This window comes from Phaseolus vulgaris, chromosome 3 (genome assembly GCF_051622355.1).
Source record: "Phaseolus vulgaris cultivar YP4 chromosome 3, ASM5162235v1, whole genome shotgun sequence".
Classification (NCBI taxonomy): domain Eukaryota; kingdom Viridiplantae; phylum Streptophyta; class Magnoliopsida; order Fabales; family Fabaceae; genus Phaseolus; species Phaseolus vulgaris.
Window position 1 is genome coordinate 12,140,910 of NC_143500.1, and position 72,089 is coordinate 12,212,998.

The 72,089-nt window shown below is 33.3% G+C and overlaps 3 protein-coding genes across 3 annotated transcripts; all 3 read left to right on the forward strand.

The window, feature by feature from the left end:
* Positions 1 to 30,390: 30,390 nt before the first annotated feature.
* On the forward strand, positions 30,391 to 31,786 carry LOC137806597 (transcription factor PRE6). The gene is made up of 2 exons (XM_068606800.2): positions 30,391 to 30,937; positions 31,391 to 31,786. The coding sequence occupies exons 1-2, from the start codon at positions 30,809 to 30,811 to the stop codon at positions 31,541 to 31,543; spliced, it is 282 nt and encodes a 93-aa protein (XP_068462901.1). The 5' UTR covers positions 30,391 to 30,808; the 3' UTR covers positions 31,544 to 31,786.
* Positions 31,787 to 36,188: 4,402 nt separating this feature from the next.
* Positions 36,189 to 37,970, forward strand: LOC137839085 (uncharacterized). Its single transcript, XM_068648214.2, has 2 exons — positions 36,189 to 36,789; positions 36,967 to 37,970. The coding sequence occupies exons 1-2, from the start codon at positions 36,189 to 36,191 to the stop codon at positions 37,968 to 37,970; spliced, it is 1,605 nt and encodes a 534-aa protein (XP_068504315.2).
* A 13,134-nt stretch (positions 37,971 to 51,104) lies between these two features.
* LOC137839086 (uncharacterized) lies at positions 51,105 to 53,899 on the forward strand. Its single transcript, XM_068648215.2, has 3 exons — positions 51,105 to 51,840; positions 52,178 to 52,924; positions 53,019 to 53,899. The coding sequence occupies exons 1-3, from the start codon at positions 51,105 to 51,107 to the stop codon at positions 53,897 to 53,899; spliced, it is 2,364 nt and encodes a 787-aa protein (XP_068504316.2).
* Positions 53,900 to 72,089: the final 18,190 nt, after the last annotated feature.

Here is a 72,089-nt window from a genome sequence, read left to right on the forward strand (position 1 = left end):
CAACATAAGACATTGACTACCTTGATACTTTCTCTCAAGTAGCAAAGATGACCACCATAAGGTTGCTTCTTTCTCTAGCTTCTATCTATAATTGGGAATTGAAACAATTAGACATAAACAATGTCTTTTTACATGGAGATTTGAAAGAAGATGTATACATGGTTGCTCTTCCTAGATTGACTTCTATTCCACCAGGAAAAGTTTGTAAACTAAAAAATGATTTATATGGCCTTAAGCAAGCCAGTAGAGAGTGGTTTTCCAAACTGTCATCATTTTTGCTTTCTATGAGATAGACTCAATGTATGAATGATCATTCCTTGTTCATTAATTCTTCTGAAGGATCTTTTACAACATTATTGGTGTATGTAGATGATATAATATTGGCAGGAAATGATAAAGAAGAGATTGCTTGAATTAAACAAGCTTTGAATCAGACATTCAAGATTAAAGATCTTGGAGATTTAAGATATTTTCTTGGTCTAGAAGTAGCAAGAAATAAGAAAAGAATAATGACGAATCAAAGGAAATATGTATTGGAATTGTTAACAGATGCAGGACTTTTAGTCTGCAAACCTGCACTTACTCCTATTGATAATCATGAAAATTTCTCTTCATATTCTGTTCACAGATATTCAAGCCTAAAGAAGATTGATTGGAAGACTTATGTATCTCACTAATACCCGACCTGATATAACATTTATGTGCAACCTTTTTCTCAGTTTCTTGCTAAGCATACAATTGCTCACTATACTGCAACGATTAGAATTCTCATATTTATTAAAGGAGCTCCAAGTCTTGATTTATTTTTCTCTTCCAACACTTCTGCTCATCTCAAAGCCTTTAGTGATAGTGATTGGGGCATCTGCAACCGTGATTCAAGACAATCAGTGATTAATTTTAGTGTGTATTTTGGGAATTCTCTCATATCCTGGAAATCAAAGAAGTAAGGAACAATATCAAAGAGTTTTTGTGAAGATGAATACAGGGCAATGACTACTATTACATGTGAAATTCAATGGCTAACTTATCTTCTTCAAAATTTCAAAGTTCCTTTTGATATTGATTAAAGGAGCTCCAAGTCTTGATTTATTTTTCTCTTCCAACACTTCTGCTCATCTCAAAGCCTTTAGTGATAGTGATTGGGGCATCTGCAACCGTGATTCAAGACAATCAGTGATTAATTTTAGTGTGTATTTTGGGAATTCTCTCATATCCTGGAAATCAAAGAAGTAAGGAACAATATCAAAGAGTTTTTGTGAAGATGAATACAGGGCAATGACTACTATTACATGTGAAATTCAATGGCTAACTTATCTTCTTCAAAATTTCAAAGTTCCTTTTGATATTGATTAAAGGAGCTCCAAGTCTTGATTTATTTTTCTCTTCCAACACTTCTGCTCATCTCAAAGCCTTTAGTGATAGTGATTGGGGCATCTGCAACCGTGATTCAAGACAATCAGTGATTAATTTTAGTGTGTATTTTGGGAATTCTCTCATATCCTGGAAATCAAAGAAGTAAGGAACAATATCAAAGAGTTTTTGTGAAGATGAATACAGGGCAATGACTACTATTACATGTGAAATTCAATGGCTAACTTATCTTCTTCAAAATTTCAAAGTTCCTTTTGAGCAACCATCTCTTTTATATTGTAACAATGACTCGACAAGATACATTGCAGCAAATCCAGTGTTTCACGAGCGTACAAAACATATAAAAATAGATTGTCACGTTCCCATCTCCACCACATAACAAATGGCTAACATTTATACCAAAGTTTTAGGTCCCAAATCTTTTAAAAGTATTTGTTTCAAGCTGGGTCTCATCAATATTTGCTTCCCCAGCTTGTGGAGATATTAAAGGATATGGATACCAGAGTCATAGATCCTAATATTAATTGTCTTTTTATAATTATTAGTTGTTTCTCCTTATAGAGGTGAGTAACCTTTATTTTGTTTTGTCTGTTATGATTCTAGTATTTATTGATTGATTATTTCTCTCTTTAGCTATTTGTTTTGATCTCAATGGAATAATATTAGAAATATTCATTCTCATATAGTTTGTCTTCATTTTATCTTTTGTTCATCTTTATTATATTTTATATTATATCTCTTAATTGAGTATAAATCGGAATAATACCACTTATATTTGAAATAAATTACGTTAAAATAATAATATGCCATTATAAAACTAAATAATTTAATGAAGGTGGTTGAAGAGAAGAAAGAGCATGGAATTCTGAAACTATTAGTGTGGTAGTAAATACTGGAGTGACGAGAATTTCTCACTAATCACATGAAAGACATGGTAGAGGGTGACCTGCATGTATGAACATGGGACTCCTAAAGGCATATGATGGGGACATCTTTCAGTCTTTTCGCTAATGTTTTTGAACTACCAAGATTCAAAAACTGTCTCAAAACGTGTTCCCAGCAATTCATTTCTTTGCTTTTACTTCTTGACAAAACATCACATGTGCTACCCATCGTTAACCAAATCAAACCATTTTTCCCTTTTATATTTTGTCCACATTTCCTTGCTTTGTGGTGCCAATTTTCCAAAAATATAGAAGAAAAATAATTTAGAAATGTTGTTCAAGCTATTTAATTATTATTAACAATATTTCGACATTCACCGCTCATCTTTTGCTAATTCTCTAACTTCTATTTTTTATATTGAAATAAATTTACACATGTATATTTTTCTTACATATACCATCTTTCTCATGTTTATTTTATGAAAATTAAATAATTTTCCCATTCTTTTTATTGAAATTAGGTTAGTGTTTTAAAAAAATTCAAAAAAAAATTATCATGTTAACATGATATAACTTCATAATTATGTTAAACTGAAATAATTTCTAACAAGATATCAACACTTCAGTTTAAACTGATATTAAAATAAAATTGTAAAAGTCACTATTTGTAAAATTGTAAAAGGGACAAACAATTTCACTTTTTTCACATTAAAATCAACTTTTTTATATTCATAATGTTTTTTAAAAAAATAATCTAATTTCAATAAATAAAAAAATTGTCCTTGTCCCCCTTTCATAAAAATTGTCCCCCAACTTTGGAATTGCTTTTTGCCATCTCTAGAGATTAGTCATTTGACATTATTTTTTTGAGCAATATAGCTTTTGGCCTAAATGTTGTCGTTGAATTTCATTGGATGTAATAGGGACAGATTTTATTATACAGATAATTTGGACTGTTTTCCAATGCAAGGGGAGTTGGAGACAGATTTTGCCATCATTTATTGTAAATGGGTTATATGTGGAAAGGTATGACTAAGCATGTAAAAGGGTTTAATCCCTTCTACCCATGTTAAATAAATATTTAACATTTCTTTTTGCTCACTAAAAAATTTAGTTTCAACAGAAAATAATAAGTCATGAATGAAAACAATAAGAATTGAGCTAAAAGCTTTTCTACTTTGCAGTTTGCATGCGCATGATGATGCACCTTTAGTTAATCACTTTTAAATGTTTTTTAAATTATTTTTTTTTATCAGCTTAAATTATATTTTTTGTACTAATGAGTTATTAATTCGCACATAAAGGGTTCTTTTTCTCAAATTCATTACAAAGAGAAACATAAATCCTGACCTCCCAAAATTAAAAAGTTGCATAATCTTATTATTTTTTGTGTTACTCATTGTTTTCTTTGATAACAGAACAAAGAAACACACATGTTTTGTATTACATTACTCATGGAATCTATTATTGGATTAAATATTTTTTTTCCTCTATTACTTGCTTAGCTTTTTTTAGTTTCAGAAATGTAAAAATATTATTTTCGTTCAATTTCAAAATAACTCACTTTTCATTCTTACGAAGAGAACGAAAGTATTGATAAAAAAAATCACTTAAAAGAATTGAGAGAAAAATTATTATTTTTAAAATTTGAAAGATTAAACCTAAGCCAAATATAAAAGAGTAAAAAGTATTTAAATTTTATATTTGTATTTCTCTTCCTCACCCTATTACATTTTCAAGGTGTGAAGCTATTGTTATCCTCCAAAATAAGGATAATCGTTACATTTAATACTCATTCCGTATTTTATTTGTCAATCAGAGTCGATTGATTGGTATAATATTTGGGAGTTAATTGAGCAGATCCACCCCCATAGTTTCATAGTTATAGTTACTTATGAGCCAACCTGCAAAAATAATAAAAAATCATATATTTTTTTAATTTTAAATTTGGGTATTTTATAAAAATAAGATTTTTCTCCAAATATAACAATTATAAAAAAAACTTAAAAAACTATTTACTACAAATAAAGAAAGAAACATAAAATAGAAAATAAAATAAAATATAAATTTATGTTTATGTTTATAACTATATAATATTAATGAAACAATGAATAAAAATATTAAATTCTATCCACTAAAAGTCAATAAAGGATTACAGAACAAATGTAGGGTTATACTGTACGAATGAATAAATGAATAGGAGATAATAGATTTAAATGTTTTTTTTATAAGAGAAAAATGATGTATTTTTAAATATTAGTATTAAGAAGTGGAATTTTGAAAATAATTCAATTTTGTATAATTGGTTTATAAAATAGGTTTGTATTTTTTTTATCAGCAATAAACAATAAATTAAATATAAATCATTTTAGTGGTGATCCAATCCTTATATAGATTCGGATAATCTTCACAACACCAACTTTAGAACTATCCGAAAAAATTAAATCACTTAACCAACCTCATACAAACCAATAGATCAAGACACCAGTAAAAGTAGGGAAAAAAACTAGAATGTGACTTAGAAGTAACCAAAGACCAAATCTTTAATTGAATCACAACAAACATTTCTAAATAATCAACCCCCCTTTTGAAAATGACATTATTCATGTGCTTCCAAAGCTCGCTATGCGATCCAAATTGCTCCACAAACATCATCAACAAAATCAAAGGCGTTACACTAAAAAAAAAAATTAATCACTGTGACTTACTGACATTACACAAAGCCAAGCCAAACAATGACTCCATAGAATCCAAACAATTATGCATTCAAAAAACAAATGACAACAAGTCTCTTCCTCTACCACACAAAAGATTTTCAACCACAATCCCGCGTTTTTCTAAATTGGTCATAGTTGCAATCTTTTTTTCCGACACCCTCCAAGCAGATAAGTTTGCTCTTACTTATATATTATGAATCTAATAGCGGATGACTTGATAAATCCAACAAACTTTTAGAATGAGTTTTAAATAATTTTAATATTATATAAAAAAGTGAATTTTAAGAATAATTTAACCTAATAAAATCTATTTAAAAAATTTTACACTAACTTATATATTATAAAAAAAATTAATTAATTTAAAATATCCAACATTATTAAGTGAAGATATGTTTATAAGATGTTAAATCTCCGACAATGAGAAAAAGAGGAGCAGGAAATGATGATGAATTTTGTATAGGCAACGAACAAGGAAGCGTAGGTAGAGAGGAAGAGTACCCCAGTGGAGGAAACCGTGAAGCATAGAAATGACCGTATGTAAGTGATTGACTTGGTACCATCATCCACCAAAGCAACTATAACAGAGTTGGCACCATATAAAACAAGGAATCTTGCATCTTATATAAACATTATCGAGAGAGAGAGAGAGGAGGATAACAAATTATGTACCAAGACATTGAGCCATATAATCCACACTGCATTAAAAGAAGTACCATCTATTGTCCCCCTGATAACACATCAATGTAACCCCTTTCACAAACACCTCATGACTTTTGATTTATAGTACAACCCTCTACACAGATGCTTCTATCTTCTAACAGTACTCACCCAGACATGTTCCCCCAAGTTTTCCTCTCAACCAACTTTCAAAACCTCCCAATTTCATTCTACCTCAAAATATTATATTAATCTCATCTATTTAATCATCACATCATCTCATTAACTTCTCCATTAGGAAGTACTCTACCATAAACACAAATAATTAGACTTAAATTGGTGTCTAACATTAATTATTAAAGTTTTAAAGTTTTTAGTTATTAAGTATTTTAAATTTAAATAGTTAGTAGCTACATACATAGTTAATTAATGTTAGATATTAATTTTAAAATTAATTTATAAATTTTTATTAATAATAAAAACTACTTTATATAAAAATATTTTTTAATTTATAAAATAATATATAACTTAATCAATATAATAAGTATTTCTTTTACTTTAAAATTAATTGTTATTTAATGATCTAATGATTGTTTTTTAAATTTGTATTCACCTAAATAATTTAAAGAATATTCATCCTCATGTTATATGGTTGAACTTTACTTCATTCAATTGCTTAACTTTACTTTCATTTTTCTTCTCTATATTATCAACAAACTTGAACTCTATGTATGGTTTTTTAAAGGATTTGGTAGAGGGGAACTCCTCGAGTTTGTATAACAGTTTTTTGAAGATTAAGGCTTTGTCTTCTGCTCACATCACTGCCTAGAGGGTTATGGGGAATAAGATTACTACTAAGGTCAATCTGGCGAGACGTGGGGTTGCAGTGGACAATTTGCTTTGTTGTTTTTGCATGGAGAAAGATGAGACTACTAGCCATTTGTTCCTTGAATGCTGAATAATTTGGCTTGTGTGGAGCTATTGCTATGATTGGGTAGGGTTGAAGTCGACAGATCATCTTGAGCCTATCTCACATTTCTTGCATTTGAACTTTTTTTGTGCTCTCACTACTGTTCATTTAACTTTTGGAAATACCTGGATTACTTTGGTGAGTGAGATTTAGCGTCATCGGATAAAGCATATTTTTAAGGGAAGAATGATTGATCATTTTGAATTTTTTCCTTGACTCAGTTGAAGGTTTGGTCTTTGGTTACTTTCAAAGTTTTTTCTGCTTGTTTTTCCTTTTCAGATTGGTGTCTTGATCATTTGATTTGCATGTTTTTAATTAAAAACAAGTGATTTGTCTTTGGTTGGGTAGATGTTTTTTTCCTGTTGTTTGTGATGGACTGTTGTTTTTGTTTGGAATATTAGAAACTTTTAGTCCAAGGTGTATAAGAGTTGAACCACCCCTAAAATGGTTCACATTTATTTGTTTTTTTCTTGTCCATAAAAAAAATCAACAAACTTACTCTTTGTGATAATGTATAATATAAGTTTTTTTGAAATTAGCATTAGACAATATAATTTTATATAGTTATTAGGTGCATGTATACATGTAAGAGATAGGAAAAGGAAAGAAAAAAAAAATATATATATATAGATGATGTGATGTAAAATAAAGAATAATCATAAAATAAATTAAAATATTAGATAATAATATAATTATAATTATGAGTAGGTATTATTATCATTTTTCAAGACTCCTAAACTACAGGGATATCAACAATCTCAATTTCGTTAGTAATGGACATCCATATCAGCCATTAACTAGGGTCTTTGTTTTTCATAATTAGACAATGACTTAACATCATTATAAATAAAGAGAAAACCAGACCCAAGATTTGGGAGGGACGAAATTGATCTTGACATTTCGTGATACCGATCAAGATCAGAGGAAGAGGCACATGGTTTGGATTAGCAATGTTGAGCTTTTATTTGAGGCTATATACATATATGTATATATATATATATATATGGAATCCCAAAATCAGTGTGGATGCTCACCAATGCAAGACTAAGCTAATGACTTTCTCATCCATGCACCCATTAAAGTGGAACTACAATGGAAACAAACCCACATGGCTAAAAAGGGGTTTGTAGTAGAAATTGATCATTTTTTACATTGTACCTTTTCCAGATGAAGAGAAATCTTTTATGAGCCAAAATATTGGAGAATTATGATAAATGATCACTACTTTGATAGAAGAAAAATAAGAATCAAATAAAAGGTCACCTACTAATGCTTTAACGCTCAAATAAGTTACTGAACAAATAAGATTGCAATCTATAGTATATAAACTTAAGTATGAATAAGATTGTAATGTAAATAATATAAAGTTAAGTATGAGTTGAAGTGTGTCTTCCGGAGAAGTTATTATATAGATTTTAGCAGTGTTATCTCTTTGATCAATGACATAAACATAGTATGTGAGATAGTGATTGTAATCAAACATAGAATAACTAGAGTAATATTCAAACATAAATACCAATTTAGAAACTATTTAACAATAATACAAAATAATTTAAATATCAATAATATTTTTAATCTTTAAAATAATATATAATTTAATCAATATAACAATTAATTACTTTTTTTCTAAACTTAATTTCTATTTAATGATTTTCCTGTAGTAATATACAAGAAATAATGAAATGAACAATGATGTTTAAACATCCACACTAGGGTGATGGTGGTGACAACAATGTCAAGAACAACGACGATAAAAAGATAAAGTATATGAGTTTTGAACTAATAAAAAAAATACATTTAATGATGGTTATAACATTAAAATTGTTGTTATATGTGGATATGATGAGAAACATATGTGCACCATTGACATAAAATTAAACATATTTACAAAATTTGTCAATATTTTTATGATAATTATTGTTATTGAGATATTTTCCACTAGTGATAATATTCAACTTGTGTGATTTTTATTTTTCCAAATAGTAAGGACTGTGAAAAATAGTTTTAGAGTAGAATTGATATAATTAAAATGGCACATGAATATTTTATTATTAAAATTAAAAGAGTATATAAACAGAAATTTAGTTATTCAGGTTTCATTTTAAAGAGATCATGGTTCTTTTAAAAGAGTATATACTCTGTCTTCTCTCTAAGATTCTGACCTCTTGACTTAGTTTGACGATCGGAGTCTGCTATTGGACTCCTGGCAGTGAACTCTACAAGATTGCCCGATCAAAATCTTAGATAGAGTAATTTCATTCTTGGCTCCTTTTCCTTTGAGTTAGTTTTGATCTGATTAGGTTTGCCTTTAGTTTAATCTTGCATGTGATGCTTTTATCTTCAGAAGTAGTCTTTGTTTGCTCAGGATCCTAGTGGTATAGTTAGATTTGTGATCATGACTCTTTGGTGCAGGTAAAGTGACCTTTAAGCTTTTGGTAAATTTTGAGCTCTTATTGAGTATCTGCTCAAGTTCAGGTAAGGGAAACTAGTTCTAAATTTTTTGCAGGATTGTCTATTTTAAGACTAAAGTAATATATTGACTGAAAGAGTTGATTTTGAATATTATATAGTGATTTTTAAGGTGAATAAGTTAATGAAAGGGTTGTGATTGAGAATTGAAAGTGTTTTAATGGTAATATAAATGAGTTGAATTGTATTTGAATAGTCAATTGAAGTAATTAAGATGTGATGTTTGATTTAGAAAGCATATATGAGTAGGAACTATCAATGTAATGTGTAGATTTGTAAATTTATGAATTGAATGAAGTGTTGGTTTTGAATTTAAACAGGTTTATGCAAAAGTTTATGCATATCTCACTTAGGCTAGGTAATTCTCTTTCAAGCGAGAATAAAATGAAAAGTTAGGGTGCTCTCGCGTCCATTCTTGTTCAAGCGAGAAGGAATCTCGCTCAAGCGAGACCTAGGATGAAATTCTGGGTGCTTTCTAGTTGAATATCGCTCAAGCGAGAGAATTTTTGCTTTTAAAAGGTTGATTTATTTATTTATGTATAGTTTTATTTAAAAATTATGTAAAATTTTATTTTATGTATATTTAATTGAAAATTTCTTTAATTAGATATTTATATGATTAGTAAATGAATTATTGTGTGTTTTGGAAATTCTAAACTTTGGTATGATTTGATTGTTTGATGTTGGATATTGTGAGATTCAGAATATGAATTTTAATCAAGACATAGTATTTTTAGGAAAGAAAATACCGTGTTAAGATTGTTTAGGATGTGCATTGACTAGAGATTCGTTTAGAAGGAGATATTCTGATTCTCCTGAGATAATGAAATCATATAGATGAAGTTATTCAGGTGATGAGAGTCGAAGGAGGTCCATATAAATGGATAAGTTGTTTGAAAGATAACTAATTTGACCTGTTATATTAGTTAACCCTGTCATACTAGGAGAGAGATGATATTGAGATTATTTATGCGCATATTTGTGTGATTTCATAGTGATATAATATGACAGATGTAGATCTATGAGTCTAAGTCAACGCACGAGTCTTCTGAAAGTAGAGTTAAGTGTTTATGTGTTGTGAGTCAGTAGAAGTATGACAAGTGAAAGATAAATTATGTTTATTAATTTGAAATTGAAATTATATAGAAATTTTTATATAGTTAGCTTACCCTTTGCTTTGTTTTGTGTTTGTTTTCTTTAATATGTGATGATCGTGTTAGTGTACACGAGAGCAGATGAAATTACAGGTGATAGAGCTCCTCAGTGAGAAGCCAGAGGAACAAATGTCTTTATTCTGAATGTTTTGTTTGTAATCTTTTGTGTATATATTAAAATTCCTAAGAAAAGAAATATATTTTTAGATATAATATTAAATAATAGTATATATTCATATGTAAATTAGATATTGTTTGTTTTACTTTTATTTTATTATATATAAATAAAATTAGGGATGTTACACCGAACAAATTTGCTAAATTACTAATGTGAATGAAAAATAAGTAAAAAAATGGAGAAAGCAAAATTTCAAATATAAGTCCACTCTTATTCTTGCTGGAAATTTCAATTGCATCATCCCAACGTACAAGCATACACAATAGTGGTAAAGAAACCAAAACACGTATACACAACTAACATAAAAAAAAAATATATATATATATATATATATATATATATATATCGGTACAAAATAATCATTCAATAGAACAAAATAATTAGTTATTATTTAACTAAATTAGAGACTATTTTATAAACTAAAAACATTATTCATATCTAAAGTAGTTTTTATTATTAATAAAAAAATTATAAAATAATTTTTAAATTGGTATTTAACCATTAGCTATCAAGATTTTAGCTCCTTATTACTTTATATTATAAATCAATCTTTATTAGAGACTAATTTAAAATATAAAATATTAGTATCTAAAATCTTGTTAGTTAATTTAGATACCAACCATTTTATAAATTTTTATTAATTATAGAAATCACTTTAGATACAAATAATTGTTTAGTCTCTGAAATAATATCTAATTTAGTCACTATAAAGACAAATTAATTTTGTCTCTAAATTTGGTTGCTATATAATGATTTTCTTGTAGTATATGAATTGACTTTCTCTCTTCTAAATAAAATAATTATGGTTTTGTAATATTTGTAATATATATATATATATATATATATATTACTACTAGAAAAAATAGAAAATAATTTGTAAAAGAGGAAACCACAAAAAAAAAATGACAGGGACTTAAAAAATTGTATATAATATGATATCACTATTTGTAAAGATATATTAATCCTCATTTTATATCTGTAGTCATATTTGTAAAAAAAATGACTTATTAATAAAATTGTCATTATATTTTTTATGACTCTTAATAATCATCGAAAGATGTCATTTAACAAATATTATATATATATATATAGAAAATATAGTTGTTATATAACTTTAAAAATTTGATATCAATATATCATTCCGTCTTTATCATATAGTATTCATGTCTTTATCATAGTGTATTCATGTTTCATGTCAAATACACGGTTTTAATTTAGACGGTTGTAATTTAAATTGTCGTGATTGTGTGACAAACATCACTGGGCTGCTTCTTGGTGCTCCATGCATGCAATTGTTAGGCTTATATCCTTGTATGTTGTGATTGGAAGACATAGCCTTTGTCAAATAAAACTGTCTCTGACAAGCTTTGGCTTGTTTTACAAGAGTGTGTTTGGATAGTTTCAATAATAGATTTCAGCAATCAAAATCATGGTAAAAAAAAGTGAAAACAATAAGTTGTGGGTACTGGTTATGATATTTTATAGGATTAAGAGAAAGTAATATATAATAGATCTAATATGTGATTGTGTGATATGATGAAAAAAAAATAATAATAATAAATTAGTTTTTAAATTAGTTTCTAAACAATAGTAATAGCATGGAAAATGGATAGTTTATCTATTTTGTTTAATTGTGCTCAAATATTTATTTTTTTTAAGTATTTTAGGTTTATGAATAGGTAAAAATCCTATGAAGAATTAATTTTGGATGTCATTATTGATAAGATTAAAAACAAACTATATATTTAGAAAGATAGACATCTAACCTTCACTGAGAAAATTTGTCTTATTAAATATGTGTTCAATGCTTTACCATTATACTACCTTTCCTTTTTTTAAGGCTCTTATATCGATATGTCAGGCAATTACAAAAATATAGAGGAAATTTTTATGGGATTAGAGGAGTAAGAACACTAAAATAGCATGGATTAGTTGGAAAATTCTGTGTATGTTAAAGGAGGAGGGCGGTTTGGGAATTAAAACATGACACCTTTGGTGGCTTCAAAGGTTCGTGGATGACACATTTAACAATTAGTTAGGCCACAAAACAATGTATTCCTGTACGAGACAATGCAAAACATATGGATACATTTTCTAGCTACTTTTATCATGGTTGATGTCAACTAGGTTGGGAATGAAGTATGGGTTCTAGGAACAGAAAAAGTTTTTTTGTGTAGGTAGTACTTTATGAGTCCAATTCCAAGAGTTTTTTTTTTAGGGTGCATGGCTTCCAAAAATTATTTTGAGAACTTTGTCTGTATTTTTAAGGTATTTTTTTTAAGGGTTGAAACATTTTTAAATATCCCAATTAATTCATTCTATTATTTGTTAAGAAAAAAATGTGAAATGAAATGTTATTAGAGTTAGTTTAACCAAGTTTTAAGAAAAATAAATTATTTTAATTTATTTTTAATGACTTTAAAATATTATAAATTTTATTATATAAAGATTTTGTGTGGATCTAATCGATTTAATTTTTTAAATAATTAAAATAAAAAAAATTAAAGTTACTTTAGCTAATTAAAAATGAGATTATCTATTTTTAACTTTTAATAAAATAAAATTATTTGTATTAGTGATTCATCTTTTAAAATTATTTTATCATATAGAAAAAAAAGTTAAAACTGACACTATATTTTTAAACATTTTTATAGATATAAAAATTGTTAATTTTGAATTAGTGTAAATTTTTTCTTCTAATAAACTCAATTAAAAAAAAATCTCAAATTAGATTCTCTCACACTTAATATTTTAAGCTAGACTTCTTTATTGTAGAAGTTTATAATTTGGTTATCCATTGCCTAAAAACTAGGGATGATAAAAGGGATTGGTTTAGCAAAGAGGTTAACTTTTTGAACACGTCAATCTGTATTAATCTAATTTGTCGAACACATCAATCTAGTAGGTTACAGGTGGGGTAGGACGGACTGCCTCGACAGTCAATCTGCCCTTTTTTTTATTTTTGGCACTTTTAAAGGAAATCTCATGTTTTTGGAATAAAAATTGGTGATTGTCAACATTTTATATAGAACTTTATTTACATTATTTTCTTCGTACATTATTTGATTCATTGAAATATTGATAATATTTACTTTATTTTATTAGATATTATTTTTTATTAAAATATTAAAATTTAATTTAATTTTATTGTTTTTTTTATTTTTATTTTGAGAAAAGTGATAATAACAAATAAGAGAAGTACACGTAAACATGAAGTGAAATATTATTTTGCCTTTACTTTTTCTCTGCATGGTCAAATCCTTTTTGTGGATTCATGTAGTAGGAAATCAATTTTGTATAATACCAGTACAAAAATCGATTTATTTTTTTATATAAATCGATTTTATCATATATAAGTAGAGTTCAGAGTCCATTTTGTTGTTCTTAATAGAGTTCACAAACGATTTTTTATTTTTGTGGTAAATCAATTTTTTTGTTTTCTAGATTATTATAATCTTTTATAATTTGTTACAAATTAGTGTTTTTATATATATGATCCAGTTTATTATAAATTTATATAAGAATTTTAATTACCACAAAAAATTATAAAAAAATTATTAAATAAAAACCAATTTTAAAGAAAAAATAATATATTTTAGATAAAATATTTATATTTTTAGTTCTGTGGTCGTATATGTATGTTTATAATTAGTTATCCCATATTTTAGTTTTATTCTTTATATCTTAGAATAATTCAGTCCTCAATAAGAAATTTAAATATTATATTATTTATATTAAAAATAATAAAATACATTATACTTTTATTTCTTTATTAATACGATAATTACAATTTTCCCTCTTATATTAAAACATAGAATAAATTATATTCTCTTATTGTAAAAGATGCAATATATGTTGTCCATATATATATATATAATTTTTTTTTTTAATTCCAAAATTGTTATACACCTATAAAAAAGTTTGGATACCTCCAAATATTTTCTTGATGTTAAAGTATATATAGTCTAGTACATTTAATCTATCACAATGAAAGACAATAATAAATTTTAAAAGATTTTAATTAAAATATATAGTAAATATTTTTAATTTATCACTCACTCATTTAATAGTTTATTTTAAATATACATACATAATTATATATAGTTCCCTTTTGAAATAAATTTTAAGATCCTAACTTTGAATTAAAAAACACACATTGGGTATCAAATGTTATATTTTTAATAACTTTATATAAAAAATGTAAATTTTATGAATCTAATTATTAGATTATAATTCATATTTTGGTATAGTATTTTGGGAATAAGTTAATATAGTTTATTCGTTTTATAAAATTGGATTAATTATGAAGAACTTAGTATTGGAAGTGGAAGATAAAGTTGAGGAGATCCATATTTAGGATTTGATATCCCTCCATGCCTATAATCATGGGTTACAAAAGATATAGTTTGCATATAATACAATATATATATTAATACCAATAATCACGCTCACAAAATCTAGAACTCTACGTGTAAATATCAGATATCATTAAAGATCTAGTTTCAAAGTCATTCATCATAACTCATCATAACCAACCTCCATCAAGGTCTAATATACCAACTAACCTTATCGACATTCAAATCATAAATTAGAATATAGTCTTTTCTAGAAAAGGTATTTTAAACATTAAATTTATTCCACTATTTTTACATAATTTTCCAATTAAGAAACTCATTTCAATATATATATACCCTCCCTATATTTTTTTTTCTTGAATAAAACTAATAAAGAGTTTATAATTATATAACATGAAAATAATAAACTCCACTCCTTGCATTAAATAATTTCAATATATCATGAGATTTTTTAGGTGTTTTTAATATTTTAGCAAGTGAATTGAATTGGATAAGTGATATAAAATGAAAACTTTTAATACGTAAATTAAATTATACCATATAAAAATTATAATAAATAAATTTTAAAATGTAAACTATATTTAAGATTTACAAGTAATTGTTTAATTAAATTGTGATAATTTAAGTTTGTCAATAAAAAATAGTGGGTAATATATCGTGGAGAAGGGTTTGAATGCATATAGAAATTATTAACAATGTTTAATTAAAAAAAAGGAAAAGTGAAAACTTTAATTTTGGTGTTTAGTTAAGTAGATTGCGTTAATTAGATATGCGACAAATCCGCATTCAGAAAGTGGTCAAAGATTCACGTCGGTTATTTTGCGAGGAACTTTTTATCCGTTAGTTTGTTATTTTCAACATTTCACAAGCGTAACGCATGGTCACATGAGTGAAGTGTTGATTATTAGCAAGCTTTGTATAAATAGTAAATTATTTTTTTCCATAATATTATTTTTATATAATTAAAATTAATAATAAATAAAAAAATATAATTATAATATTTTTAATATTATCGAGATTAATTAAAGATTATAAAATAAATAGGCTAAAAAGTCTGATTAAGATAAAAAAAAATTTACAATGTAATATCATTCAATTAATTTAGGAAAAATAATAAAATAATTATTTAGCTAATTAGATAAAAGTGTTTATATATATATATTATTTATTTATTAGTAATATAATTAAATTAAAGTAATAATGATGAAATAATATATATTAAATTTATAATATTGAATTAAACTTAAACTTAAAATCTAAAATGACATTTTATTCTAATAGAATATCAACCACTATTATTGTATAAAAAATGTATATTAATTATTTTAAATATTTTATTTTCGTTCTGAGTAAAATTGATATAAAATGTGAAATTTCAGATAACTATAAACTTTTTTTTTTCTCTATGAATTTCTTTTTCCATTTTTGAACACTACAAGAAAATCATATAAATAGAAACCAATTTTTAGACACCAAAATAATTGATTGTAATAGTAACTAAATTAGAGATCATTTTAAAAACTACAAAAAAAAATGATTTCTAAATTAGTTTCTATTATTGATAAATAGTTTCTAAATTGGTATCTAATTAGCAACCAAGGTTTTAACTACCAATTATTTAGATTCTAGATTTGGTAGCAAAAATCTTGGTTGTTAATTAGATACCAATTTAGAAACCATCTAACAATAATAGAAACTAATTTAGAAACCAAAAATTTATTTAGTCCCTAAAATGGTCTATAATTTAGTCACTATAGCAAATAATTATTTTTTGTTTCTAAAATTGGTTTCTATTTCATGATTTTCTTGTAGTGGAAGGATTCTTCCATTCTTGAAGTGGCAATGATTATTCATTAGTATATAGTTCCAACACATACAATAAATAATTTTAATTTAGTTATTTAAAAATTAATTAAAGGTATTGTAAGATGAGCTAATTATACTATGAAGTAAATACTTTTTGTATAAAGTCAATGAAAGTTAGGTAATGATAATAAGCATTTATCAATCGAATATACGGTATACATTCTTAAGAAGGATAAAGAAAAATATGATACATTGATAAATTAGAATATTTTAGATAAATAAAAAAAACATGTTTTTTGATAATTAAATAATATATCTATATTACAAGAAAATTACTTTAGTGTAGGTTGAAAATGAACATAAAGTAAAGGAAGTTGACACTGAAGCATGATTATCGTCGATCTTAATTTCATCAGAAAAAAAAAACTCTCATTTTATTAATGGAAGCTACATAATTTAGTGTCAATTCATAATTGAAACACTACCAATGATGGTTTAGCCTACGCTACATGAACGACTTTGGTGGATGCTAAATGGAAGAAAAAATATTTAGCGTCACAAAAGTGGACGCTTTAGTTAAGTTATGTAATTTAATTAAATGTAATTGTGTCCGTCTATATGATGCTATAAAAGATTGTAATATAAAAAAATGTGATTTTAAGACTGTAGATGGTAGTAAAATCATATTAATAGCGTCAGTTCAACCAACATTAGATATGTCGGAGAAAAAGTTGTTACAATTTAGAAACAATTCCATTCCAATTCATTTGTAAATTTCAAACTTAATTATATCAATTACAGTTTCAAATTCAATATGAATTATAATTCCAAACTCAAATCCAACATTAATTTCAATACCAACCCAAATCCAATATCAATTTCAATTGTAATTACAAATCCAAATTCAATTATAAAACAATTTGATCAATTTATTCCAAATGATACTAATCTTTCAATGTATAGTTCTCACATAAATTTCAATTGTAAAATTAAATCGAAATTCAATATCAATTCTAATTCCAAATTCAAATTCAATTATAACACCAACAAACAAATTGATTCAAAATGAAAATGTGGTTTATATACAAGTTCTGAAGTTGATTTTAAAGTAAATTTCAAATTGCATTATGAGAAATGTTGTGATAGCTTGAAACCTCTATGGATTGACTTAGTTCTTGACTTGATGGAGTGATTCGCGAAAGCAATGGAGAATGGAGGTCAAGGGAAAGTTGTAAAGAGCTCTTGGCTCCAAGGAGTGTGGAGAGTGAAATGTTAGGTCTAATCACTTGGAGAAAGTGAGAGAGAGATCAAACAAGGTGTCTACCCTAGAAAAATAAGACAAAAAGAGTTTGGCTAGCAAATTCAACAATATAACTCAAGTATATTTAATTTGAATTTTCCATAGTCGAGCACCTCCATTTATAATAGAAGGGTTGGCCAACAAAACAAGGAAAAAGAGTGGGAAATTTGAAATGAAAACCATTCAAATTGGCCATCATGTTGTATAGCCTTTTTAACTTTAAATTTAAAATGAAAATCCAATTGCAGTAATGAAGATGGTTGTGGTTTACAATTTTAATTTAAAAGAAAATATTTAAAAGAAGTAGTAATGAAGTAATACTTCAGTAAAATGTACCATAGACATAAATAATTTAGAAAGTATGATGGTTTAAAAAATAACTAAAAGTACGAATAAAGAATGTTTGAAAAATAAAGAAAAAATAATTACAAAATGTAAGTAAAAGAAGTCTCCCAATTGACACAATGATTAGAGTCTACCTGAGAAAATAATGGAAATCATTACAATAAATACAACACTTAGTACATTAAAACAAATACAAAATAATTAAACTTACATTGTGGGATGAACTTTAAGTAAGTGATTAGTCATCAAAGTCTTCATAGTGGGGGTGGACCTAACTCGTACTTGTTAAAATGTCTCCAATTTATCATTTCATCATCATGACTAGTTATTGTCGTATCAGCTTTATCGTGTCCTCCAATTGTGCAACCCTTTCACATGCTAAGTTAGCTCTTTTCGTTGTTGCATCAATTTTTTTATTTGCTTGTTGGACTTGTTGAGAAAGTTGCTCATTCTCAACCAATTGGTCACTATAATCAATGGTACAAGCTAGTAAAGAGAGTTGAGTAAGGGATGACACTCCTTGGTGGATGTTAGCATCCAAGTTTGCAGTTCCATAAACTATATCTTTACTCTTTCCTCCAACAACATCTTTCCAACATTAAAATTTTCACTACAAGAAAATCATGAAATAAAAACCAATTTTTAGAGACCAAAATAATTAGTTGCAATAGTAACTAAATTAGAAACCATTTTAGAAACTAAATAAAAAAAATTGGTTTCTAAATTAGTTTTTATTATTGTTAAATAGTTTCTAAATTGGTATCTAATTAACAACCTAAGTTTTAACTACCAATTATTTAGTTTCTAAATTTGGTCTCTAAAACCTTGGTTGCTAATTAGATACCAATTTAGAAACTATTTAACAATAATAGAAACTAATTTAGAAACCAATATTTTTTTTAGTTTCTAAAATGGTCTCTAATTTAGTTACTAGTGCAACTAATTATTTTGGTCTCTAAAAATTGGTTTCTATTTCATGATTTTCTTGTAGTGTTTATTGCTGCATTTATTTTGTAGACATCACAAGTTAATACTTCAGAACTATTTGACTGTATGACCCTCAACACCTCATGGTAGGTTTCCGAGACAATTATTGGGACTTGAAAATGTTAGGAAATTAGGTAAAAAAATATGAACAAAGTAATAAAAATTTAGAACAATTACTTACATAGGTTTCATGGGAATAACTATCTATTCAACCACTCTTCTAGTTGGTGTGAGTAACTAGAAATAATTCATTAGGTTTAACATGAGGATCATATTTACGTTCGTGATAAAGGTTGTACAGTTACAAACAATATATCTTACACAACTGAATTGAAATACATGTAACAAATTGTACATAAGTCATGAGTAATACTTATTAGTGCAGCGTCCCCCCCGAGTTGAAGACCAATTAATTTTATTTTGAGATAATTTTTCTATAAACTTTAGGGCTCAATAGTTCAAAAAGTTCACCCCATGCTTTTTCTCCTACCCAATTAGGTCTAGAGCCCTTTGTTCTAGCTTTAATTAACATGTCACAAAGTCGTTTTCTTACTTTTGACTTGTAGACCTTTCTTATTTGCCACTCATCAACAAGTCACTTTAGTCCGTAAAAATGAATAATAGATAAGTTAATTTCATAATATTGAAAATTGGTTCATTTCTAATTCATTTTAATTAATAATTAAAGTAACCTTAAATTCAGTCCACCATTTAAGTTGGGCCTCCTCAGTTATAGCATAATAACAATGGTATGACCCCTTAAATTGAGACCTAACTGAGTGCCCAATAGATTCAAATTCTAAAGCATTAAATGTATACAATGAAGTAAAATATGAATAACATAATAAGTTTACCATTTAGCGAGAGGTCGGATGATGACCCTCCCTGATGGTAGAGCCCTCAGCAAAGGATCAACCACTAGAGCAATGGCCAGAAGAATCCAAGAGGAGTGATACTCTGCTACTCCAAGCAGAGACATTCTTTTATACATGTTTGAAGGAGCCATAACCTAGTGGTATAACCTAGAATAGGATTTAAAATTTCTTGCTTAAGAGTAATATATAATTTTGGCTTGTATTTTGGCTTTGAGTGGTTAGGATTAGGTTTCTAAAACCTAACTAGGGTATAATTGGGCTTCATAACAATCCACATTAAATCGTAGGCTGATTATTAAACCTAATTAAGTCACATTGTGTACACACCATCACACTTACCTTGTGACATAGAATAGGCGCCAAGTTTGAATGGTTTTCATTTCAAATTTCCCACTTTTTTCCATGTAACCTCGGTCGACCCTTATATTATAAATGGAGATGCCTGGCTTTTGGAAATTAAGATCAAATATACTTGAGTTATGTTGCTGAATTTGCTAGCCAAAGTCTCCTTGTCTTCTCTATCTAGGGTAGACACCTTGTTTGATCTCTCTCTCACTTTCTCCAATTGATTAGGCCTAACTTATCACTCTCCACACTCCTCACGTCACTCCTTGGAGCCAAGAGATCCTTACAACTTCTCTTTGACCTCCATTATCCATTGCTTCCACCAATCACTCTATCAAGTTAAGAACCAAGCCAATACATGGAGGTTTCAAACTATCATTTGGTATCATGAGCATGGATATGGTTCAAGTTAATTTCTCTTCAAATTTTCTTTGATTTTGTGTTGTTTGATTCATTTTTGTGTCGTTCATCATGTTCCTTTCATGTCTTGAAGTTAATTCACCGTTTGATTTGTGTTCTAAAAGCTTTGTTTGTTTCAATTTCATTCACTTTATTTGCATTAGTGTTTTGACTTCTATTGTTTAGTAATTTTGGTTTTGTTAATCTACTCTAGTTCTAATCTTAGGTTCAATCTTTATGTTCCAACTTTTAATTTAGTACCTTAATTTTATTTGTTCATTTTATTCTTACTCATTGGTGTTTGTCAATATCAATTCCATTTGAAGTAGTTCAATTTCAAATTAAACTTTTGTAGCCTTTTGAATTTTTATTTTTTGACCTCTACTTGGAGTGTTGGAAAAATCTTTGGTGTCGTGGAGCTGTGTTTGGACACTACAAGAAAAATTGGAATTACATACAGTCAAAATCCGTATGTAAGGCCCAAAATCCGTATGTAAAACAGGTTTATATACGGACAAAAATCCGTACATACGGATTTTTCCGTATGTAATGCAAAAAAAAAAAACTTTTCTATTATTATGTATTTTAATTATTTCCAATTATTATTATTATTAAAAGTCATCTGCACTAGATAGAACTCCAACCCAAGTCCCAAATTAATACTGAAAGAAAACTGGAGTAGGCAAGTATCGAACCCAAGTCCCAATTTATACATATTATTATTACTACAATTTATACATATTATTATTAATATAATTTATACATATTATTATTAATATAATTTATACTTATTATTATTAATATAACTTATACATATTATTATTAATATAATTTATATACATTATTATTAATATAATTTATACTTATTATTATTAATATAATTTATACATATTATTACTAATATAATTTAAACTTATTATTACTAATATAATTTATACATATTATTATTAATATAATTTAAACTTATTATTATTAATATAATTTATACATATTATTATTAATATAATTTATACATATTATTATTAATATAATTTATACAATTTATAATAATAATAATAATATAAATTATATTCATATTATTAATATTATATTCAATATTCATATTCTTAATATTATATTCATATTATTAATAATATTTTTAATGTTATTAATAATATTGTTAATATTATATTCATATTATTAATATTATTAGTATTATTAATATTATTAGTATTATTAATATTATTAGTATTATTAATTTTATTAGTATTATTAATATTATTAGTATTATAAAATATTATTAGTATTATTAATATTATTTTTATTATCAATATTATTAATATTATTTTTATTATTAATATTATTAGTATTATTAATGTTATTAGTATTATTAGGATTATAAAATATTTTTAGTATTATTAATATTATTAGTACTAGCGGGAACACAACATTGACGTGCCTGTATATCCGTATTTTTTATTTCTTTAGTATTTTTTTTTATTTTTTAAAAACAATTTATCTTAATAACATTAAAATGAGAAGTTAAAGAGTATACAGTTAAAAAGTAGTGTGTGTATCCGCCTTTTTTTATTTCTCTTTCTTTAGTATTTTTTTATTTTCAAAAACAATTTCTCTTAATAACATTAAAATGAGAAGTTAAAGAGTATACGATTAAAGAGTAGGTTAATAAAATAGTTGAGAGCGCTAATTAAAAGTTACATATGGTAAAGAGAATGAATGAATTTTCAAAATTTAAAATTCAAAATTGCTATTTGAATTCAAAATCGTCTCTCATAGAAAATAATTAAATAGAATTTGAGTTTAATATTTTTTTATAATTTTTAATATTTTATTAATTATGGGTAAAAATATATGTATTTGGTAATAGTTAAAATTTATTTAAAACTACAAACTCAACCGAAAAAATAATCAAATAGAAAATCTGTTTCTTAAATCAATTTTAATAAAAAAATATCAGTTTAAATAAAAAAATATCAGTTATTATACTTTTTATTAATAATAAGTATAATAAAAATCATAATTATACACAAGAAGTTGACTGTTGTAGTGGTTAAGTTTTACCTAGTGACTGGAAGAACTTGTGTTCGTATCCCATTTGTGCAAATTTTTGTTTTATGGTGGTGGCAAAGTTACATACAGAAAAATCCGTATATAATGTTGATTTTTCATACGGATCATCCGTATGTAATAATCCGTATATAATTCGTGTTTTTCTTGTAGTCATAAAGAAGGTAGAGCGGCTAAGCATTGAAGGTTGAATACCCTAAAGAGAGCAAGACATCAAATTTTTACCAAAAACAAACACTTGGAGAACAAAGTTTAGAAGAAAGATGTATAAAAACAATTACTTGTTATATTATTTCTTTGAGTTGTATTTGCTTTAAAATCTCAATTAGTAGATTAATTTTATGTCTTAGTTCGGTAAGTGTGCCTTCAAGGTCCAAAGGTGCCAATAAACTCACCTAGGAAACATCTAGTTTAAGCATGACCTTGACTAACACAAATCTTAAAGCTTTTTAAATTTTATTTATATTAAATATAATGTGACTTTAATGGGATATGCTTTTGATCGACGCTTTATTTTGACAACTAATAATTATTTTTGTGTTAAATTATAGATTTCAAGTTCTCATTCAACTTTTAGTACAATGAACAAACTTACATGTTAACATTATCTATAAGACAAATAACTACTAGTTGTCAATAAGACTGCATTAGACATCATGATCACTTACAATGTTTAAATATAGACCATATATATATATATATATATATATATATATATATATAGAGAGAGAGAGAGAGAGAGAGTCATGTAAATATTTTTGCTGTAATAGAAGAATTCACCTCTATTTATATCTCACATTCTATTTTCTATTTCTAGACTTTTGTATCGATTGAGTCTTAAGAAATCTATACAAATCAATATTTCTCTCGTTAAGAGTTATAATTAACATAAATATTAGTCATAAATTTGATAATGTTAAATATGTAATCAATATAAAGTTACTATGCACTTACATAATCCATAATTGTATAACATGAATGTTGAAGATCTTATTAGCTTAGATTATTTCAAAGACATCCTAGTACAATGGTACATTATTATTGTTCATACTTGAGATACTAGTTTCCCATGGTAGAGCACAAAACACCTTAAGTCTAATTTTAGCCTAAGGAAATCCATCTTGGGACTACAACCTTATTCATACGTACGACATGCAATTTGTTCATTTAGTCTCTTAACCTACTTAATAAAGTGCAACAAGTTTTATTATTAATTCACATTCTTATAAAAGCACATATATGCCACTTACATATTTTTCTTTGAAATGGGTTGAACAAGGTGTAAGTTAGGTAATAAATGTATCAAGTGCATGTTGTGCCACTAATTGACCATTTATAGTGGGCATATGAATTGAACCAATCATCTTTTATCTCTTCAACGATCTCTCTTAATTGGGAAAATGGTTTATCGTGAACCTTCTTTGTACAACTCCCAATAGTCATTAGTTAAGGAGGAACTTCTCTAACAAATAATTAATATACTATGTGTGTTTCTTCCCTTTATACATCAATGGTAACACAACTACCTATAGTGTTAACATAATAGATAAACCTACATCTACCTCTAAGGTAGTATAGCTTGCTAGAAAATTCCCATGGACTTCAACTCTCCTTTGTTTTTTTTTTTCACTCTTCCTTGTACCATTGCAAGAGTATGACCATTTACAATGCACAATATTTTCAACATCATTTATCAATGAGGGATGAATATTTATGACAAGACAAATAGAGCTCTAAAAACTACCTAATATGTCGTATTCAATATTTTTAAAGTTTACTTATCCAACGAGTTATTCTAAGCAAAAATTTTAATATTTAACAAATAGGATAAATGGCATATACCTCTCACTTGACCCGTAACGATGAAGATGAGACAACAACATTGAATATGTATCAATGATGGACCAACACAACATCAAAGACAAATAAATGATGGAGCAACAATGATAGAAGAGAGAGAGAAAGAGAAAGAGACAATGACAAAAACATGCAACAAGCAATGAGAATTAAGAAAATATTGCTCCAAAATTGAGAATAAATGCAAGAAGGAGATGAGAATGAAAAAAAGGAGAGGTAGTACCCTCGAACACAAACAATGAGAGTGAGTTTGCAACAATGATGACAACCGGGAGTTAGAAAAGAGTACATATTTACATCAATAATGTATTGTAATCAATGTAATATATCGTCCACTCTCTACATTAGATGCAAATGTGATAAACACATATTATACCAATTGTGCATGTGAGTGATAATATATGTTTTCTACATCAATTATCAAATACCCAATGCATAAATGATCAATATGTCATCCTTTTTTTTACAACGTTGATTTGTCTTTCTTCTTCCTTTTTTTTTTGTGAAAACTGATGTTTGAGAATTGTAAAAGGGAGTTTTTATATTAATATATCATTCATTACCAATATTTTTGTCTGATCTATTTTGCAAACATTATGATTAACACATTGAGTCCTCGTATATTAAAAGTGTGTTAAAAATGTAAGTCAACAACTTATATAACTAAAATAAAATATATGAATAAAGTATTTATAAATTGATTTTGTAAAAATAAATTTTAATTTTATCAAAACTATAAAGTGATATGAAAATTTATCTTATTAATTATGGTAAAACCGAAAAAGTCACATATCATCATATCACACAAATGTTTAGCATTGTAATTAATCTATATGCTCATCATGGCTACTACACAATTGTTTGTAGAATCTATCAAGGAATGTGTAGAATTTATATAAAACAAAACATTATATAAAAGGTAATTAAGTAGAAAAAAACAAAATATCACTTAACTCCATAATGTTAAGTAATGAATTTTGTTATAATCATACATTATACATTATCATAAACATGATATAGTCTTGAATTCAAAAGAAAAAAATCACCACATGAGTAATCAAATAAAGACAAAAAAAAAACACAAGATCACAAAAATATATAACTAATTACTATTTGTTAGGATATATTAGACTCAAATGAAAGCATTGTTTAAGAAGAAGAAAAAAATAAAGTGGAACAAAAATTAAAATATTGTTTGGAAGAAGGAAAGGGAATCCAACTAAAACAAACATTTATAAGTACTTTATTATTAGATTGTGATTGGAATAATAAGTTAAATTTTGAAAATAAACCTTAATTTTTATTTTGTAAGGTAAAAAGGAAATTATCGTTCTTAAAATTAATATGTGATAATCCATAATTTATTTTAAATTATGTTATACATCATTATAAAAAATTAGTTTCTCAATTAGGTTGCCATATGTAAGTTTCACCAATCACATGTCACCACATAAAAATCTAAAAAGGAAAAAAAATATATAAGGACCATGAGATCAAGACAATTCATGCAAAGAATAAACAACCTCTCACTAACAAAACTTAAACTTTGGGAGGCTAAAACAATTTTTTTTTTTAAATTCAAAACGAATAGTAGTAGGTAAATCATCAAACCAACAAAAATCAAGTCTATTAATAAGACCAATGTTAACAAAATCATCAACGCATATATCACGAAAGATATGAGAGACTTTAAAATCTATATCTTTGTAAATGCTAAGAGGTTTATGCCAACAAGCTTTCAGCCTTCATAGAACAATACCAAAATTATGGAAAACATGACAAATTAAATAGGGATCACATTAAAGTCAAACACGTGTGTAATTATTAACTTTCGAAATCTCTATTGTAAGGATGTCAGACATCAACTCAGCATACATAGAAGACTTGATGTCCTAATAGACAATAAATCCTCCAATAAACTTTCTCCTCTACCTCTAAGGATACCACCACTCACAACATGATCAGGAAAAACTATAATTAACCTTTAACCAGTTAAGGTTAATATTAGTTACATTTATACTTGGTTATTTGAATTTATTTTTATACATTCATTTTTTTTAACCTTTGATAGATTACTTTCAATCAGTCATATATATTACAATTATAATTAGATATAATAATCTGAATTAATAATATATATATATATATATATATAATATAAAGATTATTTTCAAAAGTTAAATCTAAAAAGTTGCAAGAAAATAGCTTATAATACAAGATTTTTTTTTTCAAAAGAAAAGGTAAATAAAATTATCACTATTAAGTTGTAAGTCAAAATCGATTATGTATATAATTGTTTTTCACTTTTATTGTTTTAAGATAACACTTTCAAGTACTAAATGTGGACATGTAGATATTTGTCGAATAGAACTCCAATCTTAGCTCATTATATTGTTAAAAGACTTTATATGTGTAATATACTAAATATTAAAATCAATAAATCATTATTAACAAATTTTATTTTTCTATAGGATAAATTGTAGACTGATATAATCTATTCATAATGTTTGGACTATTACACTTTTTATGTAAAAAATGTTGTATCAAGATTACTAGTTATAGATTGACGTAGTAATAAATGATATTGGAATTAAGGTTATTATTAATTCTATTCTCACCAGAATAATTGTTAGGAGGATATTGTCATAAATGACATTAATTATCTTTCTTAGGTGAATCAATTGAACAAAGTCATAATCAATTAATGACACTTAGACTATGTTACCTAAAAAGTTACATAAAAAAAAGTATATATATTAAGAGTTATAATAAATATACATTACATTTGTATCTAATGTAATGATATAATTTATATAAATTTTGAGGAAACACACAATGGCCCATAAAGGAGGAGGAGGAAATTAAGTGTAGACTTTCTCTCTCGCCATAACTGAAAAAGGAAAATGGCATATGTTGAATTTGCAGTTACTTTCTAGGGTGAATGCATCTGATGATGGTCCTCTTTTCTTCTTTGAGTTGTGATCTGAACTTGTTCTAAAACCTTGTTTTTTAGATATATTTTTTCTTTTACTTATGCGGGCCAGTATGTTTCCTTAATTTTCATCTTTTTATCAACACATAACTATATCACTATACCAGACTTCCTTAATTTTCATGTGTTCAAATAAATTCACAAAAAAAATTTATATATATATATATATATATCAGTATATCAGTGAAAAAGAAGTACTTCATCTTTCTATATATTTTAATATTAATAATAATTATATAAAAAAATAGTTGATTGTTACATAAAAATTGAGTAATTGTAATGTGTTGTTGAAGTGTGTTCATTTTTTAATATTTAGATAACTTATTTTTAATTTTTAAAAATTTTAAAATATAATTAAGGATAGAATAAAAATATAAAAGATATATAAATCAAGGAAAATCTTTATATATATATATAAGAGCAATTAATTAATACACTAGCTAGAGAGATATACCAACTGTTAAATGAATTTGGATTAATGGAAATTCTGTGACCTGTCAAATTAATTACATTTTAAAGCCTTTAAAACTATGATTAAATGTTAGATTAATATTGATTTATACTGTTTCTCACATATTTTGCTTGAAATTTTGCATGAATTACAGACTAGAATTTGATTGGCATGTCTAGCAATAGAAATTAGTATATATAGTGGTCTTTTCATTACACTCTAAATGTTTTTAATTTATTTACTTTTAGTCTAATTTTTATTTTTATTTTCTTTCAATGACCTTTTTTCTAATGCACCTATGATATCTTGTGTTTATTTATAAACATGCACAATGTATGACATACTTACTATTTATTTATACGCATATAAAGTATTTAAATAATATTTTTCATATGCAATTGTTTCAAAACAAAAATATCTGCATATTATACTGAAAAATTGATCAATATCTTTTTGAAGATAATATTATTATATGGATCATGTGATTGGAACCACAGCCACATGAATACACAACTACAAAAAATTTCTCTTTCAAACTCTTTTAATTTTCTCTTTTACAATAGAGATGTATATATATTTTTTCTGGATGAGAATGTATCATTTAAAAATTTGCAACTACAGTGAAAAAATTATTTTAATTTAATTACTGGTCTCAAATTGAAGTCTTATTTATATTTTTTTTTTATTCATAGTTTTTCTACATATATAGTTATAACACATCTCTCTTTGAGGATTATGGTGTGTACCATTACAAATTGGAAAATTCACAAATACTGAAAAACAATTATATTTTATTTGAAAGACTTAAACTTCACTTTCAAGTAGTGTCTCTTTTCTACACCCTTTCCAATTAAGGAAATTATATTTTAGATTTATGGTCATAAGGTCTAAGCCACCATCACCAATCACTACAAGTTTACTACTTTCGATTAATCTTGCTTGGGACCAGAATTTCTTAAAAAAACCCTCTCTTCCTTTCCATAGCTAACTTGTTCCTTACTTCCAACAATGTTTATCCATAAATCTAAAAGATTTTTGTTTGCATGTTGTCTAAACATTCTGTTTATCTATTGGAAGTTTATGAACTATAAAAAAATGTTAACTCCCATAAAACTTTCCTGTGTTTATCAATTTCTAATGAATCAAATATATACCCAGATACATAAACAATGTATATGTTTTATATTATTATCCAACCAAAAACTACTCTTATAAATATGTGTGGGTAAATTTTTTCAAAAATATTACAAGAGAAACTAAACAAGAAAAAAAAATAGTAATTTTTTTTTATAAAATAAATTTAATTTATCTACATTGTAAAGATTTTCTTGCATCATTTCTTTAAAAGACGTTTTTCTTAGAAAAAATCTTCTAAACATAAAAAATTATTAATTTGAAGTAATTTTTGTATGAAGTTTTATAATATAGTTATCTAAAAAGCGATAAAAGGATAGTTGTTTTTATTGATTTTAAGAATGAAAAGGGAAGGTCCTTAAAGTGTGATTTGATTCCTAAAATTTCTCTGGGAAGAGGCCTACTAGATTGAGGGTAGGCAATGAAGAGTGGTTAATGGTTTGTTCTTAAGTTAAGTTTGAAAAGAAAAGAAAGGAAAGTGAAATGATTAAAATGACAAGGGAGTAATAACATAACATGGGGTTGTGTGGTGAGACTGACACACACAGGTCCCGCGTAGTTGGGTGAACAAGCACACTTCCCTTAACCCACCTTCCACTTCAACTCTAACCCCAGTTTGGGAACATAACCACAAACCATTTCCCTTTCTCTTTCTCTCCCATACTAGGAATCATTTTTTTTAATAAATCAAATTCTATATACAGTATCCAATTCGTATATAACATTTTCTAAAATAGTCAAAACTACAATATTTACACAAAACTCAAAATAAAATCAACAAAATATTTTGACTATCACAACTACTTAATAATGTTATTAAAAATTATGTATTCTTGACGTAAAGATGGATTGGAGATCCTACATCGATTAGAGATGTGGATATTTCATTGTATATAAGTAGGTGCAAATCTCAACTTTATAAATCGATTTTATGAGATTGAGTTAGGTTAAAGTTAACTTCGTAATAATAGTTATGAAATTGTTTCAAGAAATTGGGAAGAAATAATGATTTTGATTGAGAAAATAATATTTTTCCACCAACACAGACATAACCCTATTTAACAACATCCCCACCCCCAATGCCTTTCCCATGCACTTGGCCTCTTCAACTTCCAACACCCACTGACACATTTCTACCTTCATCTCTCTCTTCTCATGCTTTTATCATCTCTCAACTCAACTCAATTCTCCCTTCAATATTCCTCAATTCTATATACCTACCTACCTAGCTTCCTTTTCTCACTCTGACAAATTCACTTCCTATTCCTCCCTTTCCGAGGCAAAGGCACCCCAAGAACTAGTAGCTGCCTCCTCTACCCTCTACTCTAGGTAGCTTAGTAGTTAGTAGTTAAACTTAGTTCTTAGCTCTTAGTTCTCAGGCACACACGTTATCTATATATCAGTCTCTTTCTTTCACTTATCTTCAACAAATCAAAACGCACCACCAAATACTATTTCTGACACACTCATCATTCACACTCCCCTTTAATTAACAATGTCTACCAGAAGATCTCGTTCCAGACAATCGCCTGTTTCCACTGAGATCACTGATGCTCAGATCACTGATCTCGTTTCCAAGTTACAACAACTTATCCCTGAGCTTCGAGCAAGACGTTCCGACAAGGTACCAATAATTTTCATCATCGTATATAACTTCGCTTCTGTCTCATTTTCTACCTTGTTTTGTTCTTATCTTTTTTCATTTTACAATTCCACAATTATGTATTACATCATTTGTTTGTTTCGGTTTCTCTCTTATATATTTTTATAAATAATAGTAGTAGTTTTTCGTATTTAGTTGCTATCTCTTTCACCATTCTCTCTCTCACGCGAACAAGTCACATGCAGAAGACACAAAAACACAGATTTTCTGTGGCTTTGGTTGGCCTTGCTAGATAAGTCACGCGTGTGCCCTCCCTTTAATGTTATTTTACCCACAACTTGTAAGGGTGTGGGACTTGGATATTCCCTCTTGCCATCATTGATTATATATATACCTTTAGTGGCATTAAATGCAAAATGTGGCAAATAATGAAATTATAGTTTTTTTATAATTGTTTTGGTTCTTGTGATGTAGGTTTCAGCTTCTAAGGTGTTGCAGGAGACTTGCAACTACATCAAAAGCTTGCACAGAGAGGTTGACGACTTGAGTGACCGGTTGTCACAACTTTTGGCCACCACAGACTCCAACAGTGCCCAAGCAGCCATTATTAGGAGCTTACTTATGTAATAATTAATATTCTAATAGTTATTATAGAGCTTTAATGTTATGTGTCGTGTGCATGTCCATGTTAATTTTGGTTATTTTCATATCCTCTATTCTGCGTAGGGTTTGGTTTTTGTGACCAAAGCAAAAAAGGGTTACCATGGGCTCCATCTTCGCCCTTACCTAGTTTCATCACACACTTTGTATTGACTATCATCAAATTGTATTACTATAAATAAAATGACCTTGCAACTTTATGAGTTTTCAGTTAGTTCAAATACTTATATATATATATACACACACATATATATTTTTCAAATTCGGAGGCTGCAACATGCTTTAGTTTGAACTTAGCAATCTATCTTATTAGAGAAACTCAGCGGTTTTGCGTGGACCCATTTAAAGGGTCAAGTTTGAACCTGACCTATTACATGTGACATTGCCCCCACACCATTTTCGGTTATTTGTTCAGGCCAACCCGTGATATTAGTGTTGGACCACTGTATACAATGAATCATTCATCATCAACCTTTATCACTGTATGTACATTTACATATCTATCTCTGTTCTTTCATATGCACCATATGTATACGGATAATGATAACAACTGCATATTTCAATTATTTACATATTAAACAAGCATCTGCCAGGTACATGAACACAATATATATATCATTTTTTTATACATATCTAAAACACTAATAAGAGATATATAGTTTTTGGATGACTGAATTCAAAAATATAAAATGATAAACCAATTTTTTGTAACGAGAAATATAACTGTAATTCTGAGTGGCAAAGATCACTATCTATTAATTGTGCTGAACTTTCTTGGTAGATACACCTTCTGCAATAATTGTGAATAAATTATTTTCTTAAAAAATGTAGTTGCAAATAGAATTTATATGTATCTCCCTTTTATTAAAAGTGAAATAAATGGAAGTCCTTCAAAGTGTTTTTATTTTTTATTTTGTGCTTTCTTGCTTTAAAATGAAGTATCGTCCCTCCTCCTAAATTATTTTACCAAATGTGAAAGAAAACAAAAAGTTTTGAAGAATGGGCTATATGTCCCAATAGCTTTAATCCCCTCAAAATTTGTCTTTGCTTAATTGTCGAAATCCCTGTGTTAAATTTGGCTTACTCAAAAACCTTGCCAAAATAATTATTTGTAAACCGTGGGAGTTTTAATTCATGAAGACTTGTGATAAATTATTGCAAAAATATAATAAAAAGTGAGAAAAACTTTCAAAATAGTCAGATATTATTCAGTTACTTCAATTATTTTTACATTCAGAGGGTATCCGCGGAAAAGACAGTAAAAAATAATACTTTAACATCTTAATTTCAAAAAAATACACCCATTGTATAATTTATTTTAATAATATAATAATATATCAATATTTGAAGTATGAGACTAAAAGAAATATGATTAAAATATTAATATATTAAATTATCAAGCGATTATTTTTCTATGAGTGAGTGAAAAAATATTACTTTTAAAAAACAATATGAAACAACTTATTCCCAGACATGTACCTGTAGGTACGCTTGCGGGGTGGGGATACATGGGATTGCCGTAGCTTTTTACGTTTTGGAATACATAGTGATGGTGATATATTCACCCTTCCTAATTTATATAGAATAGAAAATCTAATTATAATAATATAATAATACGAATATGATTAAGCAAGATAATTTTCAAATATTATTATATTATATTATATTATTATTATTATTAAAAAATTATTAATTAGTTGTATATGAGAAATATCTTGAGATTTTTCGATAGATGGTGCATAAAAGAGTAGACGGCGGTCACTCACTGAAAAAACAAGAAAATTTTATTATTTTTACATTTCTACACCTATGCATCCATCCAGAGATTAAATACATAAAAGAAATGGGTTAGGCCATAATAAAATTCAAATAATAAAAACTTGAAACATCAAAACCCTCCTCAAACTGGTGGGTGAATACTTAGCACACCGAGCTTGAGACAAAAGTCTATAAAAAGTTTCAAAATGAAGGGCTTAGTGAGAATGTTTGCATGCTTATCAACGGTGTTTATAGGGGGTGTTTATAGGGAGAAGATGTAATAGACATTCTTGAAGTTTCTCTCTAACCACACAGGACAATCAATCTATGTCCATGTGTTTAGTCCTTTCATAAAAGTTGTTGTTTTATGCTATATATCTTGTGGATTGGTTGTCATAGAAGAGGCTGAAAAAACATTGTTGGGAGTGATACAAAGGTCTTCATGAAGGTAAGCAAGTCATTGGATTTTGCAACAAGTAGAGGCTAAGGCTCGATACTACCTTAGAAGAATATTTATGTATTGGACCAGAGCGCTCAAAGCTCAAAGCTCGGTGGTCGAACCTTAGCATCTGCCATAGACAGGTCAGCTTGGCTCTTGGGCCAAGTTGGTGGGCCATGTGATTGGGCCCCATATGTATATTAGTTCTTTTTTCGTATAACCCTTTGTGCATAAGGCATAGGCAGCTAGCGAGGGGTAGTTTTGGACCTAGGGGAATGCTTAGTCCGCAGAGGGTCTAGTTAAAGTAAACATTTTCTTTTAAAACCTAAGCCCATGTGTGCTAGGGCACCTAGAGGTTAGGTTGCATGTATTCAAAAGATAGCGTAGCGCCACGCTGAGGGTGACTACGTAAATAGATTGGACCCCTGATACTGGTACTTGAGTTGGTACCCTGGTGTTTATTATGTTATTATTGTATGCACTCCATGAAGGAAAGATTTTGTACTGTTGCAACACCGTGAGTGTGTGCCCTTGAGCAGAATATTTTCTTGTTGAGTATGCTTTTAGTTGAGATTATATTCTCGTGATAGAAAATTATTACAAGAGGTAAACTATAAAAGGGACTTGACATCCCAGGTTAAGGTACGCTGTTTCTAAGACTGAAATTCACTACTTCTTGATTCTTATAAGCCCTGTAAGGCCCCCTCTATTTCAACGGAGCTACGTTCCACAGCGGCAAGAGCGAAAGACAGATTCATGAAGAGACTAACAGAACTATAGCTTGTCATCAGAGTCAACCGGCGAGCAGGTCAACCGACAAGAACAATTTAGATATAGTGTTTTGCTCATGACATAAAAAATTCTCCAAGATATAAAAATTTATGGTAGACGACAAGTGATCGCACATGAAGCCCAATTAAAGTCACTAAAAGCTTTAATCAAAACATCAAAATTCTTAGAATAATAAAGCATACCTTATGTAAGTAAGGGTTTGATATATCTAAGGATTCGTTGGACAACGTGGTGATGAAGCTTTGGTAAAGCTTGGACAAACTAGCCGAGGAATTGCATCTAAAAATTGATTTCTGGTATGGTATTAACTAAATACAACTATCTTCCAATGATTATTCAATATAAAGAAGCATATGATCAAAAAGTTTTTCAGTCTTCTTAATCATAGGTGATTGCAGGTTTTGCACTCAATAAACCAAAATCAAGAAAGACATTGAGAGCATTTTCTTCTTTGAAAGATATGTATTCCTTCTTTAGTTCTAGTAATTTCTAATCCCAGGAAGTATTTCAAATGGCCTAAATATTTTATTTTTAAAAAAAGAATTGTTTAAGGAACTTTTAATTGTTTCAATATCTCTTATGTTGTCTCCAACAAGTAATATATTGTTTACATATATAAGAAGAGAGATGAAAGATGTTTCAATTCTTCTAATAAAGAGTGAATTATTTGCCTTTGATTGAGTAAAGTTAATAGCGTGAAGAAAAGATGTAAGCTTCTCGTACTACTGTTTGCTTGCTTGTTTTAAACCATATAACGATTTGGTTAGATAACAAACATGATTGCTTTTTGTAGTAGTGATGCCTGAGGGAAAATTCGTGTATACTTCTTCTCATAGATCACCATGCAAGAATGTGTTGTCCAAATCAAGTTGCTCAAGATGTCGGTCTTTGATAACAACTATTACTAAAATGGTACGCATGGTAGTGAGTCTTGCCACGGGCAAATATGTATCTATGTATTTAATACCTTTGCATTGTGTGTAGCCTTTTGCTACAAGTCTGGCTTTATATATCTCAATCTTCCCATTCGCCTTACGTTTGATCTTGTAAACCCATTTGCAGCCAATGTATATTTTGTTGTGAAAAAGATCAACTATTTCCCAAGTATTGTTAGCTTTAAGAGCTTTAACTTTAGCCTTCATGGCTTCTACCCATTCAGGGTGTTGCTTAGCTTCCTCGTAGAATTGTGGCTCAGTTTAAGACAAAATAGAGAGAATATAATTTAGTTTTTTTTCTAACAATTTGCTAGAAATCATCACTGAGTGAATATGATATTGTACCTTGTTGTTTTGTTTCAACCTTTGTTGGAAATTCTGTTTTTAAACTGCAAATAAATGCACATAAGTGCAAGTGATATTTTATTATTCTGTTTTAATTCTATTTTAATTGTTGATTTAATATTTCTAGGTAACTGCTCATAAAATTAGTTAAGAGTTTGTTACTGCAAGTACTATAAATGTAATTGTTAGCAATGATAATAATATATCTTCCTCTGAAATATTCTAAAAAACCAACAATTGGTATCAAGAGCACTCTTCTTAAGGGATCTGTGAGGTCAAAAAGGAAGGAGAATCAAGTTTTTCAGCTGTTGCACCACCAGTCTTCGATGGAGAAAATTATCAAATGTGGGCAATTCATATGGAGACTTATCTGGAGGCTTTGGATCTTTGGGAAGCTGTAGAAGAGGAAATTCAGTCCCTTCCAGAAAACCCTACTGTGGCACAAATAAAATCACAGAAGATGAAAAGATCAAAGGCAAAAGCATGTCTATTTGCAGTTGTATCTCCTATGGTATTCACAAGGATAATGTCCTTGAAGTCAGCAAAAGAAATCTGGAATTACCTCAAGACCGAATATGAAGGTGATGAGAGGATTCGTGGAATGCAAGTGCTGAATCTAATCAGGGAGTTTGAACTGCAGAGAATTGAGGAGTCAGAAACCGTAAAAGAGTATTCTGACAGACTTCTAAGCATTGCCAACAATGTGAGGTTGCTTGGATTTGTGTTAAAAGATTCAAGAATTGTGGAAAAACTGCTTGTAACGGTTCCAGAGAGGTTTGAAGTCACCATAACAACCCTAGAGAACACAAAGGACCTATCAAAAATTTCTCTTGCAGAGCTCTTAAATGCTTTACAAGCACAAGAACAAAGAAGAGCTATGAGACAAGATGGAGTAATAGAAGGAGCCTTAACAACCAATCATAAAGGTGGTTGGAGAAACAAAGGTAGCTAGATCAAGCAGAACCAGCAAGAAAATGGAGAAGTTATTGCACACAATAACAACAAAAGGAGAAATTACCCTCCTTGTAAGCATTGCAACAAGTTAGGTCATCCACTGTTTAAGTGCTGGAGAAGACCTGATGCTAAGTGCAACAAGTGCAATCAACTTGGGCATGACGCAGTCATTTGTAGAAACCAAAGTGAGCAACAAGATGTAAACCAAAGTGAGCAAAAAGACGTAGATGCTCAATTTGCAAATGAGGAGAAGGATGTACTTTTCGTTGCAACTGGTTTCTCCAACAATATTTCAAGTGCATCGTGGCTAATTGATAGTGGATGCACAAATCACATGACTTATGACAAAAAACTTTTCAAGGAGTTGAAGCCTTCAAAAATTTCAAATGTCAAGATAGGCCATGGGTGTCACATTTCAGTAAAAGGAATAGGAACCATTGTTGTAGCAACACATTCAGGTATTAAAACTATTACTGATGTGTTTTATGTACCTAACATAGACCAAAATTTATTGAGTGTTGGTCAATTGCTGCAAAAAGGCTTCAAGGTGTTTTTTGAAGATAACCATTGTTTGATCAAGGATGCTACAGGACAAGATTTGTTCAAGGTACAAATGAGAGGCAAAAGTTTCTCATTAGATCTATTTCAGGAGGAGCCGTCTGATCAAGGACTTCTCAAGATGCAAAAATCTGAAATAGAAGACGATCCACCAATTAAAGGCAATCGATTACTCTCTGACATATATCATAGATGTAACGTTGCAATATGTGAACCTGTGGATCACAAAGAACCTGTTGATCACAAAGAAGTTATCAATAACCCAAAGCCGAAAAAGAAAATGGAGGAAGAGGTGTATATGATTGCGAAGAACAAAACTCGGGAGCTTGTTGACATACCTAGAAATAGAAAGGTACATCAAATGGATGTCAAGTCAACATTCATAAATGGATTTCTTGAAGAGGAAATTTCTGTTGAGCAACCTAAAGGTCTCATTGTGGAAGGAAAAGAAGACAAAGGTTATCTTATCAGCTTAGGCTTTAACAAAAGTCTTTTAGAATCTGCACCTTATGTCAAATCAAAAGGTGTTGAATGGAGATTAAGCAAAGCGAGGATGAAAAAAAATAAAAATTGCAGATTTGTTTACCAAGTCACTTCCAACCAACAAGTTTGAGTTCTCAAGACAGAAGATTGGAATTTGCAATTCAAAAAATCAAGGAGGAGTGTTGGAAATTTTGTTTTTAAACTGCAAATAAATGCACATAAGTGCAAGTGATATTTTATTATTCTGTTTTAATTCTATTTTAATTGTTGATTTAATATTTCTAGGTAACTGCTCATAAAATTAGTTAAGAGTTTGTTACTGCAAGTACTATAAATGTAATTGTTAGCAATGATAATAATATATCTTCCTCTGAAATATTCTAAAAAACCAACAACCTTTTATTGAATGGAGATAACATGAGTTGATGGTGATAGTCTTCTAGAAATGTTGGTGCTCTTCTGATTTAGGTGGATCATCTTATGCTCTCTCCTTCTACATGATTTTCATTGTTGTTTTGTGTAGGCTCATAAAACTCATTATGAATGTTGTCATATACTTATCAGTCTTATCATGCATATGATAGAAGAAGGGTTAATAGAAAATAACATATTTTTTCTCGGATGAATGTCTATAATAATGTAGCCATTTGTTCCTTGTTTAAAACCAAGAAATATATATTTTCATGCCCTGGGATCAAGCTTGTTTCTGTTTTGTTCGAGGGTTGAAGAAAAATGCAGACATCCAAATATTCTTAGATTATAAAAATTAGGAATTTAGTTATATAGTAGTTCATTAGGACATTTATTTTAAATCATGAGAGAAGGTTGTTAAGTCAATAGACAATCCAATACCCATAAGACGATCTCATGATATGAGCGTCTATATTGTTGAACCAAGTGGTGTTCAATGTTTTGAAGAATCCAAATCCTTTGAAGGATGTTGAAGCCTCTGCTTTGCTTGATGTTGTTGTGCTGGTTTAAGCTTTGTTCTGGGGTAGTTTAATGTTGTAATCCACCCTTAGATTAAATCTCAAGCAATTAGCATCTCAATCTTTATCAAAGTAAAATGTTTTTCAAACTAAGTTGAAACAACCGATTGTTTTGTCGAAACAACCTATTGTTTACACTTAGGTGTTTTAAGAAAGTTTGAAAACTGTTTTTGAATGGTGAAAACTGTTAAGTACCAAAACAACCGATTGATTAGAGGAAACAACCGATTGTTTGTTTTGGAACCATAACAGAAAAACTGTTTTCTTTGACTGAGCTTTAAATGCTTTAACTGAATACGCTCCAGTCATTAAATGCTTTGACCAATCTATTTTAAATGCAATTAAGAGTTTGTTAAGATTTGATAACAAACTATATCTTTGTATAATTTCAGAAAAACTGTTTTTAAGAAATAAGAATCTTGAGACAAAGTTTTTCACTAAGAGTTTTTCAAAGAGTTCTGAGATTGCTTAAGAGTTTAGAGATTGATCAAGGTGCTGGAATAGAATTCTACTTGTATTGATTTCAGATATTCATTTGTAACAAGTGTAATCTTTGTAAACTGCTGAACAATTTGTTTGTGTGTTTTGCTGAGATTGGTTGTGTGTTCTTGAGGTGTTCAAGATCAGCAATCTTAGTGTTGGCCAAGGAGAGTGTGCTTCTTGAAGGTGTTCAAGGTCATTCTCTTGGTTGTGGTGTAAGTGATCAAGTGGTGATTGCTTAGTGGATATCCTCAGGGTTTCTGAGAAGACTGGATGTATCTAGTTTGGAGTGAACCAGTATAAACAACTGTGTACAATCTCTCTATCTCTAACTCTTTAATTTCAGTTTGTTTGTTGTTTGTTGGTATAAACAACCGATTGTTTTGAAGAAACAACCGATTGTTTTTTCTAGTACTACAGTTTTTGCTTGCTGTTTTGGCTAACTGAATTGCTGAATCAATTGGTTTCTGAAATAAATTCATTCTACCTTTGAAAAGTTTGCGAAAACCCCTTTAAACAATTCACCCCCCCCCCTCTAGTTTAAAGCCATCTTTTCTAACATATATGTTTTGATTATAACAAACACTATAATGAGTGTTGTGGTATGAAAAGTTGACTCATGTGCAGTTAAGACAAAAACATAAGTGAAGATGAGCAAGATACTTTAACTCTAAAGTATCAAACAATACCAAAGAAAAAGGCTTATTAGACAGCCTACAGTGTCTATATGTCAAATTGTCTTACACAGTTATCAGATGAACCAATCTTTATCATGGAAACATCTTAAGTGGTTGAATGTTTTAGAAAGAAATTGAAAAGAAGATCCAATGAGAAGCTCTTGATGTATCGAACGAAACTCATACAAAGCTAGTGAAAATATCACATCAAGTGAATGATCAGACAAAACAATCAAGAATGATCACATCAGACTATGAAAGTGTTGATGAACTCATTAGAAGATCACACCAGATGAAACCTCTTGGGTAACACAGGGAAAATGCACATGTTTACAAGCATGAGACACACACATGAGATTACATAGATCAGACGTTACAAGCATCGTCTACCAATTAGACGATTAACTGCGTTAGGGAAGTGTCCATGCTTAATATTTACTTTATTTGAATGATTTTTGACATTACCCATTCAATTATAAATCTTATTTTATATTCTTGGATTATATTTTTTAAATAAGATTACTGGAATTAAATGATTTTGAAAAGAATTAGAATACACAGTATTTCACTATAATCTCTTCGAATACAACTATGCAAATAAAATAAAATTTAAGACTATATAGGAAATTTTTTCTATTAACAGTATTTTACTGTAAAGATTTCAAAAAATAAAGCATGAATATTTTCTATAACAAAGAGTTTTTCGAAATATGTTTAGTGGAATAAAATTCAAGTTTAATATAATTATGCTACAATTTTTTTATTTAATATTAACTTGGAAAGAATTTGAAAGTGCATTAAAGATAAAAAAAAATATGAAAAAAGAAAGTCTCCATAATTAAAAAAATATTATATATATTTTGTTTCAGTGATACCTATAATTTATTATATCAATTATAATGTTTATTGATACTGATTTCGTTCTCATAAATTATCAAAGGAACATAAAGACGCAAATAAAAGCTAAGTGGTAAAGTTTCCATATTCAGCGCCTGATAGGAAAGAGATAAAGCTGACAAGAAAGATTCACGCAGATGAATATCAAAATAATATCAAGGAGTTGTGAACAAAGATATTCAAAAGAGAAAGATTATTCAAAGTGCAAACACGTCGCAAAACACACTGAAGGCTTATATCATAATATTCCAAATTGAGCGTCTACCACACAGGAGAAGATGAACAATGCATAAATGAAAACATCCAATTTCAAAGACGACCAAACCTCAATGGAAAAAGTTCATATATATTGAGAAAGTATTTGAAAATCAAACAATGTCAAAGATGCAAATATTTGAGAGTGTTTCTCATTGTATTGAGAGGTCTTAATCTCAGGAGAAGATTAGGACAGTGTACCTAGAGAGGTTAGAATACTTGGTGAACTTGCAGAAATTGAGAATATTGGGGAAACCTACAGAGATTGAGAATACTGGGGAAACCTGCAGAGGTTGAGAATACTGGGAGAACCTATAGAGGTTGAGAATACTAGGTGTCTGAAGAGGTGTAAGAATACTTATAGACCTAAAGAGGTGTAAGAATACGTGTGCACCTAGAGTGGTGTAAGAATACTTAGTGAAAGACTCTTGAACGAGTTGCTTTAGGGGACTGGATGTAGCCCTAGTTGGTGGGTGAACCAGTATAAATCTATGCCTACTTCTCTTACTCTACTCTTATTTTAGGTGTTGCTTTTAATTGGTTAATAATCCACAAATTGAGTTTAGGTTCCATTCAACCCCCCTTCTAAAGCCAATTAAACCTTTAAAGGTAACTGATTTATCAGATAAACAAAATGTACATTGGCATAAGACCAAAATATCTTAGGTAGTTTAGATTGAAACATAAAACTTCATGTAACATTAAGTATATGTTGGTGTTTCCTTTCTACATTGGAGTTTTGTTGTGGTGTTTCTGTACATGGAGTTTGATGAATTATACCATGTTTATAATAAAAATCTTTCCAACAAAATTCTTGCTTAGTGTTTGCCCTAATAGTTTTTATGTTTTTGTTAAACTGGTTTTTAACATATACAATAAAATTCTGTAAAAGACTTATAGTTTCACCTTTGTTCTTCATCAAATGAACCCAATTGTACATGATGAAATCATATAGGATGGTTAAGAAATATTTTTGTTTCTGTAAGGAGCACCAAATATCTATGTGGATAAGATCAAAACAACTTTGGCTACTGGTTTTACTAAGAGGAAAAAGGTAAGTTATGTTGTTTACCTATATGGAAAGGGGTGAAAACATTCACTCTATCATATTGTATATTATAATAAATTTTGGATAAACAATCTAACACCCTATTTGAAGGATGAGTCAATCTACAATACCAAATATCCAAGTTATAAGTATGATCAAAGGATTCACTGTTATGTTAAAAAAACAAACTAAACTATCTTCGTTATCAGCCTGTACATGATAGAGACCATTATGTAGCTCAGCTCGTCCAATCATCTTCAAAGAATTAATCTCTTGTATTAGCAAACATTTTTTGTAAAAATAAGTTGACAACTCAAATAATGTATAAGACATTGCACTAATATTATGTTTAGAATGAATTATAGTATATATAATACACTATATAACATGATATTATTGGATAAGAAAACAATTCCACCACGAACAAGTAACATATTGATTATTAGGAAATCTAACATTTATAGGCTTAATCTTATTATGACTTATAGAGAGATAAAGAAAGTTACATGATCTATAGCTCTTGTATCAAGTATCCAGGAATACTTATCTTTATCAATAAATTATTTTGAGCATTCTCCCACGGTGTTGTTTATTACCTTTTCTTTAGTCTTTGAGGATTGAATCATTATTCAGAACCCAAAGTCTTAAGAATTTATTCTTTAAGAGTATTACTTTGTGAAGATTTTTCACTCTCAATTTCGTATTCTTCTTCTGCTTCATCCATGGTGGAAACTCATGCTTCAAGTAACACTCTTCAGTGGTGTGATTCATTTTGTTGCAAAAAGAATATTGTTTTTCATAGTTCTTTCCTCTCCCTCTTCCATGGTTATGTCATCCATAAAAAGTATTACTATTTTTATTGCTCATTCTTTAGTTTTATTCATTACCATTGTTAATCAAGACCTTGGTCTCAATCCCTATGATCCTGTTTAGTTGTCTTTCTTGCTAAAGACCTAATGAGAAAACACAATTAACACCTGAAACTGGCTCCACTAATAAGATTTTAGTCTTGATAACATTATAAGTTCTTCTCACCTAGCACGTGATGCGTTATGAATCGTTATAATCTACTATGATTTTTGTTATGTCACAACTGTATTTTGCATTACAAACACAAGTAGGTAAAGATAGTAAAGAATTCATTTCTTCCCATAGAATTTTTAAGTTTGTATAGTAGTCAGTGATACATCTTTCTCTTTGCTTGATAGAATTAATTTCCTATAGAAGATCTTAAACACGAAAATAATTGCTTTTTGAAACCCTTTCTCTGAACTCTTCCCACAAGTTTTCCGCATTGTCAATATATATTGTACTTTGCAGTATTTGTGTTGTAAGAGTGTGCATGATCCACAAGGTCACCATTATGTTACATGTTTCCCAGGTTTCGTTGAGATCATCATTGTGTGGTGGTTCTGGTATCTCACTGTTAACAAACTTGAATTTATTTTTTTACAACAAATCTTGTTTCATGGCCCTTTTCCAGGAATGATAATTGGATCCATCAAGTTGTGCAGATCATGCATGGGTTCTCTCAAATGGAGATAGTATGCACTTGTTGGATTTTGTAGAGGATCCATAACCAAGAAAGTAAATAAGATAGATCAAGACGCAAAAAGAATAAGAAGACCTGAGAGAAAGGAAAAAAAAACTGGTGACAATGGAGCAAAGCTAAACTCGCTTTGATACCATATTGAGATTTTTCATGTAGATAGTAGAGAAAATGAGGAGTAAAGAGTGAAGAAAAGAGTTGGCGACCATTAAGAGGAGAAAACACGTGGAGAAAAAAAAACTTTATTATTTTTACATTTGTACACTTATTTGTCTATCTAGAGATTAAATACACTAAAAAAAATTGAATGAACCATAATAAAACTCAAATACAAAAACTAAAAACATAAAAAAAAAAGTTATTAAGACATATTTTGTAGTTAATAAAGATTAAAAAATAAATTATAATTTTTTAAGCTTATTGCGTATTTTTCATATAATTGGTATTATAAAATTTAAAAATAAATTAAATATAATTAAAATATTATTTTAATGGTTTGTGAAAATATGTTATCTATTCTTTATGGTGTTAAAATGTCACCATCCGACTTGTATTATAGCTTATAATTGGTTAAAATTATTAAGGACAACAATGATGACGATGAGTTAGGTGTTATAAATTGTAATTTCACTTTAATATGAAATTTTTTATAATCATCTCACTACTTCAATCAAATTAATTAATTCACAATTTAAATTAATTAACCCAACCCCATCAGTACAGAATCCACTACCAGGAATATCAATTTTTAATGACTTACAAAAACTATAACAATTAATAGGTATAATATTTGTGGGTATTTGACATATACACATATCCAATTTTAGTATAGATTTAATGAATTATTTTATTTGTTGGTATAATTTTATACCTAAATTTTATTATAATACTAGAAATAATATTATTAGCATATATGTCCATACTAATGGGTATGTCTATATAAATTAATTTTTCTTTCCCACCCATCCTCGTTAAATTTACTAGCGGGAACACAGGCGGCGCCTGGGTATCCGCATTTCTTATTTTTTTTATTTATATATATTTATGTTTAATATTAAAATTTGAATAAATAATATTATTATTTGCACATTTATCTTAAATATAAATTTATAGTATATTATAAATAAAAAATGACATTATCATTATTATGTATAATTATTATACTTTGTGTGAATTGGCTTAACCAATGCCAGTAATTAATCCTCATTCTAAGTGTTTTATTCTTTACAAATTTTATTTCCTAAGAATGTCACACACATTAACCACTTTTGCAATTCAAAACCATTCATCTTCTCCAGTCTTTCCACTAATATTTTTTTTTCTCTCAAATTTGAAGAGACATTCTTCTTTCTATGCAACTGTTTGAAAAGTAACCACTTCTTCAATTCAAAACCGTCTAAGAGCTGTTAAAGAGGAGAATCCCCTTTATATATAGGTATAGATATATATATTTTTAATTAAATATGTTTAAAATAATTAAATAATTATATTTTTTTATCACAATAAATCAAATGTAATATTATTTTAATAATGTGATTCTTAATGAGTAAAGAAATTGAAGTTATTAATTTATAAAATAAAATAAAATGTATACATTAAACAAATAGAAAAAGCAAAATAAGATAAATAAAAGAGATGAAATATGAAGAAAATTAGCAATACACATTTCAGAATCTAAAAATTAGAGTTTTTGAAGCATTGAGGAGACAGAATACATGATGAGGTGGCTGTGATGAAATGTGAAGAGGAACAGTAATACACTACACTGTTTCAGAATCTCAAAATTAGAATTTTGAGGAGGCGGGAGGCATAGTGGCAGCCAAGGAAGACTGTGTGCGCTTGCATTTAGATGTTGGAAGGGTCAACAATGAAGGCGTTTGCTCACGTTGAGCATCACAGCTTGGAACTTCTCGATTTCTTCTTCTCTATCTCCTTCTTCCTCTTGTGCTTGAGAAATATGAAAGAAAACGCACCAAAATTGAATTTGTTGAAAGAATACCAAAATTGAATTTGCACGCACTTGGGACTCTGTAGAAAGAATATCAAATAGCATCAGACAATAGTTTTTAAGATGTTTCTATATTCTTCCTCTCTCATAGTTTTCTTATATATAATTTTTTTTGCCTAAAAAAAGTAACCGTGCATAAACCCACATTTCAACCCTATCCCTCCACCCTTCTCTAATAAAACGTATCAATCTCTCCACTCTCCTGCCCATTAAGTGAGAACAAATAAAATAAAATTTTAAAATTAAAAACGCTTATTTAATAAAGAAGAATATTAGTTTTAAAACAGAAAAGTAACCAATTTCTCCACTCACCTGCCCATGAGAACAAATAAAATAAAATTTTAAAATTAAAAAACGCTTATTTAATAAAGAAGAATATTAGTTTAAAACAGGAAAGTAACCCATTTCTCTCCACTTTCCTATCAGTTAAGTAGTGAGAACAAATAAAATAAAATTAAAAAATTAAAAAACTATTTTATTAACTTCTGAAATTATAAAATGTCCAAATAACTAAAATAAATTGATAAAACAAAATATTAAGTAAGGATAAAATAGGAAAACAATTTAGAGCAGTTAAAGTGGAGAATCCAAAATGTCCAAATAACCAAAATAAATTGATAAAACAAAATATTAAGCAAGGATAAAGTAGGAAAACAATTTAGAGTGGGGAATCCCCTTTATATATAGGTATAGATTAGTGGTGCTCACTTTTTTTTATGATAAAAAGGATAAAAAAATAATTTTTATCTTAATTATTCAAATAAAAAATATTATTAAATTGATAAAAAAATATAGTCATAAAACACATTTTAAAATAAGAAATAGATAGTTAATTAAGTTTAAAAAAATTATAAAAATTAAAAGATAAAATAACAAAATAAGTTACACTCATAAAAATAAAATTGATAATTATTGATAATAAATTATATATACTAAAAACCGTTATAAAACAAAATGTATTTATCTATAAAGAGCAAAAGCACCTTGTATATGTTGTGTATTCACATTTTTTACTTTTTTATTATTATTATTATTATTATTATTATTATTATTATTATTATTATTATTATTATTATTATTATTATATTATGCATTTGTATCTTTTAAATATCAAATATCACTAAGAAAAAAATAAATCAGCTATGAGTTTCAACATACAATTTTAATAATTAAGTTACAGTAAAAAATATATTATAAATTCAAATGAACATAATTATATTAAAGCAATTACACCATCTGTTTTATTCTGAAGACTTGAAATTACTAATTTTGATTTGTTACTAATATAAAACTAAAAAAAGAAGAATATAATAATGAAAAGAGAAATGAGAAGAATAAGATGAGAAACTTCAGTAACAAATCCTAAGAAAATATCTATTTTCTAATCTCTTTTCCACAACAATGTGGTATACATAATGCATTCATGCTCCACATCAACAATGACATCGAGATAACTTTGTACCTGTGCAAAAATATGAATACTTTGTACTTGTGCAAAAATCTGAATGTTCTGTATTCAAGTAACAGTTTGGGATATTCTGCTTCTCTATCTTCTTCCTTTACCGCCTCCACTTGTTGTACGAAAATAAAAAGCAAGAGTAAAAGAAATAAAATAAAAATGATGAGCATTAACAATTAAACAATCAAAATTTATACAACTTGTATTGATTGATCATAACAAAATAAACGATAATGGCATTGGTTCAATAAAAAATACCTTTAGATTGGTGAGAATGAAAAAAAATTCTAAATTTTTGTGATTTACATTCACCTTTTTATGCTTCTTTTTCTTTTTGTTCTTTTGTCCATTTCGGTCTTTTTTTTTTCACACTTCTCTCAAAATTTTCTATTGTGTTGTACATTTTTGCTCGACTTAAAGGAACGTCATCAAACCACATTTCAATTCAAAGTAAAGTTTTATTTGACTCATTCTTTTCAAATAAATGTAGTGTGTGCTCAATCAGTTTCTTTCAAATTTAATATAACTCTTTCTTTATTTTAATTTAAGTAATTATAAAATAACGAAATAACTAAAATAAAATAATAAAATGAAACATTGATATGAGGATAAAATAAAACAAATTTGTCTACAACAAAAACATTTATAATGAAAAATCTCTTTATATAAGTATAGATTATAGATTAATGTGAAAATAATTTTACAAAAAAATTCTCATAAAAATAATCTTAGAAATATAACAAGTTTTTTATTTTCTCCTTACCTTACTAAAAAATTAAATGATTAGTTAATAACTTATATTTTTTTTTATCGGCAAAGTTAATAACTTATATATATCATTGAGAACTAATTCCTAGATATCCAAACACTATAAAAATAAAATTGCTAAGTAAAGGAGGAAATTAATCGTTCATTTCATTTTCATGATCTGACCAAAATAGACTAAAATTGATTATTAAAACACGTATATTATGTAGGTATATAAAAACGATCGATATCATGTGTAGTATATAGCTCGTAAAAGATATATTTGGTATTTCTTTTACAGCAACAATAAATGGACTTCCTTTTCCCTTTCCTTAACAAAATCCATTTTTCTTCTCAATATAAATAATTAAGAATTACTCTACTAATTCAGTCCTTTACCACAATAGGCTCGGTTTAGAAAAAAAAAAGTTAATGTCATTCTTTATAATCAAATTTCTACCCTGAATCTTTAGCCTTTATTATTAGAATTTAAAATAATTAATAGTTAAAAATTTAGTAACTAATATTAAATAATAGTTTAAAAAATATTTTATAAACTTTTTTTAATAATATAAACTACTTTAAATACTAATATTTTTTTTTTATAAAATAGTATCTAATTTAATTAATATAATAATTAATTATTATTTTTATTTAAAATTAGTTGTTATTTAATGATTTTTTTGGTGATTTTTTAGTAACCTCTTCCTTTTTTTCATTAGTTTCTTGTTCAACAAGCTTATTCATCTATAATTTATGATCTCAAAGATTATCAAAAATGAAAAATCTTTTATTCAAAAACTTTTGTGCCATTTGGCTACTATGATTTATCAATACATTTTAGGATGTTGACATTTAATTATTTTTTTTCAAATTTTTCCTAAATCAATTATTTGTTTAATGATGTGTGTGATCACTGTACCGGTATGGGAGAGGCCGAGACCTTAGAAGACTTGGCCGATAGGCCGAGAGGCCGAGATGAGGGAGACTCGTGCCGAGAGGCCGAGACCTTAGAAGACATGGCCGATAGTCCGAGAGGCTGAGACCTTAGAAGACTTAACTGAGACGGCCGAAGACCACAGGTATTTGGCCGATGGCCGACCCTCACCATGGGAATTTGGCCGATGACCGAACCCCATTACAATTAACGCTCAAACCGAGATCAGTGAAGCTAATCCATCATCAAGAATTAGGTAATGCAACCCTAAGCGGTATCCACCTCGATAAACGGGCCCAACAAGGTAGGCCCATTAGAATAATATAAATAGCACGCATTCCAAGGAGTAAGGTATGTCATTTATTACTGTTCACCTACCTGAGAGCTGACCACCCGCTTTACTAACTTGAGCGTCGGAGTGCCTTCGCTGGTACCCCCACCATCCGGTGTTCAGCCGAGGCCGAGGGCTGAAGGAGAAGCAGGAGGACGAAGAGAATCCCAGCTCACCACCCAGTCACTTGACCGACCAAAGGAAGGAGAAGAAGACTTCAATAGTTCTCTAGGTCCCATCTCCCTAGCAGGAACAATTGGCGCCCACCGTGGGGCCCGAGGGAAACTAGCTGAAGGAAAAAAGTAGATGGTCTCAACAAGAAGCATGGAAAGGATGACTGAAGCTGACCAAACAATGCTGCTGCTGTCTCTCCAGAGGGAGATGGCCGAGATGAAAAGAAGAGCCGAGGAGGCTGCTCAGAAAAACGAGCAAGAGCTGCAAGTTCTCCGCAGGGAGAACGATGAGATGAAGAAGAAGCTGGGGGAGGAAGGACCCTCGGACCTACCGACAAATGTCGTAGGCAGGTCCTACACCTCTCCCCCCAACCCGGATGTGGCCGAGGCGACGAGGGGCCGACCCCCTCCCCGAGAGACTGAGATGGGCGACGAGTCGTGCCTAATTAGGTCCACCCGGACGACCCTGACGGCCGACCCGAACTGCCGACATCCCTTTACAAACAACATCATCGAAGTCCCACTTCCTGAGAAGTGGAAGGGTTTCAACCGAGACCGATATGACGGGTCGACCGACACGGACGAGCACCTGGACGCCTACACCACCCATATGAGTCTCTACACCTCGGACGACGCCGTCTTATGCCGAGTGTTCCCCACATCCTTGAAGGGAGCAGCCCTTAGTTGGTTCACGAAGCTCTCACCCAACTCCATTGATAGTTTTGCCACGCTCGTCGCAAAGTTTGAAACTCAGTTCGCAACTCAGACTCGGCCGCACCATCTGACCTCCATCGCTCTGGTAGGCATCCGCCAGGAGAAGGGAGAGTCGCTGAGAACCTTCGTGGATAGGTTCAGTAAAGTGGCGATGAGCATCCGGAATCTGAGTCCGGACGTCGCCATGCACCACATGCTGACGGCCCTGCGTCCGGGGTCCTTTGTCGACAACCTGTGCATGCAGCCGGCCGACAGCCTGGACGAGCTGAGAAAGAGAGCTGCTAAGTACATGCAGCTGGAGGAGCTAAGAGAGTTCCGCAACCAGGCCCGTGCCGAGGCCGGCGGAGAGAGGAAGGAAGAGAAGGACCGCCAGGCGCGACCAATACAAAGAACTGACCGGCGACGAGAGAATCGAGACCGACCAATTCGATTCTCGAGATACACACCGTTGACGAATGAGAGAGGGAGGATCCTGGACGAGGCCCTCAACGCCGAGTTGATCCCTCCCCCAAGGAAGGTGGCCAGCCCAAATAATGCCGACCGGAGGAAGCAGTGTCGGTACCACCAAAACACTGGACACTCAACCGACGAGTGTCAGGCTCTTAAGGATAAGATCAAGGAACTTATCCAAGCCAGGCATCTTCGACGTTTCGTCAGGAATAACCAAGACCCACCCGGCCGGGAGGATCCACCCAGGCGGACGAGGTCATCTCAACGTGGCCGAAATGACCGAAATACCAGAGGCGACCGACAACCCGCAAGGGCCGACCCCCTTCGGAGAGACGATCCCCCCAGGGAGGCCGATCAGAGAGGTAACTGAGAGGTTATCAATACTATAGCCGGAGGCTTCGCCGGAGGAGGAAGCACGAACAACGCTCGGAAGAGATACCTCCGGGCGGTACATCAGGTGAACGTGGTGGCATTCCGACCGAGGATGCCACCCATTACTTTCACGGACGAGGACTTCAAGGGCGTAGACTACCGCCAGCAAGACGACCCGATGGTGATAGCGGTCGACATAGACCGATTCACCATACGGAAGACCCTCGTGGACCAAGGAAGTTCGGTAGATATCCTTTACTGGAAAACTTTCAAGGCTATGAGGATGGCCGAGACCGAGATGATGCCATACGACGACCACGTGGTAGGATTCTCGGGCGAGAGGGTGGGTACCAAGGGTTATATCGACTTGTACACCACCTTCGGAGAGGGGAAGAGCACCAGGACCTTCAAAATTCGATACCTGGTCATCGATGCCAACACCTCCTACAACATTCTCCTCGGCCGACCCTCCATCAACCGGCTGATGGCCATAGTATCAACCCCTCACCTTGCAATGAAATTCCCTTCGAAGACAGGGGACATTCTCACAGTCCACGTGGACCAGAAAGAAGCACGAGAGTGCTACGCCGAGAGCCTCCGGGTGGAGCCTCTAAGGGCCGACACCTCTCCCCTTTGGGCGAGAAAATCCTCCCGAAAGAATCGCTCCCCCAGGAAGGACCGGCCGAGGGAAGCCCAGCCAACCGTGACACTGGTAGACCTCGATCCCCGGGCGACCGAGGACAGGCTAGAGGCAAGAGAGGAGCTGAGGAGAGTCTCCCTCCTTGACGAAGAGCACAGCACGGCTGTAGGGACAACCTTGGCAGCGGCCGAGGCCGAGATCATGCATGACGCGCTAAAAAAGAATATCGACATGTTCGCATGGACGTCGTCCGACATACCGGGAGTGAGCCCAGGTGTCATCACCCATCGACTGTCAATATTCAAGGAAGCCCGACCGATCTCCTAAAAGAAGAGAGACTTGGGCAACGAAAAGCGACTCGCGGCAAAGGAGGAGGCCGAGAAACTCCTGTCGGCCGGATTCATAAGGGAGGCCTGATACACGACATGGCTGCCAATGTCGTCATGGTCACCAAGCCGAACGGTAACTGGAGGATGTGTGTTGACTACAGAAACATCAACAGCGCATGTCCGAAAGACACCTACCCGCTTCCGAACATTGACCGACTGGTGGATGGGGCGGTCGGCCACAAAATCATGAGCTTCCTGGACGCTTACTCTGGCTATAACCAGATAAGCATGCACCCGAAGGACAAGGAGAAAACGGCCTTCATGACGACCGACGCCAACTACTATTACGAGGTCATGCCATTCGGCCTCAAGAACGCAGGGACGACCTACCAGCGCCTCATGGACAAAGTCTTCAAAGGCCTAATCGGCCGAGCGGTAGAGGTGTACGTGGACGACATAGTCGTGAAGTCCGACTCATTTGGTCAACACCTGAAAGACCTGGACGAGGTCTTCAAGGCCTTAAGGGGAGTCAACATGAAGCTCAACCCCGAAAAATGTACCTTCGGGGTCGAGGGAGGGAAGTTCCTAGGCTTCATGCTCACCCACCGGGGGATAGAGGCCAACCCCGACAAGTGTCAAGCTATACTCAACATGAGAAGCCCGAGCAGCGTGAAAGAGGTACAACAACTCTTAGGGCGGCTGACCGCCCTCTCCCGGTTCGTCCCCTGCCGGGCCGAGAGGACGAGGCCGATGGTCCAGCTGCTCCGGAAGGGCAAAAGGTTCGTCTAGGACGACCAATGCGAGGAAATCTTCAAGGAGTTTCTCACATCCCCGGCCGTCATCCAGAAGTCGAGACCCGATCACCCGATCCTTGTCTATCTAGCAGTCTCGGAGGAGGCAGTCAGCGCTGCCCTGGTACAAGAGACCGAGGGCGAGGAACGTCCAGTGTACTTCGTCAGCCGAACCCTCCACTCGGCCGAGACCCGATATCAGATGATCGAGAAGGTGGCTCTCGCACTGGTCCTCACGGCAAGACGGATGCGCCCATACTTCCAAAATCACTCCATAAATGTAAGAACCGACTACCCTATTTTCAAAATTTTGTCTAAACCGGACCTTGCAGGGAGGATGATAGGATGGTCAGTTGAACTCTCCGAATTCGACATACGCTATGAGCCGAGGAGCGCCATCAAGTCTCAGTGCTTGGCCGACTTCTCGGCCGAGCTGACACCATTGCCCACCCTCTCGGGCGGGTGGACGCTCTATGTGGACGGCTCCTCAAACAAAACAGCTTGTGGAGCGGGAGTCGTCCTGGAGGGGCCGGGCGACCTTTTTTTGGAACAAGCCCTCCAGTTCGGATTCCGGGCGACCAACAACCAGGCTGAATACGAGGCCTTGCTGGCCGGGTTGAACCTAGCCTACGACATGGGAGCGCGCGAGGTTACATGCAAAAGCGACTCTCAGGTGATGGTCGGCCAAGTCAACGGAGATTTCGAGGTTAAAGAGCCTTTGCTGCAACGGTACTATCACGCGGCCAAAAACAGTATCGCCCGCTTCAGCAAAGCACCCTTGCAACACATACCGAGGGAGGACAATAAAAGGGCCGACATCCTGTCCAAGCTCTCGGTCACCAAAAAGAAGAGCCATCAGAGGTCAATCATACAAATATGGCTGGGACACCCAAGTGTGACGGAGGCCGAGGCCGAGTGCCTGGCTATAGAAGAGGAAGAGGCCGAGGCCGACAACTGGATGACACCCGTAATTCAGTACCTAACGGACAGCACATTCAAGGCCGGCCAAGAAAAGGCGATGAAGCAACAATGCGCCCGATACACCATGATCAACGAAGATCTGTACCGGAGAGGGTACTCGACCCCCCTGCTAAAATGCATCACCAACACACGGGCCGAATACATTCTGGCCGAGATCCATGAGGGGGTCTGTGGGAACCACGCTGGGGCGAGGACGATGGCCGCCAAAGTTCTAAGGGCCGGCTACTACTAGCCGACCATACAGGGCGACTGTGCCGAGTACGTGAAGAAATGCGCCAAGTGCCAAGAGTTCGGCCCCCTCCACCACACCAGGCCGGAAGAACTGCACAACATCATTTCCCCATGGCCATTCGCCATATGGGGGATGGACATTATCGGCCCATTCTCCCCAGGGAAAGGGCAGACCAAGTTCCTCCTGGTGGGAGTCGACTACTTCACAAAATGGATTGAGGCCGAACCCCTTGCCTCCATCTCGGCGAAGAATGTGCAAAACTTCGTATGGATGAGCATTGTCTGCCGATTCGGCGTCCCGCACACGATAATAACTGATAATGGCCGACAGTTCATTGACCGAGGCCTACAGTCCTTCTATGACGACCTGGGCATCAAGTCCATCACAGCCTCGGTGGAACACCCGCAAACCAATGGACAGGCCGAGGCCGCCAACAAGGTCATACTCAACGAGCTGAAGAAGCGGCTCGGCAAAGCAAAGGGCCGATGGACTGAGGAACTGATCGAGGTACTTTGGGCGTATAGGTGCACCCCCCAAACTACCACGCAGGAGACACCCTACAGCCTGACATACGGGACCGAGGCCATGATCCCGGTTGAGGTGGCCGAGCCCACCATACGACGGCAGATGTTCGACCTCACCCTGAACGAGGAAAGCCTAGCAGTTAACCTCGACCTGGTAAGTGAGTTTCGTGACAAAAGCAGGATTCGGGAGGCCGCCTGCAAAGTCCGGGCGTCCAGATGGTACAACACCAAAGTCCGGCCAAGAGGTTTCCAGAAGGGCGATCTCGTCTGGAGAATGTGCAGCGACGCAAGAAAAAATGAAGGGAAGTTCTCATCCAACTGGGAGGGGCCTTTCCGAGTCCGAGAAGTCGCACAAGGAGGAGCTTATAATTTAGAATGGCTTTCAGGAAAAATTGTACCGAGAACGTGGAATGCCACGCACCTCAAGTTCTATACAGTTAAAATCAATAAAATCACGCACTCTTTCCTCACCCAACCAGGGAGGTTTTAACGAGGCGTTCTCATCAAAATGTCAGAAATATTTTGCCACCGCCTCTCGGAAATATTCTACTGAACAAGCAATGGCCAACCGACTGCCCACTTGCTCGATTAACATCGCAAGTGTCGGCCGACCGACTACCCACTTGCTCGATTAACATCGCAAGTGTCGGTCGACCGCTCGCCAAACTTGCTCGAATGACATCGCAAGTATGGGCCGATCGCCCACTTGCTCGATTAACATCGCAAGTGTCGGCCGAGTGCTCGCCAAACTTGATCCAACGACATCGCAGTATTGGCCGATCGCCCACTTGCTCGATTAACATCGCAAGTGCCGGCCGACCGCTCGCCAAACTTGCTCTAATGACATCGCAAGTATTGGCCGATCGCCCACTTGCTCGATTAAGATCGCAAGTGTCGGCCGACCGCTCGAATCAACGGGAGACCGACATCACAAGTATTGGTCGATCGCCCACTTGCTCGATTAACATCGCAAATTAAGGCCGAACGCCCGAATTATATTTATCGCAATTAATGGCCAATCAACCTGTACTTTTCTTGCTCGAATTTAAACACTCGCAGATGATGGCCGACCGCTCGTATTTTACTTGCTCGAATTTAAACGTTCACAATTAATGGCCGATCGCCCATATTTTACCTACTCGAACCTAACGTTCGTAGTTAATGACCGATCGCCCACGTTTTACTCGCTTAAATTTTAACGTTCGTAGTTAATGACCGATCGCCCACGTTTTACTCGCTTAAATTTTAACATTCGTAGTTAATGACCGATCGCCCACGTTTTACTCGCTTAAATTTTAACGTTCGTAGTTAATGACCGATCGCCCACGTTTTACTCGCTTAAATTTTGACATTCGCAGTTGTGGCCGACCGCCCGAATCAACAGGAGACCGACAGGGTAACTTGTAAATTTTTACGCAAAACAAAGACGAAAGAAAGATAGACCATATATTAATGATAGAAATAGGACGATACAACAAAAAGCAAGATAAAGAAGCCACACCCCGGCCTAGGAGGAAATTAAAAACAAGAGCAGGCCACACCCCGGCCAAGGGAAAAACCTAGTCTTGGACTTCCACGCACTCCCCCTCCTTAGCCTCGGCCTCCCCCTCATGGGTCCCGGTCGCCTGAGCCTCCGATGCCTCCAAAGCCCCCGCCTCGGCACTTGGAACCAACCGACCTTGGTGAACTTCATAGTCCATATTAAATTCACTAGTGGCCGGCGGTCCCCCATAAAGAAAATGGGCTTGGCGCACGGCTCGGTCGAAGCACTGCTTAAGCAGCTCCTCCGACTCGTCGTAGTTCTGGTCGAGCTCAGCCTCAACCTACTCCTTGGCAGCTTGGAGGGCGGCCAATTCAGCAGCCGAGGACGAGAGCTTCTCCTCGGCCATCTTCTTCACCTCGACAGCTTCGGCTGCCGCCCTCGAAGCCTCCTCTTTGGCCGAGGCCAAAAGCCGTCTCGCCTCGGCAGCATCTTTATCAGCGAGCTCCCTCTTGGCAGCCTCCCGAGCGGCGCTGGCCGAGAGGTCATCATTGGCAGCCAAGGACGGCTTAAGGTTCTCGCGAGCCTCGGCCAACTCCTGCTCCAGTCGAGAGACATCCTCAGCATGTTGGCCATGACCTTCGATCCCTTGCTCAACAAGAACGATGGACCGGCACATAAGCTCTAGCCCACTCTTCAGCAGGTCAATGGGGGCGACCGACCGGATCGACTCCCGGGTCCCCTCAGGGAGAGCCACGCGAACTCTACGCGTAAACTTGTGACTACCCCCTAGAAGATCTAGGACCGAGGTCGGCGGCCGATGGCCACCAGCTGAAGCACCGGATGCTTGCTCCGCATGCCGAGGGGAGAGAGAGCCCACCTAGACCATTTCGTGTCGGGAAGGAGGCGGCGTCGGCAGAGAGCAGGGGGAACGATAGGTGGTGGCGACGTTACCACCATCCCTCGCCCTTTTCTTGGACTTGTGGGAAGGGCCGGCCAGGTCCCTCTCGGCACCAGGGGCGGCAGGAGCGTTCGCAGGAAGAACGTCGATGCTTCGACGTCCCTTTCGGTCGGCCGCCCTCTTCCAGTATTCATCAAGAACGATGGTGCCGGTTGGTTTCTCTTGAACCATAGTCACTGCAAATCAAAAAACACAAGTTAGAAAATGAAAAGAAAAATACCGACCGGCACAGAAAAAGGACGAGCCCATACCCCTAATGGCCGCTCAACGTGCTGTCTCGGTATATGCACCGATCAGCGACCGGCAAGGAAGCTTCCTCGGGAGGGCATCGAAGAAGGAGAGGATCTCCACCTCCTCCTCACTCCCTGTCGGTCTCGGCCAAAACTTAAAACCTTTGGGTTTGGAAGTCCAATACAAGGGGAACCGAGACCGACCGGCTCGATCAAAGAAAAAGGTCGTCGCCTCGGGCCGAATGACAACCTTGACAAACCTTTCCTTAAACCTCTTATATGAGACCGCAAAAGGGTCGAACAAAACGTGTCCTGGCCGACCGGGGTGAGAACCATAATAACAAAGAAAAGAAGAGGGGGTGGGGCGAAACCGCATGGCGTCACACAACAAGCGGAACGCTTGAAGGGACGCCCACGTATTTGGATGAACTTGGGTGGGTGCCACGTTAAGCGCCCGAAGGACGCCCATTGTGAACTTATCGGAGAGGAGGGACACATGAAGATCTGAAAAAAAGCAAGTATACATGTAAAAAAAGGGAGGACCGACACCAGCTCGGTCCATACATACCCTTTCGGTCGAACCGCAAGGCAAGATCCTAAAGTAGTCCGGATCCCTAGAATCGTCGGAGTCCTCGCCCGCTTTCAACACCGGGTACTTGGCCAAAAACTTAGCCACAGACTTCTCGGTATCATAAGAGGACGAGAACTCAACAACAGTGGGATCCACCCAACTAAGATCCACGAGCGGAATGGCCGTCGGAGGCGAACCCGACCGGTCGACAATGATGGCCAGAGGAGAATCCGGCCGGTTAACAACGTTAGCCGGGGGAGGATCCGACCGGTCAACAGCGTTAACCGAATCGTCCACCCTTCTCCACCTCTACCATGGGTGGCGCCTCGGCCACCCCAACCGGGGAGGAATCGGCAGCAGATGAAGAAGAAGTTGACTAAGGGGAAGAAAGCCCAAGGGTAGGGGAGGGGCGACCGGGAGAGAGGGAAGAATGACCGGACGAGGGGGAAGTTGGCCGAGACACGGTCGACATCACTAACCTTTGTAAAAAAGAGGAAGGGCGAAGGCAAAGCTTTGTAAAGAGGCCGAACGGTCACTCAGTCACTCGGTTCTCAGAGCACTGAACGATGGAAGGCTCGGCTGTCAGACAAAGCTCACTCAAAAAATCCAAGGTCTCGACACTGTTGGAGACCCCTATTTATAGGGCCCATGGGCCTCGGAATTCGAAGCGTCGAATCGATCTCAACCGTTAGATCTCTTAAATCCAACGGTTCACAACACTTCCCGCCCTAAAAACCCCTCATTAATGCCAATCATGTCACGTCACCAAGGGTCACGTCACGCCGCCCAGGTCACGTCACACCTCGATAAATGAAATAGCCGCACGACCAAGGGAGACCGACCGACACCCACCATTAAAGACTCGTCGGACATATCTAACACATCTGCCCTTGAGCCTGGGGGGCAAGTGTACCGGTATGGGAGAGACCGAGACCTTAGAAGACTTGGCCGAGAGGCCGAGACCTTAGAAGACATGGCCGATAGTCCGAGAGGCCGAGACCTTAGAAGATTTAACTGAGACGGCCGAAGACCACAGGTATTTGGCCGATGGCCGACCCTCACCATGGGAATTTGGTCGATGGTCGAACCCCATTACAATTAACGCTCAAACCGAGATCAGTGAAGCTAATCCATCATCAAGAATTAGGTAATGCAACCCTAAGCGGTATCCACCTCGATAAACGGGTCCAACAAGGTAGGCCCATTAGAATAATATAAATAGCACGCATTCCAAGGAGTAAGGTATGTCATTTATTACTGTTCACCTACCTGAGAGCTGACCACCCGCTTTACTGACTTGAGCGTCGGAGTGCCTTCGCAGGTACCCCCACCATCCGGTGTTCAGCCGAGGCCGAGGGCCGAAGGAGAAGCAGGAGGACGAAGAGAATCCTAGCTCACCACCCAGTCACCTGACCGACCAAAGGAAGGAGAAGAAGACTTCAATAGTTCTCTAGGTCCCATCTCCCTAGCAGGAACAATCACCTCTTTTAACCTCAAGAATTGATTCACCTAATTACATTAAAGATCTCATATTCTTAAATTAGAGTATATTTATTACCTTTTTCACATGAAGGATCAATTGTTCCTTCATGTGTTTCAAGATGTCTAACATGTCTTTTGCATTACAATGGTGAGAAACACAAAATAACTCATCAAGATTAAACACAAAAGTTATACCACTCTTAGGATTGCAATACTGAGTTTTTCTTTCTTTGTATTCACTTAGATCATTCCATGGTTTTTCTACTTCAATGTCATTAACAAAATACTTATAAATATAAGGACCCGTAGCATCTCAAATGCCACTATTCATTGATTTAATAAAATCTTCATTCTAACTAATTTTAGAAATTAAAAATAATTAGTTGCTGTAATGAATAAATTAGAGACCATTTTAAATTTTTTTTTTTTTAAATTAGTTTCTATTATTGTTAAATAGTTTCTAAATTAGTATTTAATTAGCTACCAACATTTTAACTACCAATTATTTAGATTCTAAATTTGGTAGAAAAATGTTAGTATTTAAGAAATATCTAATAAGATGCAGGTTAATCACACTTATCATTATATGACGAAGTGTGATAGTATAAGAAACTCTACCAAATTCAGCCGAATATGGCTCAATTATGCTAATATACAAGCAAAACCATGCATATAAAGAAGTTTGATCCACACAATTAACTTTATTTCACATTTCATAATGTTGGGGTTACCAATTGTTTGAAGACAAAAATGGGAACCATATGATTTTTTTACTGTAGTTCACTCTTTTGTGGAGCATACAAGTGTGCTTTGACATTTTATAACTCAATGAAAAATACTAACCTTCAAATACTATAGAAAAGAAAAATAAGAAAGAAAATATTTTTTCACAAGCTAAAGGTAATTTATAAATATGTTTAATTGCAAAAGTTGTATTATATCAATATAACAAAATCATTAAATAACAAAATTTAGAAATAAAAAATAATTAATTATTATATTGATTAAGTTAAATATTATTTAATAAATTAAAAAATTATTTAATTATTTATATTTAAAATAGTTTCTATTGTTAATAAAAATTTATAAAGTAGTTTGTAAGTTAATATATAAGATTAAGTCCCAAGTTTTAACTAGTAACTATATGCAAGAAAATAATTAAATAAAAATCAATTTAAGAGACAAAAAATAATTAGTTATTATATTGATTTAGATAATATTTTAGACACAAAAAATTAATTATTTTAAATTTAAAATTAGTTACCATAAAAATTAATTTAAAATCTAAAATAGTTATAATTAAAATATTGGTAATTAATGTTAGATATAAAATTAAAAAATACTTTATAATTTTTTATTAATAATTAAAATTATTTTAGATACCAATAGCTTTTTAATTTATAAAATAATATCTAACTTAATTCTAAAATTAATTATTATTTAATAATTTCTTATAGTGTCGTAACTTCTTATATTTTCTATAACCATAGCTTCATATTAAAATATTATTTTTAACTCATGCATAAACTTAATTTAGCTTGTACAAACCTTTGTTTTATTTACTTAATTTGTTTTCTCCAATCACTGCTTGTGTACAAATTTACTCAAAGTGACTTGTATGAACATAACTAATTCTCTTCCCACCTGAACTGCCAGGCCAATAAGACTTCAGAAGCTCCTCAACTTGTTGTGCCACCACGTATGCTGTCTATGATTCTTCAAAACCAAGTCGCTTGGAAGCAAGACCAACATAGTCCTAATGAGATTGGGCTTCTTTCATAACCCCAACTTTACCTTGGGCTGTCAAATGTGTCTACTAAAGAGCACAGGCAGTTTTTTCCTGCACCCCTAAATTTTTCTTCCTGCACCCCACAATGTTGTGCAAAGATAAAACTATTCTTATATAAAAACTGTACATTCGTTTTTTTTCATTCTGGATTACAAAATCCGGTAAATTTTTGGATTGGCACTTCCGGTAAAATTTTGGATTGGCGCGTTCGGTAACCTTCTGGATTGGTGCTTCCCGTAGTACCATTTCAGATCTGCCAATCCGTAATTCAAAATATGCATTCTGGATTCAGAAATCCATAATTGAAAAAAATCATTCTAGATCCACCAATTTGTAATAAAAATTAGGTTTCCCGATTCAACAATTCAGAAATCAACAATTTATGCAAACTTTACTTCCTGAACACGCCCTCATCCAGAAAGAAACATGATTCACTTCCAGATTGAGAATCCGTAGCACACTCCCAGATCCCAATTTCAAATGAAGGTAAAGGTCAGTTTTGGGATTTATAAAATTATGGGGTGCAGGAAGAAAAATGTAGGGGTGCAGGAAGAAACTACCAAGAGCACAAGGGGCAGATTACCATAGTCTTCAGTTCTTTGTTACCCAGTTGTGAAAGCTAGCACTGAGCCCAATATAGTATGAAAATAGGATTTTTAGCTTCGTTGAGGCATTCTAAATGTAATGTATATTTGTGGTGTTGATAAAAATAAATACAGTATTTGCATTAAAATGGTGTGATTTGATGTCGTAATTATGAAAATGGATAAAAGAAATTATTATGAGATTATACATGGCACAACTTCAGTACTAAATAAAAACAATTGGTTTGGACAAACTAACTAGAAAAAAAGTAGGTTTGATAGAATTTTAATAACTAGAGAATGGTTAGATTTTGGCTTGCAAGCAAGCACTTGGTGCTGGATAGATCTGCATCAAATTATTGCACGTTAATTTTGAAATCAAAGGTTATAGAATTGGGACATAAACCTAGGACCTTAGATATTTGGCAATTTCATAGAGAATATGGGGATTTTGTTAGGATAGGTGGGAAAGCTATAAGGTGTTGGGAATAGGGTGGGTTTCGGTAAAAGAGAAATTAAAGAAAATGAAACATGAAGTCAAGATGTTGAATAGAGAGATCTGATAAGTGAGATATGTAGGACTGATGAGGCAGAAGAATGAGGGATTTATAGATTCTCAACTCAACAAAATAGATATGAGATGAATATCTTCTAGTACAAAAGTCCAAAATAAGGTGGTTAGTAGGGATGGTAAAGCGGGGCGGACCGTGCGGGCCGGTCCGCGGCCCGCAGGTAAAAAATGCGGGGTGGGATGATCTTTTCAACCCGCTAACCCGCATTAGCCCACAACCCGCGCGGGCTAGTAGCGGGGCGGGGCGGGCTGACCCGCAAACCCGCAAGAAAAAAATATTGGCACTTAGTAGCAGCAGGGCAACCTAAACTGGGTCATGCCAATTAAATCGATTTCAAACACGATAAAGGAGCAAGACACCAGTTAGAGAAAGAGAAGTAAACAGAGGGTATTTTAGAAGTTACCCATGACCAAGCCTTCAATTGAGCCAAAAGTTATCTTATTTTTATTGTATTATTTTTATGAAAAATTAATTAATTAATTGTCATTGTTTTAATATATGCCGATGACGGGGAAGATTATAATTATGAAAAAATGGATGAAGGTTCTACTAAGGTGGCATCCAATGTTATTGAAATGGAAGAATGTCAATAATGTTTATGTTTAATGTTTTTGAATTAATGTTTATGTTTAATGTTTTGGAATTAGGTATTTTTAATGTTTTGGAAGTGGAAGAATAGTGATATTTGATATTTATCTTAATGTTTTGATGTTTGACTATATTTGAAAAGGAAGGAAAAAAAATTAGGTTTGATGATAACAAATATATAGGTTTAATTTGACAATTTTTTAATAACAAAATGTAAAAAAATAAATATTTAATTTTTTAAAAAAAAACGCGGGCTGGCCCGCAAACTTGCGGGCCAGCTCTTATGCGGGGCGGGTCGGAAATTCTAGCCCGCAATAACTTTGCGGGGCAGGCCAACCCGTTCCGCATTTTTGCGGGCCAAGCGCGGGGCGAGCTGGCCCGCTTTGCCATCCCTAGTGGTTAGCAGCTGGAAACATGAATATCAGGTTTTTCCACATAACAATCAATTGGAGAAAGGGGAAAAATCTGTTAAATGGAATGAAAATACAAAACATGGTGTGAAGACCCAAGGGTGATAAAAGAGGGGAGTCAAAAGTGGGGTATGACATTAAATTAGGGAATGTTCAGTAAAGTTGGAAATCTCACGTCGACTAGAGATTAGAGCCTTTCATTGTATATAAGTGGGTGCAAACCTCAATCCTATGAGCCGGTCTTATGGGGTTGAGTTAGGCTTAAAGTCCACTTCGTAATATGGTATCAGAGCCATTTCGAGCCTATCCTAGCGAGTATTTGTTGGGCTTATCAGGCCACCCGCTATCGGGCCGCTATCGGACCACCCATAATATATAGTCCCACACACGAGTTGGTAGTCTCGGCGTGAGGGGGGGTGTTGGAGATCCCACATCGACTAGAGATTAGAGCCTTTCATTGCATATAAGTGAGTGCAAACCTCAATCTTATGAGCCGGTTTTATGGGGTTGAGTTAGGCTTAAAGTCCACTTCGTAATATGGTATCAAAGCCATTTCGAGCCTATCCTAGCGAGTGTTTGTGTTGGGCCTATCGTGCCACCCGCTATCGGGCCGCTATCGGACCACCCATAATATATAGTCCCACGCACGAGTTGGTAGTCTCAGCGTGAGGGGGGGGGTGTTGGAGATCCCACATCGACTAGAGATTAGAGCCTTTCATTGTATATAAGTGGGTGCAAACTTCAACCCTATGAGCCGGTTTTATGGGGTTGAGTTAGGCTTAAAGTCCACTTCGTAATAAGTCGATCACACAGCAGGAAAATAAAAGCTAATAGAGGCATTTTTAGAGAAGGAGGTTAGGGGATTTGTATGAGCGTACAAGAGTGTTACTTAGTCTCTGTAACAACTTCTGTTACTCTGTTATACCAGCCACTCTAATCACACCCATATATAATTATAACTATCTATGACACTGTTGGTGTAATTGGTTTTATATAGAAAAATAATAGAGAGTCTCTCTCTTCCCACTTATTCTCTCACTATATTCTTTTTTTCTCTCTCTCCTTTTACTCACATGGTATCCAAAGCCAATATGGCCGATGAAACACTCACCCCTGCCGTTGCCGCTGCATCTTCAAGTAACACCACAACCAACACCACAACCCAAATTTTTTCTGCTCCCACCCCTTTTCCACATATCTTTACCGCCCCTATTCACTTCAAATTGGAAGAAGGTAACTATCTCATTTGGCAACAACAAGTCATGGCCACTCTTCGGAGCCTCAATCTCACCAAATTCTTGGATGCTGCATGTACTCCTCCCCGATTATCCTTCGCTGCAGATGAATCTACCTCCACCTTCTCTCCTGTTTTTCTTTCTTTTGAACGCTAAGATCAGACCATTATAGCCTGGCTCCTTAATTCCATTTCTGCCCCTCTTCTTACCAACATGGTGGGATTCTCTTCCTCTCATCAAATCTGGTCCAATCTTCAGATTCACTATGCATCAAAGACCCGAGCCTGTGTTAAGAAATTACACATGCTTTTACGCACTCCCAAAAGAGAGCGTTCCATCTTTGTTTATCTTCAAGACATCAAGAAATCTGTTGATTCCCTGGCCGCCGCTGGATCACCCATCTCCATAGAAGAACACATTAAAATAATTCTTTATGGCTTGCCCGAAGAGTACGATGCCTTCATTACCTCTATCACATCTCGCACAGACCCTTACACGGTAGAAGAAGTTGAGGCTCTCCTTTTGGCCCAAAAAGAACGCTTAGAAAGATATCGCAACAACAACAATCTTCTTTATCATGTTAATGCCACTTCTTTTAATCATACTAAATCTTCTCCAAATGCGCACAGAAACACTCGTGGCTTATCAAGATCCAAGTTCAGTTCAAAGTCTTCTCAGTTTGCCGGTGACAGATCAACACCAAAACCATCGCTCTCTTCTTCATCTTCTTCCAACTTCACTTCTTCCACCAAGATTCAATGTCAAATTTGCTGGAAAACTGGCCATTATGTGTCTGATTGTTGGCATAGGTATGACAGAAAACCTTCATCTTCTTTTTTTGCTAACCATTCACAGTTTGCTCCTCTCCATTACGCGACAATGATGAACCATCCATTCTCGGTTCTCCTCCCTCTACCCATGAATCTCTTTGGTACCCTGACAGTGGTGCATCCCATCACTTTATGCATGATGCTTCCACTCTCCATGACAAAATCCCTTATACTGGATCCGAAACTGTCAAAATAGGTAATGGTTCTGGCTTATATATCAAACATATTGGTTCTGCAGATTTCATCAATCCAACAAATCATCATATATTCTCTCTGAATAAACTATTACATGTTCCTCATATCAATAAAAACCTTCTTAGCATCTCTCAATTTGCTCATGATAATGTTGTTTTCTTTGAATTTCATCCTAGCCATTGTCTTGTCAAAAAGCAGGACACCAAGGAGATACTTCTTCAAGGAAGGCTTAGAAATAGTCTATATGTTTTCTCATATTTTGTTCCTTACTCTCCATCATCTGCTCATAATACTACTGTTTCACCTACTACTGACATTTACACTTTATGGCATGCACGTTTTGATTATGCTAATGACACTGTTATTCATCGTATTATCAAACACTGTAAACTTCCATTTTCTGCAAAAATTGGTTTATGTGATTCATGCATTCTTGGTAAAGCTCATCAATTACCTTTTTCTGATTCTCACACTGTTTACACTGCCTCCTTACAACTTATATATATTGATATTTGGGGACCATCTCCCACTACATCTTCTAATGGATCATACTACTACATCGCCTTTCTTGATGCTTACACAAAATATACTTGGTTTTATCTTTTACAACGTAAATCCCAAGCCGCACCTATTTTTAAATCTTTCAAAACCTTTGCTGAAAAACAAACCGGGTATCAACTTAAAGTTATTCAAACAGATAATGCAAAAGAATTTTTATGCATTAAACCATATCTTGTTGAACATGGCATCCATCACCGTTTAACTTGTCCCTACACCCATGAGCAAAATGGTTCAATTGAAAGAAAGCATTGTCACACTACTGAGGTTGGTTTGACTATTCTTGCTCATGCATCTCTTCCTATTAAATATTGGGGTGAAGCTTTCACCACTGTCGTAACCATCATAAATGTTTTACCATCACCGGTTCTTAAATTTGATAATCCTTATCACTTGCTTTTTAACAAACAACCTCATTACTCCTTTTTTAAGATTTTTGGTTGTGCATGTTATCCTTTAATGCGTCCATTTTCCAAAAATAAACTAAATTTTCGCTCTGATATCTGTTTATTTCTTGGTTGTAGCCCCCAATACAAAGGGTATGTATGGGTCTCCAACGAAGGTAAGACATATATCACACAACATGTTTTCAACGAATCTCTTTTTCAATATTCACAATTCTTTACCTTCCCAATACTAACCCCACACCCTTGCATAGCTCTTCATCTTTACCCTCATTAACTATTTTGGATTTTGCTTCCCCTGCATCTCCATCATCATCTCCTTCTTTAGACATCATTTCTTCTCATTCTTCTACATCACCATCCCATATTTCTTCTCCATCTCCTATTGACACACCACCCGAGCATCCACCTATCACTCAAAATATTCACCCCATGATCACAAAAGGAAAGTCTGGTATCTCTAAACCACTAGTATTTTCATCTACTGTTGATATCGAGGTTGTTCCTTCCACAGTCAAAGAAGCCCTCAAACTTCCTAACTGGGTTACTGCTATGAAGGAAGAGTATGATGCGCTTCTCGCTAATCATACTTGGACTCTCACTCATCCACCGCAAGGCATTCAAACAATTGGTTGTAAATGGGTTTTCAAAAGCAAGTACAATGTTGATGGCTCCTTTCAACGTCACAAAGCTCGCCTAGTTGCTAAAGGCTTTCATCAACATGAAGGAATAGATTACTCATAAACGTTCAGTCCTGTAGTCAAGCCGGAAACCATCCGCATCATCTTAACCATAGCTCTCTCCAAACAATGGCCCATCCATCAAATTGACATCAACAATGCGTTCCTCTATGGTGACCTCCAAGAATCCGTTTATATGTTTCAACCTCCAGGTTTCAACAATGATCCCACTCTATTTTGCAAACTTCACAAAGCAATATATGGTCTTAAACAAGCACCACGTTCGTGGTTCCATAAGCTAAGTCAAACTCTCTTTTCCTTTGCTTTCTCTGCAACTAAATCAGACACTTCTTTATTTATCAAAACTACCAAAAATGTTACTTTATTTATTTTAATTTATGTTGATGACATCCTAATCACTGGTAGTTCTCTTGTTGCTATACAATCCCTAATCTCTTCCCTACAACAACACTTTGGACTCAAAGATCTTGGTCGCCTTCACTACTTCCTCGATATTGAGATCTCTTGGACAACTCATGGATCTCTACATTTATCCCAAACAAAGTACATCACTGACTTGCATCACAAATCTGGAATGCTCTCATCCAAACCACAGCCTACGCCCATGATATCTTCCATGCGTCTCACTCGTGATGGCACTATAGCAGTTGATGATCCCTCTCTTTACAGGTCCATTGTTGGTTCACTGCAATACATCCTAATCACCAGACCTGAGTTATCCTACAGTGTCAACAAAGTCTGCCAGTATCTTCATAATCCTCAACTTCACCATTGGAAAGCTGTAAAACGCATTCTGCAATACCTAGCTGGAACACGATCTCATGGTCTTCTTTTGCAGCCTTCACCTCATCTCACCATTGTCGCCTTTGCCGATGTTGACTGGGGGTCTGATCTAGATGATCGTAAGTTCATTTCTGGTTATACCGTGTTCTTCGGATCCAATCATGTTGTATGGTCTTCCAATAAGCAAAAGACGGTCTCTCGCAGTACAACTGAAGCCGAATATCGAAGCATTGCCCCTGCCCTTGCAGAGATCAAATGGGTTTCCAATCTGCTTCAAGAACTGAGCATCTCTTTTCCAACACCAAAGATTTATAGTGACAACTTAGGAGTTGTTCTTCTTGCTGCTAACCCCATTATGCATTCTATACCGACCCGTCCTCGGGTGTTGACCAAAGTCAAACATGTGATGTGACCCACCAAGGGAGCTCCAAGGAGAAAAGTTAGTGTGTTGATCGCTCTGGGCGTCGCCGGGTATGGGCGTCGCCAGGTTTAAGCGTCTCCCACCTTAAAGGCGACTCGATGTCCTAAGAGCGTGCTTTGGCCCGACGGTGCTACCCCCCGATACCAACAGGTAGGGAAGACCGTGGAGGGGGCGGCACGATAAGAGGCCACGGTACAGGCGAGGAGGCCTCGGGCAAAACAGTAATAAAGAGAAGATAAAGGTGGCTTCAAGGCCATATTCCCAGTACCAGTAGGGAGTAGCCTGACTCGTGAAGTACCCATGCATGAGGTGTAGGACGTGGCTACCCACGCCACCTTTGGAGAATCCCTAGGATGGATACGACCCGAGAGAGGGCCACGCCCCAGGGGTAATCCACGGGCATGGTACGAGAGGAAGGTTGTTACACTCCCAGGGCGAGTGACTAGAGGTTGGGACGCATGAGTTGGCACCCAGGTAGTCACCCCTTGCGCCAGATGCACTTCGAGGAAGGAAGACTTACGCGCTGGGATTTCCCTAAGTTTGGGCTACAACATCATAAGGTCTTCCACGTGGAGTTGTGCTGACGTCAGAGAAGCCACGTGGCAGTAAGCACTGAAACCCAAGGTATATAAGCTTTTCTGAAAGCTTAGTGAGGTACGTTTTACACACGTTCTAATCATTTTCACGCTTACACACTGTACGCACGAGTGATTTGAGCACCAGAGAGAAGTTCGTTAGAATACAGTTACGCGCCTTCAGAACATCGCAGTTACGGTGTTTCGATACGGAGGTGTTTGGTGTTTTCTGCTTACTGACTTGATCGTCGGAGTGCAAACGGCCGCGAGGGCGCCCTTTGTTCTTCTTGCTGCTAACCCCATTATGCATTCCAAGACCAAACACTTTGTGCGCGACTCCCTTCAACAACACCAACTTCAGCTCTCTCATGTTCCAAGCCATCTACAACTTGCTGACATTCTCACCAAGCCTCTCACTGGGTCTTCCTTTCATAAGTTTATGGCTAAACTATTGGTTGTCTCTAATCCCACCATTAGTTTACGGGGGGATGTTACTTAGTCTCTGTAACAGCTTTTGTTACTCTGTTATACCAACCACTGTACTCACACCCATATATAAATATAACTATGCATGGCACTGTTGGTGTAATTGGTTTTACATAGAGAAATAATACAGAGTTTCTCTCTTCCCATTTATTCTCTCACTATATTCTTTTTCTCTCTCTCCCCTTTTACTCACAAAGAGGAATAAGAATCTTGACTCAGATGACTTTAATTTTAATTTCATCAAAATTTATGGACTACCTTAAAGGAAGATATTTTAAGGGCAATTAATAACTTTTATATTACGAGTAAATGGTCAAAAGGATGTAATGTTTCTTTTATTGTTCTAATACCCAAATGTGATACCCCCAAGGTTTGGATGAGTTTAGACATATATCCTTAGTGGGATGCATTTACAAAAATAATAGCAAAAATGTTATCCTTAAAGCTCAAGAGGGTATTGCACAATGTCATAGATCAAACTGCGTCAGCTTTTTTGGAGGATACAAGACTGCAATGTTGTCTTAGTGGTTAATGAGATCATCAACGAGGTTCCAAAAAATAAAAGAAGTTACATCTTAGTTAAGGTGGATTATGAGAAAGTCCATGACTTTATAAATGAGAATTCTTGTGTAATATGATACAAATATTAGGATTATGCATAACTTTGATAAATTGGACAAAAGAATGTTTAGCTTCTTCAACAATATTTGATTACTCAATGGAACCTTAACTGATGAATTAAAACCTACTAAAGGTCTAAGGTAGGATGATTGTTGATTGTTGCAAAAGGCATAACGAGCATGGTAAGACAGGGGATACAGGAAAATATGCTAAAGGGGGTAGGAAAAGGAAATAAAAGGGTAGGGGTAACATGTTACAATTTGCATATGATATGTTATTCATGTGTGAACAAATACTTCAAAAATTATGGTTATTAATAGCATCCTTAGGTGTTTTGAACTTGCCTCTAGTTTCAAAGTAAATTTTTTAAACTAAGTCAGGGGTTAGGAGTAAACATAGGCACAATTTAAAGATTCTCTACTATTTTGAATTGTAAAACTATGGAGGTGCCTTTTACATACTTGGGTATGCAAATCGGGCAAATCTTAAAAAATTCATTTTTTGAAAAAATGTCATAAACAAGATTAACATGTGATTGGTTATTATAGCTTTACCTTTTTTTCTACTTATCATTTTTCAAAATGACAACAACTATGATAAATTTGATAAACAAAATCCAAAAGGAATTTTATTAAGGATGAGGTAATGAAGATATAGAAAGATCATGTGTGTAAAATTAACTAGTATTTGCAAAACAAAGAGGATGGGCGGTTGGAATCAAGGATCTAAATATCTTTAATCTCTAATAATGGATGTATTTTTAACCAAAAATTAAGTGTACCACGAATACCCCTAATTACATTTGCCCATACATAGGTTAGGTCCCCATATCACATTGTGTTCTTCTTTATTCTGACACCTCATTATCAATAAAAGACATAGGGATTATTAAAAGAGTTCTCTTGAGAGAGTATGTGTTGATTTGGAAGACCAAACCACTAGGCGCTCTTATCATTATGAATTCATGTATGTCTTTGTGTTTAGTTCTAATTTTGATGATTAACATGATAGATTCAGAATTATATAGATTATAATTTTTATCAGAGACTTAAATTTGATTTTTACTGTAATTTTTGTAAACCCGAAAACAAAAGAACTCAACTATTTTAGAATGTTTTAAACATTGAAAACTCTCATTGTAATTAAAAAAACATAGAAAAGTATTCTTTTTTTCCTCTCCATTTTTAAAAGGAATTATATAATAAAGAACACAATACTCATAAAAAATGAGAACAAAACAAGACAAAGGATTAACACTACTATAATACCAAATGTAGAAAAACATTTTCTAATAATCTATCTTTTTTTTATCAACAAAGAATGAATTCAATAAAAATGAGCACTTGAGGGTGCCCAACCCTTATACAAAAACTGTAAAAGACCATTATGTCTTTCCTAAAAAGCAAAAGAAATCAAAAACCCCACCCCAAGAAAGGGGTTTAATTCTAACCAACAAACACCAAAAGAGAAAGGTCAATCTCTCAAAACCGCACACTATGATACACTTAGGGCTAAACCACTACGGTTTCAAATCCCAACCAAAAAAATTTGTTTCTCCTCTAACTTCTTATAGTGTCTTCCAAAGTCCTCGACACCTATCCATACCTTCCCACACCACAAGACTTTAGGCAGAACTTAGGATCAATACACCACTTACTAAACTTAAAGCATGTGCTTAATTTATAAAACTCAACTTATCATGTAATTTTGTCCGTTTAAAAAAATAATGTATAAATGTAACAATGCCTTCTTTTAAGAAACAGAAACCCGCCCCCTGCACGTACCATTCTTTTCTTCCCTTTCTTTCTCCCTCCATCTCTCCCTTCTATCTTCTCTCTTAATTTCTCACTCCATACCTCATCTATTTTAGAATCTGATCGTACCACGCTATAGCTGAGGAGTTAAGGAACATTTCTACCCAATCAGATTTTCAAACAGAGTAAGTTCATTTTTGCTCTAAAGTTCCTTTGTTCTTTATTTTTCCTTATGATTTAGTCATCAATCTTGGTCGGGTCAGTTGAGAAGTTTAATCCTCTCAACTTATTCTACTATATACTGAATATTTGTTCTGTTTGGATAACTTGCATTAGGCCCGTAAATCTTGAAGCTTATCCAGACTGTGGGGAATAAAATTTTAAAAGTTGCTTGGAAAGCAAGCAATTGAGGTAAGGGAAGCTAAATTTAATTTTT

Bases quoted from the DNA above. Each gene is read 5' to 3' on its own strand.
- LOC137806597 (XM_068606800.2), top strand. From the start codon at position 30,809: ATGTCTACCAGAAGATCTCGTTCCAGACAATCGCCTGTTTCCACTGAG. The intron at 30,938-31,390 runs GTACCAATAATT...CTTGTGATGTAG, and splicing joins GAGCAAGACGTTCCGACAAG to GTTTCAGCTTCTAAGGTGTT.
- LOC137839085 (XM_068648214.2), top strand. From the start codon at position 36,189: ATGTGGGCAATTCATATGGAGACTTATCTGGAGGCTTTGGATCTTTGG. The intron at 36,790-36,966 runs GTAGCTAGATCA...GGCATGACGCAG, and splicing joins AGGTGGTTGGAGAAACAAAG to TCATTTGTAGAAACCAAAGT.
- LOC137839086 (XM_068648215.2), top strand. From the start codon at position 51,105: ATGGTGATAGCGGTCGACATAGACCGATTCACCATACGGAAGACCCTC. The intron at 51,841-52,177 runs GTGTCATCACCC...GGCTATAACCAG, and splicing joins CATACCGGGAGTGAGCCCAG to ATAAGCATGCACCCGAAGGA. The intron at 52,925-53,018 runs GCAAGACGGATG...CGGACCTTGCAG, and splicing joins CTCTCGCACTGGTCCTCACG to GGAGGATGATAGGATGGTCA.